At 41.1% G+C, this 71,095-nt stretch overlaps 4 protein-coding genes across 7 annotated transcripts; 1 reads left to right on the top strand and 3 right to left on the bottom strand.

Moving 5' to 3' along the window:
- Window positions 1-22,365: 22,365 nt before the first annotated feature.
- On the bottom strand, window positions 22,366-32,478 carry ddx46 (DEAD (Asp-Glu-Ala-Asp) box polypeptide 46). The gene is made up of 23 exons (XM_061085674.1): window positions 32,367-32,478; window positions 31,997-32,167; window positions 31,424-31,546; window positions 31,026-31,113; window positions 30,764-30,932; window positions 30,251-30,522; window positions 29,992-30,102; window positions 29,714-29,879; window positions 28,925-29,045; window positions 28,447-28,622; window positions 28,182-28,303; window positions 27,977-28,055; window positions 26,822-26,904; window positions 26,470-26,634; window positions 26,157-26,319; window positions 25,623-25,816; window positions 25,309-25,446; window positions 24,970-25,119; window positions 24,526-24,756; window positions 23,982-24,200; window positions 23,372-23,516; window positions 23,200-23,273; window positions 22,366-23,048 (listed from the first exon to the last, which is right to left on the bottom strand). The coding sequence occupies exons 1-23, from the start codon at window positions 32,381-32,383 to the stop codon at window positions 23,001-23,003; spliced, it is 3,225 nt and encodes a 1,074-aa protein (XP_060941657.1). The 5' UTR covers window positions 32,384-32,478; the 3' UTR covers window positions 22,366-23,000.
- Window positions 32,479-33,762: 1,284 nt separating this feature from the next.
- Window positions 33,763-39,257, bottom strand: camlg (calcium modulating ligand). 2 transcript variants are annotated; one of them, XM_061085547.1, is made up of 4 exons: window positions 38,959-39,257; window positions 37,066-37,526; window positions 36,672-36,737; window positions 33,763-36,308 (listed from the first exon to the last, which is right to left on the bottom strand). In XM_061085547.1, exons 1-4 carry the CDS (start codon window positions 39,107-39,109, stop codon window positions 36,096-36,098), a joined length of 891 nt encoding a protein of 296 aa, XP_060941530.1. In that variant the 5' UTR covers window positions 39,110-39,257; the 3' UTR covers window positions 33,763-36,095. The 2 variants fall into 2 exon arrangements, with proteins under 2 accessions (XP_060941530.1, XP_060941532.1); XM_061085549.1 differs by having other exon boundaries at window positions 37,066-37,523.
- A 1,277-nt stretch (window positions 39,258-40,534) lies between these two features.
- On the bottom strand, window positions 40,535-62,891 carry sec24a (SEC24 homolog A, COPII coat complex component). Of its 2 annotated transcripts, none has more exons than XM_061086098.1 (23): window positions 62,752-62,891; window positions 55,394-55,960; window positions 53,016-53,240; window positions 52,002-52,064; window positions 51,441-51,607; window positions 50,744-50,931; window positions 50,288-50,390; window positions 49,663-49,789; window positions 49,054-49,163; window positions 48,812-48,924; window positions 48,408-48,526; window positions 47,752-47,807; window positions 47,234-47,440; window positions 46,585-46,708; window positions 46,161-46,319; window positions 45,867-46,040; window positions 45,655-45,765; window positions 44,071-44,246; window positions 43,699-43,836; window positions 43,362-43,466; window positions 42,908-43,000; window positions 42,674-42,777; window positions 40,535-42,192 (listed from the first exon to the last, which is right to left on the bottom strand). In XM_061086098.1, exons 2-23 carry the CDS (start codon window positions 55,935-55,937, stop codon window positions 42,078-42,080), a joined length of 3,321 nt encoding a protein of 1,106 aa, XP_060942081.1. In that variant the 5' UTR covers window positions 55,938-55,960; window positions 62,752-62,891; the 3' UTR covers window positions 40,535-42,077. The 2 variants fall into 2 exon arrangements, with proteins under 2 accessions (XP_060942081.1, XP_060942079.1); XM_061086096.1 differs by lacking the exon at window positions 62,752-62,891 and adding an exon at window positions 60,951-61,349.
- On the top strand, window positions 62,145-70,410 carry sar1b (secretion associated, Ras related GTPase 1B). 2 transcript variants are annotated; one of them, XM_061086099.1, is made up of 7 exons: window positions 62,145-62,316; window positions 65,169-65,244; window positions 66,961-67,080; window positions 67,365-67,430; window positions 67,687-67,790; window positions 68,175-68,306; window positions 68,746-70,410. In XM_061086099.1, the coding sequence occupies exons 2-7, from the start codon at window positions 65,187-65,189 to the stop codon at window positions 68,860-68,862; spliced, it is 597 nt and encodes a 198-aa protein (XP_060942082.1). In that variant the 5' UTR covers window positions 62,145-62,316; window positions 65,169-65,186; the 3' UTR covers window positions 68,863-70,410. The 2 variants fall into 2 exon arrangements, with proteins under 2 accessions (XP_060942082.1, XP_060942083.1); XM_061086100.1 differs by lacking the exon at window positions 62,145-62,316 and adding an exon at window positions 64,023-64,163.
- The last annotated feature ends 685 nt before the right edge of the window (window positions 70,411-71,095 follow it).

Raw genomic sequence — 71,095 nt, 5'->3', positions numbered from 1 at the left:
AACTGAGGCAAAGTTCAGTTTATTGAAGACATTGAATTAAATAATAGACATTTACTTAAGTTTGAAAGGGAATAAATAAGTACATGCAGACATTTTATTTAGAAAAATGCCAGTGAGAATAATACAATTACAAATGTGGTATGTGTCAAGGCATTTAAAGTGCGATATTGTTTGTGTCCAATCAGGTTGAGAGCCCTGAGGAGACTCTTCCTGATGGACTCCAATGACTCGCCATGGCAACTGAACATCACATTAAAAGACAATATTAATATGGATTACACAGAAACACATAGTAGTACAAAAAATATAAAACATTTAGTATTGTCCTCAGACAACCGGACGGTTATGGTGGCCTTGAATTAGGCAGAGAATATTGTTTTTTACAAAATGCATATGAACGCCTCATCATACATGCATCAGCACAGATCAATGTCATATGATAGGCAAGTCTAGAGCACTGCAGCTGGTTGAAATGACTTCTCTGACCTGACAAAATGTTTCCGAATTTTTTTGGGGATCATATTTAGTAAGAATGTTTTCATTGTTCCCTGCATAAAATAAAAAGCCCTACAATATACAAGAAATCATTACATACAGGCGTGTGTAAACAAGTGTGATACTGACCTGATGGCAGAGGTCAAGTTCTTCATTGGATGGCTGCAAGACAAACGCAACCACGGCCGAAGAGCCCAGAAGCATTTTCAAGACGGTGAACGCAAAGGACATGGTGATGAGCTGGGTTCGAGTCAGGCAAAAGAGGGCGCTTGCTGTTGGTTCTGTCCGTCTGGTCGGAGGCTGGAGATAGTAGTGACGAGATGAGGATGCTGCGCAACGTATTGTATGTCAAGGCCTGGGAACCTGGGTTTTTGTCTTCCTGTAGCCCAGCTTGGCCTTGAGATACGTATCATCAAGTATCAGTTTCTATCACAACTCCCTTTTCTGGCCTGATATTAAAGGCAGAAATCTCCCTTGATAAATAAATTGACAATATTACTTCTCTACCATGGTTATTCAAGGAAAAAAGAAAAAGGCCTGGCAGCATTGACAGTTATGTGAACCAGTGTGGATCATGTCCTGAGTTGCCCTCTCTTTTCCTCAGAGAGGCCTAAAAATGGGTTAGTCTGAAACTTTTCCATGCAGCCCATAATACTCAGTTTGAATGCTACACTGGATATTCAGCTATGATAGCTACCAGTGCCAAAGGAATGCTTGGTTGGAGCTGATACAAGACTTGCAAAACTGTCTTTTGTTTCACATGTAGATCCAGGCAGTGTCTTCACTTTATTGTCCAAGCTCTCTCTCTATCATACCCTGATGTCAGAGTGCATGCTTCCGCCAGGATGGAACAATCCTCTAGTTCTTATAGTAGACAGATAGAAGAAAAAAGGGAAGTGGTCGTATAACCTCAATTATTTATTTGTCATAGCTAAAAATAGCTAAAGAATAGTAGTAGTGAAAAAAACTAAAACATATCTTGGCTCCACTCCTCGGACCAGATCTACATTCAAATTTAAAGGATTCTTTCCAGGCCTAGGCCCTGTCCCTCCACCGAGTCCTTTTGCATATCTTGCTAGCAACAACCAACCAATCAACGAAAAGCCAACCAACATCCAACCAACCCACAACCAACCAACCAACCAACAGTAAACAAACAGCAAACCAACCAACCAACCAACTTTATGTGTAAAGCTTAAATAAGAAAACAAGAATGTTCTAAATATGTACATCTCAATTAAATTGAGTTAATTTTGTGCTATTAACCCCACTACATTAATCTGATAGTCATAGTCACTAATTATTATCTAGATTAATATTGCATAAAATGCATATATTTAGTTGCCAATCTTATTGGTTTCAAACATGGAATGTATTTAACCACAGTGTCTGGTTTCAAGCCCCTTGTCTTGTTTCAGATGTGTGTCGTTAGCAATTCTATAAGGACCATGTGCGATGTTCTGTCATTTTAGTTTGTTAATTTTCACTTTCTTTGGGTTGTCTGTTTCCTGTTTTATTTTGTAGTCTCGTGTTCCTTGTGTGTTGTCTCTGTCTTCCATTCCTGTCGGTGATTATCTTCCTCAGTCCTCATGTGTTTCACCTGTGTCTAATTGCCCCTGCCTTTCCCTTCTGTATTTAAGCCTCTGTGTTCCCCTTGGTCCCTTGTCGGGTTGTACTCGTTTTCACACGTCGTCATTTTATGGTTTGTCTGTTCTGCTGTCTCGTCAGCTTTCACGTCCTGGATCCTTCGTGTTTTCCGTGCGCCTTGTCACTGGATTTTGATCCTCGGGTTCTCGTTTCCCTCCAGCGTTCCCTGTTAGTGTTTTATGTTTTGTCTGTGTCTTGTTAAAAGACTCTTTGTTATATTAAATACCCTTTTTGTTATATCTCTGCATCTGGGTCCATCTTTCCCTTAAACAAACCGTGACACCATGTGGGCTTTGAGCCTGTAATAAAGTTTATACATATAGAAGAGACCTCCTCTAAAACACTCGTATGATCTCATTTAATCATCAGTCAACAAATTAACAATAGTCTGAAGACCAAACAATGAATACATATTTAGGTACTAGAACTTGTTAATCTGTCCCATGCTAGTATTTACCTCGCAACCCCTTACCCACCCCCAGACCAAAGGATTAAACTGTCTCCATCTCAACCAGCTCTACAGTATTAATATTATCAGTATCTAATAAAGTTGGGAAAGGTTCAAGTTTGGAAGTTTGGATTGTTGCATTTGGACTTTTCCATAAACAAGGAACAGATTTATTTTTCCACAGTCAAATCTTTCATAACCCAAAAGCACTTGGTGACCTCATTAAAAAATCTGGGCATTGTATCACAAATACGTATTGAGATCTTGCCCAAGATGTCTGACATGTCTGAACAAGAAACATGTCTGTGCAGGGAAAATGGCTGAAACAAAAGTGGTAATCGCCTCCTTTAGCTACTGGGTCATCTGGTCAGGCCTGGGGAGGTCTGGTTGAAACGTCAGTACAGGATTTAAAGCAGCGTTCTGAGGGATCTCATCTCTTTTAAGTCATGTTCCAGATAGCCTCACACGGGGGCACCAATTATGTTGTGCAATAGGAGTAGACTTGACGTTGGCTAATTATTAATAATCATGAAATATGATTATTAAAATAATAAAAATTATTTATTAAAAAAAAATTAAAATGATAAGGCTATCACTTAAGAATAGTACAATAATTAATGAGAAATGATAAGGTTATCCATTAAGAATAGTTAAATAATTAATGAAAACAATAAAATTATCAATTAAGAATGATACAGTCTGTAATTATTACTTATCGTAGCGGGGCACCACCCTGGTTCCAGGGATCAACAAGACAATCTATACATATCAGTCTCATTAAATTAATAATCTCAATAGTTAATATTAATGATTATATAATAAACAATGAAGGGTTTTAAGTTCAAGCACAGGCTATCATAATCCAGCTGTATTCATATACATATGCACAAATAATCACAGAATACTGATACTTTAATTACAAAAGTATTTATTAAAAAGGGGAAATAAAGTTAATGTTATTTAATGATTCATCATTTTAACAAACTCCAATATTTCAAAGATAACAGCAGCAGCACTTATCACAAGTTAGAACACACATGTACAACCTATGGTCTATCTATGTATGCCTGTGTGTGTGTGTCTGTGTCTATCAATGTGTCTCTGTGTATGTGTGTGTGTGTGTGTGTGTGTGTGTGTGTGTGTGTGTGTGTGTGTGTGTGTGTGTGTGTGTGTGTGTGTCTGTGTGTGTGTGTGAGAGAGAAAGGGGGAGTGGCAATGATACACTCTCAAAATGGTGGTCTAACTCACCGGGACTACAACCAAAATGGCGGATTCGTATTGAGAATGTGAAGCCAACAATGATGGAGAGAGAGAGAGAAAGGAGGAGTGGCAATGATACACTTCCAAAATGGTGGTCGATTCACGTTATTCAAAATGGAGCCTATGTTAATGGCACCATGCAGCCGAAGCCCAAAAAGGCTCTCTAAGCCTAGAGTTATCTAGGTAACTTGAAATGTGTGAATGCAGATCGGAACGTGTGTGTAAGCAGGTTCAGGAGAAAAGAGAGAGAGAGAGAGAAAGAACATGCAAGGAAATATCAGAGGAGCTCTTAAAAACATGCCGGAGATAAGTTTTCAGTGATTTTACCCAAGCGGACGTTGTGTGCTGATGTTTTGATCGGTACAATCTCTGCAAACTTAAACGGACGTTAACAGTGTAGCCGGAGGCGCTTCTCGCGGCACTAAGTAAAATAACAAAGCCGGAACACCGGAAATGAACTGGAAGTAGCGGATCGTTACGGCTGAAAATAGACTCGGAGGTCTCACACAAAACAAATACACTCAAATATTAAACGACACGCTAAGTATTAAAACTACTCTCTGCCCAGACAAAATAGCCTCTTACTGTAACTGCAGTTTTGTGGGGTTGCATGCGCGTTGGCGCGGATATCCCGGAAGTTCAGTGAATAAAATCGTGGCCTCTCTAGCTCTGTTTCGCTGGGTCGTCTGTTGCAGCGGGCGTCGTGCTGGGCCGAACCGGAGCGGATTTTCTCGTGCTCCTTGACGGGATGAAGCTTCGTCTTCTTCTAGAGGGATGTGCGGCTGCTTGTAACCGTTGTAGATCGTGTGGGAAAAGAAAAGTCTGTGTGCAACTCGTCCCGCGAGTGAATTTCCTGTTTCGATCTTTTCAAGTTAAAATAACAAAAAGGTCCTATCAAAATAAAACATTGACTGAAGCTAAAAATAAAGGAAATAAAATTAATTAAAACAAACTTTTGTGATTTGCCCCCTTTAGCAGCTAGGACATCTGGAAAGACCCGGGGAGGTCTTGGTTGAAATCTTTAGCAGAGAAAATGGCTGAAACAAAAGTGGTAATCGCCTCCTACTGGGTCATCTGGTCAGGTCTGGGGAGGTCTGGTTGAAACGTCAGTACAGAAGTAAAAGCAGCGTTCTGAGGGATCTCATCTCTTTTAAGTCATGTTCCAGGTGACTCCCCCCTGGAGGAGGGGTTCAAGGGTCAGTGTGGCCCTCAGCCAATTGACTGTCAGATTTGACCTCAGTGGACATCTCAGGTTTCAGTAGAGTCTCTGCAGGCCCCCAAGCAACATCTCCCCTGAGAGGAGAGCAACTCTTATCCTGGCTTGGAATGTCGCAAGGGCCCCGTTTACGACTCTTTGTCTAAAGTCAGATCACTGGGGGTCTCCCCCAACATAATATAACAGAAGAGTGAGTAAAACAAAAAAGTTTGAATTCTGAACATATTAGTGAAAAATAAATATAAGAATATATCGTGTATTGTAAATGAAATAAAAACATTGTTTAAACAGATTAATAAAGATCCAGTGCCTAAAGAAATAAGAATAGAAACGAGAATAAAATGAACAAGTTACATGAGACAATGATACTAAGCAAAAGTTGCAGTAGGAAGTGACGATCAATGACGATCAATGATATTGAAATAATATAGTAAGCAAGGTTTTACAAAAACTGCAGGACATTGCCACAAAAATGGGTGAAAGGATGTTGTAAGCGTTCGGGAAGAACCCATTAACCTTTAGTGCAGATCCAAAACAGAAATGTGGATCTATTGAATTTAAATGTTGTTTCATGAGATGACTGCTGGACCATGGCAAATATCTGTGCTCTTGTTCCTGATTTTTTTTGTTCCCATATGTTTCAGCCATGTATTGTTAAAAAGGTAAACAGTTCTACTTTGTCAATTCAAGCTTGGTGAACCTTAAACTTATCTGCATTGGTTTCAATGAATTCTCTTAGTTTTTGTGGTCAACTGCTTCTCTTTTTTTATCTGAGCATCCTCCCTGATCCACTTGTTCCCCCGGCTGTTTTTGTGGACAGATACTTATGCCCACCATCTGTTTAGACATGTCAACAACCCTCAAAAACTCCCAGTTAACCATCAAGGTCAAGCAGAACCAGAACACGGCCATCAGCATCTGCAGCTGAAGCATCTGAAGTGTTTACTGGTCATGGAGATAGGGAAAGTAGATTGACAGTAGCAGCTATCATACAATTCACATTGATGGCACTGACCAAGACAACCTGCTTTCAAAGCAGCTGCTGCTCTTTATCAGAGCGCTCATCTATTTAATCAGCGCCAGGCGTATAAGCTTTTATTCCTAATCCACTTTGCATCTTGTTTTGTTTAAGTGATCACAGGGTTTTTCCTAGAAATCTCGCCCAGCAGCTCATAAGCATGTTTTACCAGTGTCTGTGTGTGTGTTTGTGAGTTTTGCAGGGACGGGAAATTAAATAGGTTTACAGACACTGGGACAGGTGCGGCTGTGTGTGGGAAGTGGAAAAGTCCCACAGATGATTTTTGGCTGGAAAATCTGCAGGAGAAAATAAACAATGTGTCTGAGGAAGTGAGAGGAAGGGATGGAAAAAATGTAGTGAGTAAGGCAAGTAAGGATGTTCTGATTTGGCAACATTCATGTTTTGACAAAACTAATAATTCTGTTCGTCTTTTGCAATGATGCTGTTAGATACAAAATCCAGTAATTATAAGTAATATCAATTTGATTTATTATAACTATTCAAAATAGACATTCTTAACACCGTGAAATTGATAAAATGACGGGAAAATCGGTTCTACTGCTCTATTATTGCATTATTCACAGGTTGCAAAACTCAAGGTCAGATATCTCACAGGTATCTTTGTCTCCTTCAGTGAAAACAAGGGTCATGGGATGTGGCATTGGAAAATCGCAACTACGGCTGAAGAAATGTGACAGAGGTGCTTCCTTTATCCACAAACATTTAGTTGAAGAGTGAAACAAAGTTTACCTTGAAATGTCCTGAACATTGAAATAATTGTCGTTCCCTTTTTCAGTGACCATCTCAGTACCAGGTAAACATCAGTTTCATTCCAACATGTCTTTTTTTACCTGTAATTAAACTTAATGCATTATTTGATTTAACTCACATAACATCTGCAATCTCTTTTCATTTTACTACGATCTGTGAAGCTGCCAATGGTGAGTCTGACACAGTAAATTAAAGCATTGCAACATGAGAGGAAGAGTCCATGGTGGATAAATCACTTTGGTAATCACCTGACTCTTTATCTGAAAGCACCAGTATATCAAGTTGACCCTAATTTGATAATTTGGCATGAAGTACACAGCTGCTGTCCGTGCAGCTTTTGACCCCTGACAAAAAAATTTTCAAGCTGGCCTCACATTTCCTGACACACCGTAACGCTGTGGTACCAGTTTTGATGACCAGCTCTACTATTGGCCTGCAGCAGACCATAAAACCTTTCAACAATAAAACTTTAGAAAGCAGCTTCTGGGGTTGAACAAAATCACTTAGCTTGCACGTCCTCGTGTAGCTGTTCTTGCATCTCAGGCTGTGGAGAAGGGTCAGTTACTGGACACTCACCATTAGTGATTATGTTACACAGCTCCTGAGCGTGTGCCAACAGAACATATCAACATCTTCCTTGATTGAGACCTGAGCAGAGGCTCAGGACAGCTGAATATGATACTGTTATATTATAGACATGTGCCAATGTAAGTGTTCTCGCCTGAAAGTGTACGATTATATAAGACATGATTTCTGTGACTGTTTAATAGTTGTTATAGAGTCAAATATATGTAAAAGGGAGTAGTTTTACAGTTACATTCATATCCTGGTTTTTATTCTTATAATGGTTTTGCTCATATCCTGGAGATAAAGTTATATTAGAGATAAAATTAGTTCCTTAACAAATTTGGCTTTAATGATGACATCATAAGTTGTGATTATCCACTGCATAAAAGCTTAAGAAAACTGGACCCTTCTAGCGTTAGATACACATTACTGGTTGCACACACACACACACACACACACACACACACACACACACACACACACACACACACACACACACACACACACACACACACACACACACACACACACACACACACACACACACACACACACACACACACACACACACACACACACACACACACACACACACACACACAATATTACCCTATGATTAGTTTGCCATCCAGTGATGTCCAATAGTGTCGAGTACAATATTTCTGTATTTCCGTTATTTTACATAAAAGCCAGTAGGTGGTACTCCATGCTTTCTGGTTTCATGTTTCCATTTTGAGCACATGATCAGTGGCAGGATGATGGAGACTTCACATAATATCAGAACCACCCTAACACAGTGACACAGGCTAATATACATGTGAACAGTAATCAGACAAACACATACAGGATACACACAGATAGTTTGTACTGGTAATATTCCAAATATAATAATACTATGTATCTCTGAAGATTCCAACACAATTTGTCCAAAAGTATTTGTTCATTTGTTTTGCTTAATCTGTCTTGCAGTTAATTGTAATAAGAATCGGGTCTGCATTGGTTGTAATGTATTCTTTAATAATTATAACACTGGCATACAATAAACATTTGGTGTTAAAGGAAAATAAAGTTTCCATGCACACCTACAACAATTAACATCTCAATTAACATCTCATACTTACGTTGTTTATATATATGTATATGTAACAGTGAACTTTTGCACTACTATCATTGCCAGTGAAACCATCGAAACAGAGCACTGACCATTCCTTGAAGCTTTACTGGTAAGCATCTATTTGTCTGTAACATAGATTCCCTTATGCAAAGTGAACAATCTACTTTCTGTGCTCAAAAAAGGACTTTCACAACAAGAACATTCTTTAAACATCACATATAGGAAACATAATTTACTCTGCGTCCAAATCATCAGTGTCAGAGAACCACATCCAAAGGAAGTTAATGTTGACAAAAAAAGAAGTAAAATAATGTATCTTACTGCATCACATACAGCCGTGGCCAAAAGTTTTGAGAATGGCACAAATATTCATTTTCACAAAGTCTGCTGCCTCAGTTTTTATGATGGCAATTTGCATATACTCAAGAATGTTATGAAGAGTGATCAGATGAATTGCAATTAATTGCAAAGTCCCTCTTTGCCACGAAAATGAACTTAATACCCCAAAACCATTTTCACTGCATTTCAGCCCTGCCAAAGAAGGACCAGCTGATATCATGTCAGTGATTCTCTTGTTAAGAAAGGGGATAGTGTTGATGGGGACAAGTCTGGAGATCACTCTGTCATGCTGATTTAGACAGAATAGCAGACTGGAAGCTTTAAAAGGAGGGTGGTGCTTGAAGTCAGTGTTCTTCCTCTGTTAACCATGGTTACCTGCAAGGAAACACGTGCAGTCATCATTGTTTTGCACAAAAAGGGATTCATTGGCCAGGATATTGCTGCCAGTAAAATTGCACCTAAATCTACCATTTATCTGATAATCAAGAACTTCAGGGAGAGAGGTGCAATTGTTGGAAGAAGGCTTCAGGGCGCCCAAGGAAGTCCAGCAAGCACCAGGACCGTCTCCTAAAGTTGATTCAGCTTCGGGATTGGGGCACCACTAGTGCAAGGGTTGATCAGGAATGGCAGCAGGCAGGTGTGAGTGCATCTGCACGCACAGCGACACAAAGACTTTTGGAGGATGGCCTGGTGTCAAGAATGGCAGCAAAGAAGCCACTTCTCTCTAGGAAAAACATCAGGAACAGACTGATATTCTGTCAAAGGTACAGGGATTGGACTGCTGAGGACTGGGGTAAAGTCATTTTCTCTGATGAATCCCCTTATCGATTGTTTGGGGCATCTGGAAAAAAGCCTGTCTGGAGAAGAAAAGGTGATCGTTACCATCAGTCCTGTGTCGTGCCAATAGTAAAGCATCCTGAGACCATTCATCTGTGGGGTTGCCTCTCAGTCAAGGGAGTGGGCTAAGTAACAATTTTGCCTAAGAACACATCCATGAATTAAGAATGGTACCAAAACATCCTCAGAGAGCAACTTCTCCCAACCATCCAAGAACAGTTTGGTGATGAACAAGGCCTTTTCCAGCATGATGGAGCACCTTGCCATAAGGCGAAAGTGATAACTAAGTGGCTCGGGAAACAAAACATTTTGGCCACGGCTGTACATAAAGTCAAAATAAAAAAAAACATCCTTTGTCAACAAAAATTCGTCACGCAGACCAATGTAAAGAGGAAAAGTTCAAATTGAACCTAAACAAAAACAAACCTCCAAAGGGCCCATAATCAATATCTTAGTAGCATTTCAATAAATTACATTCTGATCCTGCATCGATTTACCAATAACTGTGTGTGTTGTTTGTTGTGGTAATAATTTAGGTTTAATGTTAACATATTTAGATGCAGTTCTTATTAAGTTAATAGGTTAATAGCTTATATAAACCATGTTGAATAAACCCCACCGCCAGCCAGTATTCAGTTAACCTTGTACTTAACAGCTGTGGAATGTAACTATAATCTCTTTTACTCAAGCACTGTGCTCAAGTACAAATTTTAAGTATTTGTGCTTAAATACTGTATATCGATTTAATAATACTTTATTTGTTTTGATTGTATATAATAAATATAGATGTTTAATAAATGTACAGTTTTGTATGTAAGCATAGCTTTTTATAATATGATGCTTTATTATAGATTAAATAAGTAACATGTCAAATTTGTTTAGATGATTGACAGAAAATTAAATGGCAACCATTTTTTGTAATTTTTCATTCTGTAATGCCAGTTTTGTCATAGTTGCAGATGTGAGAATTTGCTACTTTCTAAATCAAAAATAATTTTTAGATTTGGAAAATGGTATTGTGGTATTTGTGATGTTTTCTAATTTGGAAAGCACACTTAATCAATAAGGAAAAAACAAGGAGATTAATACATAATGACTCATTATTATTTGCAACCTTATATCCAATTATTATAAATCAACTTAACCTCAACAAACTACAACTGTAGTTGATTAATAAGATTCATTCATTAATAAGATTAATCTAAAAAATACATCATATAAAAGTATTACTAGATACTTTTTAATGCAGTAGTGCTTTTTTTCTGAAGTAAAAGTTCTGCAAACTTATTCCATCGCTGAGGTTTATCCATCACCTTGTTGGTTGGACTGGCTTGGACCTCTCTGCCAGAAGGTGACCAGATAGGGTGGACATTTGAGAACGCTGTCCCCCGGGACGTCTTCCTGGGTGACGAGCTTGACGCAGAACGATGTCTCTGACTCCCCTGTGCTGAAGTGCTCTGTGACATCGTAACGCAGGCCGCAGTTCTCTGGGACTGTGGTGGGGCTGGCGTGTAGGTGCAGCTTGGTGGCAACGGGGGCAGTGGCTTTGACTTCCAACTGCTCGTGTCCAGCAGCAGATATATCCACGGGCAACACCACATAGGCATGCAGGAAGCTCTCCCCAAGAAAACACTTGAGCTCCTTAGACCAGCAGTATTCTCCAAGGTCTCCTGGGAAGAGACAATATATGAACAAAACAGAGGCCAATGTCAGTCACTCACGTAGGAGAATAAATCACTTGATAGTCTCAACATAGAGCGCTGGTTATTTTTTAGAATAAACAAGCTCTTCTCACAAGATTTTATTTTGCAGCAAACCCTCAATGACAATGTCTCCAAGGCTGCTTACCTTTTGTGGAGTCTTGAAGCCGTATGTTGTTCTGGTCCTGAATTAGCAGTTTTTTGTTGTATGTCATCCGGGTGCACTCAAGTAAGCAGTTGGTCTGCTGTGGAACGGCTCTTGAGCTCAGACTTGGTCTCAGCCACAGTGGGGTTTCCATCTCTGAACATTCGACGGCCTCCACAGCTGGCAGAAGTGTGGACAGTACACCGACACACATCCACACAATGAGATATTTCGACATTTTGTGTGCCGACAATGCTGAGCTGCAGGCCCAAATCCTTTTGTCCTCTCGTGGATGAGTGGTTTTTCCGTAATCTGGGATATATTTCTTGCTTGCATGACTTGAGAATCATAAGTTAAGTCTCCACTGCAGCCAGGGGGAGATTTAATAAAAGCTCAGAGTGCAAACACACACCCAGCAACTGAATATATTGAAGGCTTGTTCTCATGTTTCTCTTCCCCTGATCAACACCTGGTTTTCAGTGCCAACATTTTCTCCTCTGCTCTTTCCCTCCCTCTGGACTGCGCATGTAACCGTCAGCCAGTCATGAAATCGCAAATTACTGTCACAAGGAAATGATTTCACAATAGTTAGAATGAAAAGGCAAAAACCAAGCAAAGAAAGTTTGTTGATTTCAATAATCTTTATTCAAAAATGCCAAAGAGAAATCACTGACTTTGTACAAATGATTACGATGCTAAATCATCGGTATATGCACAATAAAACATTTTGCATGCGATCTAAGTCTATTGATTAAATCCAGGTGACGTAGTTACTCACTCATAAAAAAGAAAAAGAAAAACAATATCTTGAAAAGTGAATGGTGAGCAGGGCCGGCCCTGGCAATGTTGGCACCCTAGGCGGGATTTCATAATGGCGCCCCCCCAACATACTCACGCAAATTGTCATGCATCCCCAATAACTTTTGGACTGCATACAGATGCACACACAGGCAGACAAAATTGTAAAATATAAAAAATAAAAAAAATATATAATAAAAATATAAAAAGTCTGAAATCAGCTGTACTGACAGCATATCAAGTCATGTCGACAAAAATAAACATAAATGATGTCCACAATCGGGTGATTCTACCTCTATATTGTTCTTTCTTCTCCTCCTCTACTTTGCTGCGCGTTCTGGATCGTGCACCTGATAATTTAATCCTTTTTTGACTCATCTTCGACTCTTACCACAGTCTAACACCCCCCCCCCACACACACACACACACACACACACACACACACAAGAGAGTATGTGCCTGTGTGTGTCTATCTGTTTAGACACAACTGACAAATGTGTGGATTAAGTACATAATTGAAGATGGGGAAATTTCATCGTGTGGCGGCAATAATCAGGGAAATGAAACTCCAGGAGAACAGCGGAGAAATCGACAGTATGGGATGTATATTTAATCATGTATATAATATATCACTTATATCGTTTAAAATGTATCAATTTTCAGTGTGTTTTCCGGCCTGATTTGCTCATTTGCCCAATTATTTAACATGGGCGAGGAAAGGAGGCGGACAGCTTTCGTGGTGCTTCGCGGCACTTCTATCTCCGTCGCGTCCCCGGGTTTAGAAGATGATGTTGTGATGTGAACGTATTGGTTTATATTGCATGTGTCACGTCATGATAAATCAGTCTCTAGTGCCACCCTCTCGGCATTTTGCGCCCTAGGCAACCGCCTATTTCGCCTATGCCAGGAGCCGCCCCAGATGGTGAGGTAACTTGGTGAAGAGAGTGGGAAAATACAAGCAAACAACTGAGAACTATAAAATATCATGAGAAGTGAGCTGATAAAGTTGTGTACATGGGAGAATATGCTTTGGATTTATACATGAGATAAATGAAGCAATAATAGCACTGACACAAAAAAAACTAAAATATAATATTTTAAAATAAATTTAAATCACAATTTAACCCCATTTAATTTTAATTCCACTTTTTGTGTGCCAGAATTAAATCTTTATGATTAATGATTATTGACTTTTTGTTTTTGCCAAAATTACAGATCACTACCATGTGAATACAATGCAGAGAGGAAAACAGATCAGAGAGAAGATTGGCTTCGGACCGTCTCAAATTTTTTGGAGGGGACACTAGGTGTCTGTTAGTGACTATAAATAACGCTGTGGACTCATGACCTGTTTAAAAGATAAACTGGTAGCAGCTGCATTTCACATCACTGTTTCTAACTTGTTGCAAGAGAAATACTTGGATTCATCTGCAGAAATTCTCTTTTTTATTAACTTGCAACCTTATTAAAAACAGTATCACATGAAATAGATTGTAATTTGAGAACAGTCATGTGTGATCGAGCTCAGTGATCCGCTTCTCTCACCACAGCTTTTAAAAGAGCATCTAATTATGAATCAGTTTTGTGGCCGAGTGACTCGACAAATCTGTGCTATCCCCCCTTGTATCTCTTTTTTCTGGCTAGAGCAGAGAAACAGGAATGCAAAACTGAGTTTCCCACGCTCAGAGTTGAAAAAGCAACATAAGTGTTTGTAAGAGAAGTTAGGTGTGCACCTAGAGGTATAATCTACGTCTAAATGTTTGTATTCTTTGTTTACGTTCCAAGTGGCTAACAGATGTCGGAGGAAACAAACTTTATTCCCTGTTGGCTCCAGGTCCACAGCTGCACGGAGGAAATGACGACAGTGTTGGACTCGTCCACGTAGACGACGGGCACCAATTCCTGGGAGCTGGGTTGACAACATGGCACCTGGACCTGCAGAACAAACAGAGAGAGGTGGAGGAGTCAGGCATTGTGACACAGTTTGATATTCAGAGTGAAGAAACTGTCCAAATAGACCGAACTGAGGCAAGTTCCGTTTATTGAAGACATTGAATTAAATAATAGACATTTGCTTAAAGTCTAAAAGGGAATAAATAAGTGTATTAAATGCAGACATTTTTTTAAAGATTAATTAATAAGACCAATATTTAGGCAAATGCCAGTGAGAATAATACAATTACAAATGTGGTATGTCAAGGCATTTAAAATCCCTTAAAAAAACATATGATGTGATTTAAATTGATATTTATAGTTCAATGTTTACAATATATGTTTACTTCTTATACACACATGCACGGCAGTGCAACATGAAATAACCAGGGTTTGCAGGTATTTACTTATTTACCAAAATAAATACTTTTATTTCACTTTTTTAGCATCTGAGAGAAATATACCTGTGAGTCGGCCTTCTGGCCATTGGTGTGGGATGATGGACATTGCACGTCATTCATCTCAGGGTTGCAGAGTGCACAGTGAACAATGGTGAGGCTGGAGGGATGGATCACCCAGTTGTCCCAGCCCAGATCTATACCAAACACAATAATTGATATTATTATTATTGTAAAGAGAAAGGGAAAGAGTGAGGCCTGTGTGATTGGTCAGTGGGACGCAGGGAGAGTACCCCGTCTCCCTAGGAACCTGACATGGGGAATAAAAGGGTTGAAAGTCCTCAGCTTGTATATCGGCAGTGAAGAGATAGAGAGGCAGAACTGGGAGGGAGTTCTGGGGAAGGTGCAGGTCAAGTTGTCTAAATGGAAATGGTTGCTACCCCAGTTGTCCTACAGGGGAAGAAGTCTGATAGTCAATAACCTGGTTGCAGCATCTGCAGGTGCTTACTCCTCCACCGGGACTCATGAAACAACTGCAGAGGCTGCTGGTGGATTTATTTTGGTCGGGTCACCACTGGGTGCGGGCGTCCGTGCTGTACCTCCCTGAGGCAGAGGGGGGCCATGGACTTACAGACATCATCTCAAGGACTGCTGCCTTTAGACTGCAGGCAGCCCAGAGGCTCCTGTACGGCACCACACTGTGCTGGTCGGCTGTGGCACGCCTGCTGCTCTGGAGAGCCGGGGGCCTTGGTTATGACAAACAGCTGTTCCTTCCCTATCCTGAAGGTGAGTCCTGCAGTGGGGGAGTGGCGAGAAGAGAGCGGCCGACTGCTAACCCTCAGGACTCCAGCACTGGGCACCTTCAACACCTCTGGAGGGAAACAGCTGTACCATAGCTTTGTGAAGGTCCTGAACTGTCGCTCTCTTGCAGGAGTCAGGGAGTCAAGATGGACTGAGGTTTTTGGCTCAGACTATTCCCCTGTATAAACCTCCAGTGGAGAGACGGATGGCAGACATCCAGTGGAGAATTATACATGGAGCTCTAGTTACAAACAGCTCACCTGGACCTAAGCACTGAGGGGGGGTGTCCTTTCTGCTCACTGCCTGAGACCCTGGAACACTTAGTAGTGTCCTGTCCCAGGTTAGCTGACATGTTTAAACAACTGCAGGAGTGGGTGGGGGGTTTAGGAGAGGTTTTCTCTTTGCCACTCTTTGTGTTCGGACTCAAATACACAGCAAGAAAAAAACACATTATGGTTTTAATGAATTTTCTTTTTTCTAATGCAAAGATGGCAACCTGGATTAGTCGAAAAAACTAAATGGCTGGGGGAGGCTGGACAGATCCACTGCGCTGTTTGAGGGGTTTGGTGGCAGCTCGGCTGAGTATTTAACATGCGTATTTTACATTTACAATTGACAACAATTTGGAGGGTTTCAGGGCTGTTTGGGGGGTGTGACAGGTCCTGTGCTCACTGGGGGAGAACCAGTCTCTGGTTTAAAAATTTTCAGGGTTGGTGTATGATGTGTGCGTGTATATAATGTTTTTATCCCTTTGTCTTTCCAAATATTTTGAGTAATTAAGAGCTATTTTGACAATGTGTCTTAAATAAAGTTATTTAAAAGTCAAAGTCTTCTTCTTCTTCTTCTTCTTCTTCTTCTTCTTTGTCTTTGTCTTTGTCTTTGACTTCTTCTTCGCATCACCGAGCAACTCTCTGGGTCAGGGAGACCCCGAACAACAAGAGACGTTACACGTTAAACAACTACGTTACACCATCTCGAGTTTTCGCGTGTGTCGTGCAGCTATAAAAAAATAATACAAATTAGGTCCTTTTTTTAAATTATTACTGCCCAAGAGTCTTTTTCTTGTTATTCTTTTCAAACTGTCCATTTCAAATTACTCCAGAATATGTCAATTTTCACCACTTTCTAATTTACTGCAAACTTGAGAAACTTTTTGAGCATGGGAAAGCCCTCAAAAAGCCAATTCGCTACGCTCAGAATAATCCTTACAATTTCAATAGGGCCTCCCACCGGAGGTGCTCGGGCCCTAACTAGGGCTACGTTGTTAGACTAGCGGGCCCGAGCACACGCGCGGTTCCATGTCTGTTGCGATCGGGGAAGAGAGAGCGTTGGATGAGCTTGTCTCCGCGTTGCATGCGTTCGGCACTGTGGCAATGATAAAGGCTTCACTTCTTGTAGCCAGCAGGTGGCGCTGTGATTTTAAGTCATGGTGTCTCTGTAGAAGTCATCAGGTCGTGACTCTTGTCTTACATGCCTAGTTTGGACTTGATTGAACCAAATATGCCTGAGATACAGTAGCTCGTGTTTCGATGGCGTGTAATCAAACTTTGACGCCAGGCCACGGTCACATGGTATGACGAAACGTTAAAATTCCAATAAGTTTAGATCTCAATCTTGTTGTGAAGACACTCGTATAAATTTTAAGTTGATCTGATGAAAGCCCTATAACAAGTATGTCAAAGTAAATATGCGGAATATGGCCAAAATGGCCACTAAATCCAAAATGGCGGGCTTCCTGTTTACTCTAGCATATGTATGCAAGAGACTTATTTCTTTGTCATGTAAAGGCACATGTCCCTGTCGATTTTTGTAGAATTAGGCCAATCGTAGTGCCGGGGCTGCCCTTTAGGGGGCGCTAGTCAGTTATTTTGCTACGCCCATTCCTTTAACCCATCTGACAGTCTTCAGGGGGGGGGCTGTTGATACACACATGTAGTTTGAGGGAAATGGACCCATGAACACGGAAGTTACAGCGATTTGATGATGAACTTTAATGCCACGCCATTAATATGGCGTTTGACGAAAAGTCACAGTAATCTGATATCCTCATTATCAATGTCTTGAGACCCATTTGACACAGTTTGACATGGTTTCGCAAAGTGGATGAGGAGAAATACTTCCAAGTGTAAGACGTAGCAAAAACAAGACATTTCCTGCTGCCACCAGGGGGTGCTGTTAATGTAAGTCACGACTTCTGTATTGATGTCATCAGGTCGCAACTCTTGTCTTATGTGTCTAGTTTGGACTCGATTGGACCAAATATGTCCGAGATACAAACGACCATGTTTTGAAGGCGTTTAATCAAACTTGACGCCACGCCACGGTCACACGCTCTGACTAAAAGTTGATCTTTTGATAACTTTAGTACTCCATTTTTTTCTGATTAGACTCATCTAAATTTTAAGTTGACATGATGAAAGCTCTAAGACAAGTACATTAAAGTAAAAAAGTGGAATATGGCCAAAATGGCCACTAAATCCAAAATGGCGGGCTTCCTGTTGCGATTTTCATAATGCTCCTTGAGGCTTTTTTCTATGATTCGTCACGATACACCTTTCCCTCCAATTTTGGTGAAAATCGGTTATGTGGAAACCTAGGGGCTGGGTTCCAGGTGGCGCTGTTGAGACATTTTGCCACGCCCATTTCCAAATACTCAAGAATACGCAAATTTTCACCAGTTTCTAATTTACTGCAAAGTTTAGCAACTTTTTGAGCACGTTACCCCTCGTGTTGTCCCTGCTTCCCCATGCTGTTGGTTGTGAGCGTTTTGGGTAGCGATTTAACTAACGCTTGTTGTGATACCCTGCTTCAGACACGCACGCGCACCCGTGCACACGCACAGCCCACCCCATACAGCACGCGCACAAAGGGCAATAGAAAAGCGAACAGCCCTTGCATATGTATTTGTTACGTATGGCCTGTCTCTTGTCGTTCGGGGGGGTCTCCCTGACCCTGAGAGTCGCAACGTTGGGCCCGCCCGGCTGCCCGCGTTGACGGGCCGTCTCTCCAATCAGGGTCTCCCTGACCCTGATAGTCGCGACGTTGGAGACAGTGTAACGTAGGGCCTGTCTCTTGTCGTTCGGGGAGGGTCTCCCTGACCCTGAGGCTCGCGACGCTGGCGCCCCCCGGCCGCCTGCGTTGTGTACCCGAGCCTGTTCTCGCTCAGTCATAATCATAAAAAAAATTAAATAAAGTAATGACGATACGATGGCGCGCGTTTCACTTTTTTTTTTTACAAAAAATCTCTGCACGCCACACTCCAGGACCCCCGACGGTGTGACGTGGGGCCCTTCTGATACCCGCTTTGGGGAAGTTCTGGGGTCTGGGTCTCGGCGACCCGAAGACGCTCGCCGTGGGACTCGCCAGGTTGCCAGCGTTGAGGGCCGTCTCTCCGATCGGGGGTCTCCCTTACCCTGAGAGTCGCGACGTCGGGCCCGCCCAGCTGCCCGGGTTGTGTACTCGAGCCTGTTCCTGCTCGGTGATGCGAAGAAGAAGAAGAAGAAAACGCGGTGGCGCACGTTTTACTCGTTTACCAACTGACGTAGGGCCTGTCGCTTGTCGCACACGCACACGCACACGCACACGCACACGCACACGCACACGCACACGCACACACACACACACACACACACACACACACACACACACACACGCTGGCTCAACCAGACCCTGGGACAACACAAGGGTTAACTGATTTCTCCTCTGAGCCAGAACAGGATAAAAAGATCTTCACCTCATCTCAATTCCAACCAACCTGGAGTGTGTGTCTGTGTGTGTGTTCAATGAGTGTGTTGTGTTTAAATATTTACCCCAGCTGCCTCTTTCTTTCTGTATGCGTACATCAAAAACAAACAGAAACCATCAGCAGAAATAGAGAGAAATCAACCACATACCTCATCAGGTTTTGCAAACCCTGTTTGCTGGAGTTTCTCCTCAGCAGTGCGTTGGACATGTTGACCACTTCTCGATCTACTACTTCTAATTCTTCTTCTTCTTCTTCTTCTTCTTCTTCTTCTTCTTCTTCTTCTTCTTCTTCTTCTTCTTCTTCTTCTTCTTCTTCTTCTTCTTCTTCTTCTTCTTCTTCTTCTTCTTCTTCTTCTTCTTCTTCTTCTTCTTCTTCTTCTTCTTCTTCTTCTTCTTCTTGTCGTCTCACCTCTGGCAGAAACAAAACAGATCACACCGGCCGCTGAGAATTATTTTCTCCTCTTCTCTGACTCGACACGTGAAGGCAGCTTTCTGTCCAGCAGCAGTACTGAAGCCCGGTGCTCAGATAGTGCGAAAACGTTGGATTGTGTCGTACTGTTACAGGCTCCTCCAGTGGTTACACACTCCCACCCACTCACACACATGCACACTTTCTTTCTGCTGGATATCACACACAAGGCTTCTCCCCTGCAATGCCTGTTGGGAATGTCAGTGGTGCTCAGAGTGACTACCTCCTCAGTCTCTCAGAGGCTGGGTTTTTAGTCATTAACACCCCCCCTCCTTCTGTCTCTCTCTCTCTCTCCCTCTCTCTATTACACACACACACACACACACATACACACACACACACACAATACTTTCCCCCTCCCAGTCCTACAAAGTTATTGGAATTTTAACTTTTCGTCATATCATGTGACCGTGGCCTGGTGTCAAAGTTTGATTACACGCCATCAAAACACAAGCTACTTTATCTCAGGCATATTTGGTTCAATCAAGTCCAAACTAGGCATGTAAGACAAGAGTTGCGACCTGATGACATCTACAAAGACACCATGACTTAAAATCACAGCACCACCTGCTGGCTACAGGAAGTGAAGCGTTTATCCTTGCCGCAGTGCGCAAACGCATGCAATGCGGAGCATGCGCTTGGTGATCGAACGCTCTCTCTTCCCTGACCGCAACAGACTTGAAATGGCGGTGTGCTCAAGCCCGTTAGTGCTACAACGTAGCCCTAGTTCTTATTATTATTATTAGGGCCCGAGCAACGAAACGGTGTAAGGCCCTATTGATGGGCTTGGCAAAATGGCTCAACAGCGCCACCTGGAACGCAGCCCCTAGGTTTCCCCATGGCCGATCTTCACCAAAATCTGAATCCAGGTGTATCGTGACTAATCATAGAAAAAAGCCTCTTGGAGCATTATGAAAAACGCAACAGGAAGCCCGCCATTTTGGATTTAGTGGCCATTTTGTCCATATTCCGCATATTTACTTTGACAATCTTGTCGTAGGGCTTTCATCAGATCAACTTAAAATTTAGACGAGTGTCTTCACAACAAGATGGAGATCTAAATTTATTTGAATTTTAACTTTTCGTCAGAGAGGGGCCTGGCGTCAAAGTTTGATTAAACGCCATCAAAACACGGGCTTCTGTATCTCGGACATATTTGGTCCAATCAAGTCCAAACTAGACACATAAGACAAGAGTCGCGACCCGCAGACATCGACACAGAAATCGTGACTTAAAATCACAGCGCCCCCTGGTGGCAGCAGGAAATGTCTTGTTTTTGGTCAGCTTACACTTGGAAGTATTCCTCCTCATCCACTTTGCGCAACCATGTCAAACTGTGTCAAATGGGACAAGCGCTTGGTCATCGAACGCTCTCTCTTCCCCGACCGCAAAAGACTTGAAACGGCGGTGTGCTCGGGCCCGTTAGTGCTACAACGTAGCCCTAGTTTTCCTTGTTTTCGTTTTTTCCGAACCTGCCCCTGACAGTCTCTTGTCAACAGCTGCACACATCAAGTAAACTCCCTCCCCACTCTAAAATTGGCAGGATTTCAATCACCTATTAATTGCAAAATATATTACACTGTGTAAATTTAAATTAATTGAACAATAAAAAAATTAAAATTTTAAAATAAAAAAACAACCTGCGCGCACAATTCCTGCGTAATGGGTTTCTGCGCATGATGTGCGCACGCAGCTTTTTAAACATTTTATTAAGTTTTTTTATTAAATTTTTTTTGTTTTTTTATATATTTAATTTGAAATGGTTATGGTTTATTTTCGTTTTTAAATTAACATATTATTAGATATTGTGCAATGAATAGGTGGTTGAAGTCCTGCCAACACGATAGCCTGCCAAACTTAACCATGAGTTCGGACCCAGCTCCTGTGTCCACTGGTGTCCTGGTTCCTGCCTTGGCAGCGTAGTGGCGTGGGGCTGGCTCATCCCTGCGGCCCAGGGAGCTCATTTCTTCGCGCTGGTTCAGGGGTAAATGATGCTGGTCTTCACAGGTGACTGACCTACGCAAGCCTGTAGCTGCCCCCCACCCCCCACAGGAGATTAGGTGCTTGTGTGTGTGTGTGGCTGCTGCGCTTCCCGGTTCTTCCCGGCATTACGCTGCCGGTGCGAACATGGGCGATGAAATGAGGCTGACCGCTTTTCGCAGCACTTCTACCTCCGGTGCGTCCCGGGGTTAGAGGATGGTGTGACGTTAATACATTGTTTTACATTGCATGTGTCACGTCATGATAATTCAGTCTCTTGTGCCGCCCTCTCGGCATTTTTCACCCTATGCAACCACGCATGTTGCCTGTACCAGGAGCCGCCCCTGATGGAGTAGATAATAGTCATCAAAAATAACAAATCAACTAAATTTGGAAGTTGGTTGGATTTGATTGTTTTTGAGTTTCTGGTTTTTCTTGGAGACAAAGAATGGATGTAGTGGATGATGTTGTGACTTAAGTTTTGGATAAAATGTGGGAGTACTCGGACATATGATTATATATACACTGCATATTTATATTTCATATATTCTTCAAATCTTGATCAGATATGAAAATACTGTTGAGCTCGTTGGATGTTTAGAGTAAATGTGTTTATTTACTGATTGTTTTGTCAAATATTTTGTAATATTTAGAAATTTAAAAAAAAAACATTCTAGAAACTTGACTTCCTTATTAACATCAGGTTTTATTCAGAGAGAAAGTAAAAACATTTTTCATCTGAGTCTTTCTTCTTGAGGACAATGGCTGGTATGTGGCTTTTACAAACAAATCCGAGCAAAACAAATTACATTACAAAAAAATCTGTCTTATATTAAAAGACATGTTGTATTTAGCTTGTTGTTGCATCCTGGTGGTCTCATGACACTGAAGGTGAAAACAGCATCACATTTTGGTATTTGTTTGTTCATAAAAAATTACTGTAAACTAAAGCTGCCTACAGACACCCACTGAAGTTTGGACATTTTCCACATGGGCTGGATGTGGGAACTCAAACGCCAGAGTGCGTTGCTCCCGACATTTTCAAAAAATGTTCCTAATGGCCCCGAGATTTTAATGTCTGAGTGAGCCCATGTGAGAATACAGCAGGAAAGCGCCCGGATAATATCATTATCTGGAGTTCATGACTGAAAACAGCTTTAGGGGGAAACAAATGAAAAATAGAAACACACATACACTAAACTTAATTTGCCATTATTAAGAATATAGACTAAAACATTCTTCAACCAATCTGATGAGACAAGATAGAAGACAGGAAACAGTAGAGAAATGAGCACTCCTCCAACAAGCCTTGGTTTCTCCTCTACAGCACTTTGTATCGGCTTTTGCTCGTCGGCTGGTAGGAATTTTGCTAGAAGGAGAAGAAAAGGCAGTGAGAAACATATTTGTATTTACACATACAGGGGAACAAACCCCCACACAAGGAAACAGCTCCTATTTAAGCTGATATCAACATTATGTCCACTACTCGTTATTGATTTCAAGGAGCAAAAGATACTTACTAATCTGATGAGTTCTTCCTTGATTAACCGAGTAATCTCTGTCTTGGCTTTCTGCACAGCCAGCTCATTAGCACCTGGAAAACAAACATAACATTAATATACAGTATATGTGGATTAATCAAACACCAGGGAAAAACTACCAGGAGTGAGATATTATTTCCCCAACACTTACTCTCAATAGCCAGATAGATCTTGCGTTCTCCCTCCTTGGGCTCTTTGCCTGGAGGGAAATAGGTTCCTCTGATGGTGATGGCAGCTTCGGAGTATTCGCCAATCCTCTGCAGAGCTTCTTTAGATGTCACCTTCCACCTGGCCGTCTGGACAAGAAGAACAGAATAAGGATTATATTATATTAAATACTTCTCTTTCTCCATTTGTCCAAGTGGATGATACCAACTACTACACTACTTTAACAACAAGTCTTAGGCTGTAAACTGTTGTTTCCCTCTCTTGCTGAAAGCTTTGAGCCTGTTTTACTCTGCAAGAATGAAACAAATCCGGCTTGTTTGATTGAGTGTATTCGGGTGTGGTTAAACATGTGCTGTCTTACATTCGACCCACATTTCTCTCTCCAAACCCATCCCAGCCCGACCTGAACCTGGCATGCATTCCGTCTTTTTGTGTCAAGCCAAACCCAGACCCAAATATTAAAAAAATCAGGCTCGGTTCAGGTTATCACACTCTTGCATCTGTGTCATTGAAAATTACAAAAGCACAGATGAAAACTAGACGTGAAATGTGCTGGATATTCCGGGCAGGGCTCTGCACTGTGTGCTGCTGACCTGAGGGAAGTCGTTGATTTCCAGCTCCTCTTCGTATCTCTTGACCGTCTCTGCCTGTTCAGCTGCCTGCCGCTCCTCCTCAAGCTTCTCCACAGGCGTGTAGTTCAGCTTGGCATTGATCTTCTCTGCCAGCTGCTCCGCGATGGTCTTTGCCGACACAGAGGGCGTCATGATGGTGCCCCCCCGCAGGATGGCGTTCGTGGCCTGTTGCATCACATCCTGTACAAGAGAAAGAGCTTGTTTTGGTATTTTTGTTTGGAAAAGTATCTAGACACAAAACATGACACATACAAACTAAATGAATTATATAAAAACTATAAAAGCAAATGGAAAATTAACAAAGAAAAAAAACATTAGACGAAGAGCTTTTGCACATTTTAGGTTAAGGTGGTATAAATAACTCGTTTTAAATTTTTTATATATTGTTCTAGTCATCCAGAAAACAGACTGAAGGAGGAGACCATAGATGGGAAGATTATCAGTGCAATTGTCTATATTGTGATGAAATATTATAGTTATTCTCTTTAGTATCTACTTGACGTACCTGAGCCTCGGCTCCCAGGTTTTTCTGAGCGTTGATCTTAAGCGCCAGCCTTTTGGCCATCTCCAGTTTCTGGATGTTTCCAGCAGATTGGGGTCCAGCGCCTGGCATCCCTCCTCCACCGGCAGCTGCTGCGTTGGAAGCTGATCCTGCAGGACCGGAAGCCGACCCGGGAGCAGACAGGTCTTTCACCCTCTTCTTGGAGTTGAACATACTCTCTATCTGCTCCTCAATCTGAGGAGGGGGAAAAGTAAGGGGGACGATTGAGTTGAGTTGGACTTGTTATTGGTTAATCTGTAATGATGATGTACTTATAACGGGGAAGACAGCAAACAGATAAAAGCGTCAATATGATGCAGAGAAACAGACGAGTCAGACAATTAGTTCCATAAACACATCACTATTTTAAATCATGCAATAAACAATGAAACTGAAAAGGTCACTCACATCAAGCGCTCCGTCCTCGTCATCAGAGTCCTGCAGGCCGAGAGCAGCTTTCTGCAGCTTCTTCCTCTCATTGGCCAGAGCGTGTTCTGTCTCGTCAAACTTGAAGCCTTTTCCTGAGAAGCCGCTGCTGCTCTTAATTGTCTTACCCTCCTGTTTGGATAGAAAAATAGGATGGTCAAATATCAGGGTCAGGCTATGAATTTAATGGTCACATTGATTTAATATTTTTGAAAGATTGTCACAAATTTCTAGCTCACATACAGTGTTGCTTGACGATTGAATTTAGCTTTGTCTCACACACACACTCAACAGTTTATATTCCTCTTTCCCTCATCTTACCAATTTCTGTTGGTCTTTGAAGGAGGCCCAGAGCTGCTCCAGCTCTGGTGGGACAAGAGAAGATGAGAGCTCCAACGCTTTGATGATGTCACCAGCATAGCGAACCTGGTCCTGTGTGATGAAGGTGTAAGCGAATCCCTGAGAGAAAGAGCAAGATGTAGAACAAAACATGTCAAGATTTTGTATTCTGTTATCTGTCCACTGATATTGCACACAATGCAACCGCCAGTTAAGATATTCTGTGAGTAGATTTTGCAACTTTTCTCACATTTCTCACTGATTTGTAAAGTTACACCCCCTTTCAGATGACTGACCTTGTTACCGGCTCTGCCCGTGCGCCCAGCCCTATGGACATAGTCCTCGTAGTGGTTGGGACAATTGTAATTGACGACCAGGATCAGCTGCTTGACGTCCAGGCCTCTGGCTGCCACAGAGGTGGCCACCATGAGGCGACAAGCCCCATTCTTGAAGTCATTGATGATGCTGTCTCTGTCGTATTGGTCAATTCCTACCGAGGAGCCAAGGGAAGGATTAAACGAAAACCTGTAACCTAGACATCACCATGGCAGATAGCCCATGAGCCCCATATTACATGTGATTTTCTTTATAAACGTCATATAAGGTCCTGTGTGTACGTGGTGACTTTTCTTTCCCCATCAAATTGTTTCTTAACACAAACATTTACTTGTCACGGTTATCAAAGATCAGAAATTGACTGTCCCTATTTCAACTGTTGCAACAGCAGAAACCCAACAGTCTGAATCAAAGTAGTCTTTATTACTTCATATATATTGCAGTTTATTTAGATATGCTAAAAATATCTAAAAACAATATAATCAGTGGCTCACCTCCATGCAGTGACATGCATGGGTACGAAGCTTTCATCAGGTCTTTCAGCAGCCCGTCCGCGTGCTCCTGTTTGTCAACAAAGATAATGACCGAGCCCTTCTCCTGGTAGTGACCCAGAATCTCCAGCAGCTTCAGGAACTTCTTGTCCTCATCAATCACCAGCTACAGAAACAGAGAAGGAAGTCAGTGACATGTGAGAACTCGGATGGATTACCAGTGTGAATTTGAAAAAAGTACAACAAAAAAACAAAAGTTCTATTTCACTTAAACCCCTTTGCATTTAGACAGAGAGATGAAATGTAGATGTTTTACCACATGTTGTTCCACATCTGAGCAGACGACACTGCGGCCTCCCACCTGGACCTCAAGAGGCTTTATCAGGATCCTACGAGCCAGTGCCTCCATGGCTCTGGGGAAGGTGGCTGAAAACATGACTGTCTGACGGTCTGGGCGCACATTGTCCACGATACGCATCACCTGGTGGAGGACAAAGGAGACACATGAAGGTTTGTGAATTTTGTCACCTCTTTTTTTGGGCCAACGTAAAAAATATCTGAAACAGTTCCGGCTTTTTTGAGGCCACCAAACATTGACAGTTGCAGCAACAGAAAAAAACATTATGGAAAAGCCATGTAGGCCATGTATAACTATAAAAGAGACCCACCTGCGGCTCAAAGCCCATGTCAAACATCCTGTCTGCTTCATCCAACACCACATACGTAGATCTTCGCAGATTGGTGACTCGGCCTATAAACCAATGGAGAAGGGCATGGAGAAAAAGTTAACTTGAAGAAAAGTCAGTACTTATGCACATTCTGTCTTCATGAAAGTAATCTAATAATCAGAAAACCTTTTGCTGGATATAGCTTCTACACATTACTTCACAGGAAAACAAGTGATCTTAAGTTCAGCACACTTTTCAGTAGTCTAATTTCAATTGGCCAGGGTTTTCATTTGATTTGTAATTAATATATCTAAATATTGTTTTGCTCGTCTCTGGTCTTGCGTACCATCTCATGAGGGACCTAGAAAAGTCAGAAAACAGCCTCAAGATACAACACAAGAGATGGAGCCCCATCAAGCATTATCTGCGCCTTTTTACCTACAAGGGAAACATATTACAGATTACCTCGCATGTGTGGAAGCCAAAAAAACCCTTTTTACTTTCATAACCATCGATATAATGCCCATTTCAAGTGTCAGCAAATACAAGTTACTACCGTCTGAAAACATTAACAGCATTCACAGCTTTATATGAGCAGTCAGAGCTCCACAGGGCTCTACAAATATCGTTAATTGTATCCTTAAATTAAAAATAATTAAAGAGACAGATGAAGTATAAGGGATGCATGAAAAACTTTTAGCTTTGAATATCAAGTTGCACATTTGTACTTAAGCAGTTACATATGAAAGAATAATGGGAGTATATTTAGGCCTACTTAAACAACAACACTGTAGAACCCTGGTTGAGCACTCTGACTATTCTCATTTCAAATAAGAAATTCTCTATATCCATGTTACGATACAGATATCATATACTGGTCATCCTGGCTTGGAGACTGAAGAACCGTGGAGGCAGCACCAGGTTCACCTACCTGTACTTGCCCTGATCTTCAGGACACAGCAAAGTCTTCACTGATTGCAGAGGTGGTCAAATAGTGCGACAGTTTAGTAAGTGGTACTGATGTGGATCATTATGTGCTTCATCATATTGTAACAATAATTCCATGCAAGATAATTAACAAAACGTTCACAAGGCATCAAAAGGTGCTTGTTTGCGTCAACTCCCCGTCAGAAGGAAAAAAGTATATGAACTCACCACTGTTGGCCCCCAACATGTCAATCATTCTTCCTGGTGTACACACAATGATCTCAGCTCCTCTCTTCAGCTCAGCAATCTGCAACACAACAACAAATTACATCATAAATAAAATGCTCAGCTGCAGAAATGTAAAATCATGAAAAGTTTATTAAAAGCACAGCAGGATGATGCGTTTGTTGCAATTTGCTCAGAATAAGTTTACCTGTTCGCTGATACCAGTGCCTCCATAAACACACACCACCCTGAGCCCCAGCGACTTGGAGAACTTCTTACACTCCTTGGTGATCTGCAGAGCCAACTCTCTGGTCGGAGTCATGATTATACCTTCAGAGGGGGGGGGGGGGAAGGAGGCGAGAAAAGAGAACATGTTTTAAATTGAACGCTCATATTCCACCATATTTAATAACTGTGACAGAAAATATTTGCCAAGTATATTATCAAAAGTAAAATTGACTTGAATTACTTACTGATGGGTCCCTCAGCCTCTTCCAGGGGCCTCTGATCCATTATATGTCGGAACATGGGCAACAGGAAGGCTATGGTTTTCCCACTGCCGGTTTTAGCGATGCCAATGAGGTCTCGGCCGGACATGATGGCAGGGATGGCCTGGGCCTGGATGGGGGTGGGTTTGTCGTAGCTGTGCCTAGGTACATTTGGGAGAAAGAAATGAACACAAATACAAATTTAAGGTGGCGATTCATAAAGAATCAAGTGTCATTTAAAATCTGAATATTCATGTGATGCGAGTTGTTCATATCCAGCTGCATATGAATGTATATATATTTTTTTTTTAAACGGAAGCTACTCATTGTACATTAACACAAATCTGTGCTCAGGCCGTTTACAAAACAAGATGACGGCCCAACTATCTTTGACTGAATGTGATCACCATTGATATTGCCCCCAGAATGTTGCCTCACAACCATCACCACCAGTCAGACTTACTTCTTCATAGCATGAAGGATCTTCATTGATATCCCGCACTGCACCCAGGTCTTGATGGGTTTGGGGCAGCCCTTCCCTTTTACAACAATGCCTTCCAGGTCCAACCTGTAAGAGTTCACGTCTGTAGAGATAGAAAAAAGCAAAACGTTATATAGACCATGATGGATGAAGACAACACACACGTGTATAATCTGACAAAAGGAGCAGTTAACCTTCTCAAGGAACAAGTATTTGCTAGTTTAACAGCCTGATAAACTGGTGGGCATGTTAAGCAGCTTTCAGACATGCACTGATCTCTGCAGATTCTCTGTATTTTCTCCAGAGGAGGTGCATGTGTGAACGCAAATGTCAGAGTGAGAGGCTCCAGATTATCTTCAGACTTTATCCGCCTGGCCTCCTGGTATAAAGTCCATAGAAAGTGACGCTTCTAACGTGTGACAGATAAAACAATTGAAAAGAAAACAAATATCTGAATTTGTTTATATGAAATAACGGTGTCTTACATAAAGAAGACTATGACACTTGTGAATGTGTGAAAGGCAGGCTCAAGACCCAGTTTTTCGTCTTTACTCTCAGGTCATGTCTGACAATGGATTCATTGTACACTCAGCAGAAGCTGTCCTATGGCTGTATAAGTCTAAAATCTAATTTGTATTATAATGATGTTAGATGCAGCCTAACAATATACAATAGCGTAGGGGATATGTGGCACTTTTCAATTTCAATTTAATCTCTGTGATGGGATCCAAACTGAAAGGATGATTGATTCACATTTTCCTGTTTACCGACCTTCTTGAGTCATCTTGGCCAACTCAGGCACCTCCACATAGAAGTTTTTACGGTATGACTCGTACTGGATCTTCCCGTGGTCAACAGGCTCCAGGACTTTCCTTGTTTTGGTCTGGAAACCTGTCAGAGCCGTTTGCAGATCCACCTCCTCCTCCTCTGATGAGTACTGTCAAACACAACCATAGTTGAAAATCATTCTCACAACAGAAATACAGGTTTACTTACTGTTCATGTGACATCCTTACCCAAAAAATCATCAACTAGGGGAAAAAAATTACCTCCATGGCATCCTGGTCATTCTCCATCAGCTCGCCCTTCTTCTTGTGAGTGTTGGGTCCTTTCTTGGTTTTCATAACAGTCGTGCACTTAGACATTGATATCGCTCCTTTCTGTTGAGGATGAAAAAATACATACATCATTATTATTTGACAAAACAGCACAAGAAAACTTCCATGAAGAACTTCTGAATGTTGGGAGACAACCTTATATTGACGTAGGACACTGGACATAAAAATGACAAATCCCTCTCACACTCACCTGATCATTTCCCTTCACTCCTCCCATGTTGAATTTCTTGACCTCCTGCTTCACCTCCTCCATGTAGGCATCCAGAGGATCAATGTCATCTTCCTCTTCCAGCAGCTCCATAGGAGTCTCCTTCTCCTTCTCTTCTTCCTCCTCCTCCTCCTCTGCCTCCACCTCCTCCTCTTTCTTCTCCTCCTTTATCTCCATCTCTTTCATCTCCTCTTTCTCTTCTCCATCGTCATCATCGTCTCCCTCCATAGGTGCTGAACCTTCCTCGTCATCGTCTGAAATGAAGAGTCAATCATTAGGGCTCTGCAGCATTAAAGCAAAGGTCTGTATTGATCAAATGATCAGTTAACTGATGAAAGTAGATTAAAACATTATAATGTATTTTATTTAACTTCTTATCAAACACAATTAACATACTTTACTGGATAAATACTGCTTTTACAATGTTAAATAAAAGGTTCTATATAATATGAATAATTATAAGTATTGCAGGTTATTTTAAACTGTGCTTCACACCTTCATCATCCTCGAGGCTCCACTTCTTTCCCTGCTTCATCTCCTCCAGTTCTTTCTTGAGCTCTCCGATGCTTGTGATTGCCTTCTGCCTCTGCTCTATTCTCCACTTCTCCACCCGCTCCTTCCTTTTCCTCATCTCCTCCTCCAGCTTGTTCTGGTCAAAGTCTTGCTGCACCGACACAAGAGAAAGATTTGTAACATTTTCCTTCCAGTATGTGGTGACATTATACTGACTGGCGAGAACTGAAGCTACAGAACTTACATCCTCAATCTTTTCATCCTCTTTCTCCTCTTTAACCTTTTTCTTTTCAGATAAAGGGTCAATGGTGTCCTCCTCCTTGCCCCTTGATCTATATGTAAGACAACAAAAAAAGAGTTATAGAAACTGTAGATAATGTGACCCCCACGCCGAGACAGTAACTATCTAGAACCATTTAGGGTTATTGTTTGGCTTCATTTTGAGAAATCCTACTACTTCAACTCAAATTTAAGGACAAGTCAACAACATGTTCTGGTTACATTAACTAAACATTCTTTATCTGATAAAAACATTTTAAATGTATGACCCTGGGCGACAGTGTGTCCTGCTGGATTGTGTATGCTGCACAAATATATCCTGAAGATTTTCTGGGCTTCTGGTTAGTTAATGTCATGTCTCACTTTTCATCTGTTCTCCTGCTCTTGTTGGGGCTGCCGGATCTGGACCTCCGGGCTCTGCTCCTGCTGCCTGACCTCCTTCTCTCTCTGCTTCTGGACCTCCTCCTTTCTCTGCTCCTGGATCGCCTGAACGACAAACACAAACATATGACATCAAGACAGAAATGACCGGAGGGGAAACGGTCTCTTTCTCAAGAATAATTTTGTGATAACACCAATTCAGCCAATGAAAACACAACAAACACCACATTTATTAAACCTTCTTCAAACATACCTCATGACGGCAGAGTGAGGGAGTAAATATGGTTTTGTTATGTAACAGGTAGAACAAACAAATTATTAAGTTGTAATGGGGCCAAGTTAACATGATTCTCATCAAAGTCTCCTCTACAGTCTTATCTGGGTATTGTGGTAGTTCACAGCTTTGAGAAACGATGCTAGTATCATACAAAGTGTGATCAACGATCTCATCCCAGATCAAATGGACTACCAGTGACCTGACTTTTAAACTGTAAATTCAACTATCAACAACTTTAGTGTTTAATCGTAGACAACATGAGGACATAGAACTCCCACCTAGGTCGTTTCCTGTCTCTGGAGCGGGTCCTGCGGCGGTCCTTGCTCCGGGACCTGTCCCTCCGGCTCCGGTCTCGGTCCCGGTCCTCCTTCTTGGAGCGTTTGTCCGGAGAGCGGCTCTTCGAGCGGCTGCCGGAACGTCCTCGAGACGCGGATCGCTTCCTGTAGTGTCTGAGGAGCAAACAGCAGGAAACTGTTATTCATTTGTTTGTTATTCATATTCCACAGCTTGTGTGAGACCAAGTGTTGTGTCGGAGGAGCACTAACACACCGACGCGTTAGCTAGCATGCTAACGCTAGCCATGGGAATGAAAGCAACTCAGGCAGCGACAGAAGGAAACACAGGACGAACCGGATCTTTGTAACTTACCTCGACTCACGTCCCATGGCTGCTCCACAGAGTTTGGTCCGGTGCAAAAAAGGAAATCAGATCACGGATTGTGACGAACGACAGACGGTGAATGGTTGTTTGTGCCTTTGATCCTGCGCGTCAGAAAACTGCGACACACAAGTGCGACATATGAAATTACAAACTTAATAACAGAGTGCGCCCCCGTGCGGTGGGAGGTCAGAGCGGCGAGTACACATCATTCGCCCTGAATCACACAGTTGATGCCAAAATGAATCAATAATGAAATCTGTGAATCAACAGGTGTAAACTCATGCACGTATGAACATTAACAGTCTGATGATTCATGTACTTTGTAAAACAATAAACAAACCAGATGTAGCAAGCAATTCCTAAGTGTACTGATAATAACTTAAGTGTGTAAGGCAATATAAACAAATATAAAAAAAGATGTGACTGTAACAAAAACTGGTATCCATTTTAAAAACAAGAAAAACTATAAAATACAATTTCTAAAATTTCTAGGACTGCAAAGCAGCACTGGGCAGGCCCGTGCCCATGCATTCTGAAGCGTTGCATGTGTTTTGCCTGAAAAAAAAATGACTGAGGAAATATTGACACATAGAGCTGTTCAGGCTTGGACTCTGATCATGAGACAGACGTTTGGTAGTGATAGGACAATGCACAGTGGAGTTATGACAACATCGTCTCCTTTGGCGAAGGATGAACCTTCGCCGTACCTCAATGTTTACACTGTTTGAGGAAATGTCCCACCTCTGAGCGAGAGTGAGTGAGAGATAGGTCCCCTTTGCAAGACATAAAGATTGAGGCCCTAGGTGGTTGAGTGGCGTTCTTCAATAAGAAGGTTGGGGGTTCAATCCCCACTCTTCCCCATTTGCATGTTGAAGTGTCCTTGGCAAGATACTGAACCCCTACATTTTGAAAAAAAATAACAAATTAAATAAACATCAGAAAATAAATGAAAAGTAAATATCAAATTTTCTGCAAATGTTTGTAAGAATTTGAGCGTGTTAAAGCTCTGAAAGAGCATCTGATTTTCAACATGTTTTCTGGTTAATGCATTTTCAATATAATAAAAAACTCTATTCTTACCACTTAAAATGGTGATTACAGAGCAAAGTAATCTTCCTCTAAATATGACTGAGAAAATAAAATAAATAGCACAATGTTAAAGGTCCAGTGTGTAGGATTGAGGGGTATCTAGTTGTGAGGGTGCAGATTGCAAACAAACTATTGTATTTTGACATACCCCTGCTGCTGTGACAATTTAGTTTCCCTCTGGAGATCAACAAAGTTATCAACCGATCTAAATACCCTCTCCTTATCATGTTTATTCACATGCACTGTCCCTGCTACATTAAAACAGTTCAATACAAATCGAGAAGTGAGTCTTAAGTTTGTCCCACAAGTTGTATTTATTTGGTAAGAACGGTCTGGTTATTCATCCTGTGTATTTTATTGAAGCACAAACTGTTAAAATCATGTAGAGATTGAATTTGTTGCTTAAGTTCAAATATGTAAGAGCCAATAAAACAGTTATTCTGTAAACAGTATCAAAAACAACAAGTGGCTTAGACAATTAGTAAGATACATTAAATCACATCAATTCGTTTACATGAAATCCAAAATCCACGAATCCAAATATTCACATCAATAAATTAGGATGAAATTCATAGAGGACATGAACAGCACAAACCCACAGAGTACACTGTATATAAAGTATGTATATGCGTGAGGCCTGAAGGAAGCGAAGCGGAACACGTCACCATGAATTAATTGACACAAATAAGCGCACAAACTCCCACTGAAACTGCACTGGCAGAACTTCCGAGTAAAACCCAACACGTTCCCGTCAACTGTACATTTCATTACCTACAAACAGTTTATGAAGTTTACTGCCTTTTAAAGCCGTGCACACATAACTCACTTAACATTCAAAGGCTAAATGCTTCTTCTGACTTATTACACAAAGTAAAATACTTGTTTATAATGTAGTTGGACCCCTTTGAAAAAAAGGTGTGATCGCAGCGGAAAACAAGACCTAACCCACAGCCTATGAGGAAGTCCATCAAAACACAAATATAAAGGATTCTTAACATCGGGAAACTGTTGCTCTAGAACACTTCACTTTTTCACCCGATGAAGAATTCATCATCTCCTGAATGTGAATGACAACGCTACAAAAATGTTCTTTTTAATCTTTAACAAACTAAAAGCTTAAAACTGTGTTTGTAACTTTTCCTCCTTGTTCTGTGACCTCAGTATAACAACATTTTTGAATGATGCAATTGAGAAAATGAACAGTTCTAGACCCATTGATACTACATTAAGTTGTTTCATTTTTTAACCTCCTGCCGTTTGTTCTTAGATCCATTAAGCTCTTTCTGTTCTAAAAGGTAGTGTGTTTAAAAGTCGGCGGATTTATTTTATCAACAGAAAAATCATGCAGCCGTGCTGCAGGTATTTAGAGTCTGTACCGCTGTGTTTCCTGCTAGTTGATGCATGTTCAGGAGGAAGTAATCCATTACAAATATGGTAGATCTCAGATTAATCACAGGAGAAAGTAAGGAATAATATAATCCAAAGATTTGATCAGAATCCTGAGGATAAAGTCAGAAGTCAGTTGTTCAGATTATTGAAACTAATCTCATAGCACTTGTTTCCAAAGTACCTAAACTTAAATTAAATTATAAAGTATTTTATAGTTAACCACCTGTATTAAGCCCTCTACTCAATTTAGTCATCGACTGTCAGTCACAACAGGTCAAGATCCTCAGTAACCCTCTCATCTCCAAGGTTGTGGTCAATTCCTCTGCATTTCAGTTGGTTCAGGAACTTGACAACTCAAATGTGTAAATAAAACATGACATGACATTCCTAACAGTGGTTTGTGGCAGTTTAGATTTTTGTTTTACAATGAGATGAACTGAAAATGCAATGACCCCAACCTTTCTAACCCTCTGTTCAGTTGAAATGAAAAAAAGAGCATCCATAGTGTTGCTGGAGATTTGGTTTAAAGGTCAGGTGCCTGCTGAGGAGTCAGGTTTATTAGCTGAGAATGTGACACCTTGTCCAGCTTATGCAACACATTTGGATGTATTAGGATAGAGGAGGACTCAGGCAATAATTCAGTTTCTCAAATTACCCCCTCTTAGCATTCAGTGGAATTGCGGTATGAACCTCATTTTACACAATTCGGTCAAATCCTGCCAGTGAGGGCAGCTAAACAGCATGTAGCCTGTCAGCGTGGGGCTCAGGTAATTGACAGATTTTGTTTTCCACACATGAAGAATATGTAGGATATATTTTTATCAAGATGATGCATCAAGATTCATGTGAGGTTGACAAGACTCAGATGGAATCAATGAACCCTTTGCAATTTAAGACCAATTATCTTCCACTTTTCACTGCAACGTTTTCCATTTCCTGAAAATAAATATTACTGGTCATTATAAACGCCTGTACACCTGTCACACACACACAGACTGTTCTTATGTTTCCGAGCGCCTGTAGCGAGCAGAAACAACATGGAGCTCTGGAGCAAACACTAGACTCGCTGGTTACATGTAGCTGAGCCTGGGTTAAACTCTGAAGTGCTGTAGAGATGAGCTCTCACGGCAGGGATTCATTTCCAGACTGTCGACAGCAAACCCACAGCAGAGGGCGTAAATAAGCATGCCTTGTTGCTATGGGGAACAGAAGGAGGGGTCAACGAGAAGGGGGGCTGGGTTACTGAGGTTCTGCTCCTCCATCAGGAGTCTCTGAGCCAATGAGGAGCAGGATCTCGTTGGAGAGGATGAAGGTGAAGAAGTAGGCGCATAGGTCGGCAAAGACATCGCCCATCCTCCTGTAGGTGTCCATGGAGCGGTTGATGACTTCAGAGGGGATGCCGGACAGCAGCAGGGCAGCGGTTAGCACAGTGGTCTGGATCTTCTTCTCTACCTGGAGAGACAGGAGTGGAATGCAAAGACACAATGAAACACATGGCTGCACTAAATGATAATTTACTACGTTTTAGAGCCTGTTTGATATAACAGTCAATTATGGAAAACAGACAAAAGCAACAAACCCATGTGTCTGAAAAGCTGAACGAAACCCATTGCTGCTTGATTAACAACTTAATGTCACAACTCACAACATCAATGTTTAGACTTGTTCACCACTTACCAGTGTCTCTACACCTCTACAACCATAACAGCCATCATTATTTATTTGACATCTTCACTAAAACATAAGAATCTGCATCTCAATAACACTGTTTGCTATCATACCAAATTATGCAAAAGGGACCAAGTGCAAACTCACCTTTGGAAAGTACTTGGACAGCCCCATGTAGGCCAGTTCAAGGGTCAGAAACGGAGCAAATATAGACTAGGATGAAATAAAATATGAGTCACATCACTGCAGCAACAATGCCTCTGTTATGCAGATACATCAACAATATCTTGTATGTGTATGTATCTGATTCGGATGATAAAACCTCTGCATTTAGTGTAAGTTTGGCCTAATGGTAGCTGATAACAATTAATAAAGACAATGAAAAGTCCCCTGTAGATAATACCAGTTACCTGCTGTAACTTGTGATGGATCTATCAATGCACTTAAACACCTTTAGCATCTGTTCTCTCATTGGTTATCATGTAAAGTGACCATTTTCACAGTCGTCACAGCAACAAGGTGTCGACAGCGGCAGACTCACCAGATACTTGCAGACGAACACCCGGACAAAGATGGCGAGGAGGACGCTGCCGACGAGCCTGAAGACTCTGAAGGGATCAAACTCCTCCGGCTCGGCCTCTCCTTCCTGGGTGGCCTTCTCGTTGGCCAGCTGACCTCGCAGTTTCATGGCATCATCGAAACGGGTCAGGTACTTTTGGAGGCCCTTGCGCGGGGACCCGCCGGTGTCGTCCGATGCCCGCTCCCCCCTGGGTCTCTGCCGGACCCCAAGGATGTCGTCTTCTATGGAGCCTCCGAGTGGCTCACTGCTGTCTGGCAGGGGCGAGCCCCTCCTCTCTGGGGTGGCGCTGTGGGAGCGGCTGCTGAGCCCGGAGGCCTCCGGCAGGAAAGGAGACGGCCTCTGCAAAGACGAGGGCGAGGACCACTCTGTTCTGTCGAGATCCAGATGGAAGCGAGGTTCTGTCGGACGCAGAGACGCTCCTGCTGAGGACGTGAGACAACATCAGGGATGGTAAGTCAAATTACAAACATGAGGTCATTCTAATCTCAAATGTGCTGCTTTTCTCGGTTTCAAATCAATGTAAATTAAACACGTTTATTTTCTTGAGGCAATTTTTTTATCTTGAATCCAATTTGTGTTATTTCTTCGTAAGACAAAAAGACACTGAACTAAAGTCTCACTCTGACCGGCTGTGATAAAATGCTAAGTGTTGTATATGTCTGTAGTTCTGCTCCTGGAGAAGTAATGAACTTAACAAAAACGGACACAACTGGCCGGTATTAGTGGCTTTGGGTTTAATCTGATCCCAGATCAACTGGTATATATATACTGGTCAAGCAAAAAAAACAAAAGTAATGTGATATTTATTGTGATGATTATCAATATTGACTAATATCTTAATTAGGGTTGCAAAGGGGCGGAAAGTTTCCGGTAAATTTCCGGACACTTTCCGGAAACTTTCCATGGGAAGTTTAGCTCGGGAATTTTGAAAAAAAATAAATATGCAAATTAAACGCTGAGCAGTAAAAACATCATTCAAAACTCTATTTTAAAGATGTATGGAATGCAGCACACGCTGCACGTTGAGTTTCAACCCTCCACTGTGCATTCTTCCATCACATGCACAGATAACTCCCAGCATCCTTCACTCTACAGCAGGGCTATTGAGGCCTGCTGTAGTGTGCAGGACTGGTCAGGTAAGTTTCAATGATATTACTGGGGAAAATATATTAGCATGCTGATTGAGGATTGTTCATCTGTTCATCTAGCCTATTTCCATTCATTTATCCATCAATTGTAAAATATGTTATATGTCATCTTATCTACAGAACAATGCCACATGCACTATCTCATGTGTGGAGACATTTCACCTCATCCAATGTAGAAGAAAAGGCTGTGTACATTTGCAAATACTGTGCAAAGACCTATGTTAAGAATGACACAACGATGCAGAAGCGTATAGTCAAGTGCCCAAAGTTTCCTCAGGGGTCAAATCAGCCTATGACAAAACAAAATGTTTATATTTATGTCTGTATATGACAAGTTAAATACAGTTAGTATAAATTACCCACAACATTTCCAGTTTATTCCCGTTAATTCCCATGGAAAGTTTCCAACTTTGAATATTCCCGGAATTTTGCAACCCTAATCTTAATATACATTTTGGCCATATTACAAAAGACAGACATCTGTTAACATCTGCTTTACTGATCTATTGATTATTTAAATTGTTATTATTGCCGTTTGAGTCTCTATGACTGGAAGTGAAACAGGTCTACGAGGAGCCACTGGAATCGGGGAGTTGCTGGTTTGAATCCCAGGCTGGAAGGATGCGTCACACCCCAACACCATTAAAGACATTGAAAACGAACATGGACAGAAGGTGACAGCGCTTTGCTCGGGGACATTTCATACCGCTGGGTTCAGCCTCGATCTTGGTGAAGCCCACGATCCTGTTCATCCTGTCCTCGGAGTTCATGAGCAGCTTCCTCCTGCGGATCTCCGCTCGCCGCTGAGCCGCCGACGCCGGAGCCGTCTTCTCCTCCACGGAGTCTCCGGACTCCATGTTGAAGTACACTGGGGACAGAAGACCAGTTTGTCCTCCGTGGAGACAAAGCGACGAGCCACTGGTCCGCTGGGGTCCACACAAAGGTCGCTTGTCTCTGAGTTAGACGGTAAACACTGCGGTATGGACGAGAGGGGGTCTGCAGGCACAGAGGACGCACGGTGATGACGTCACGTTGCGCATGACGAAGCGGTTCCTGCTGGTTCTCATCCCTCAGTGTTGACTCACAGGAAACACACACGCCTGACAGATCCGTGCAGGCAAAGTTTATGTTTCTCCCCCTTGATAAGAAACATGATTTTACCCTGCAGTTTGAAAATAATTATGGTACAATTAATTATTTTCCTCCATCAGTTCGTAAATATTTTCCTCATCAGTTTGTACATTTTTTTTTAATTTCCATGTTAGAAAAGATACAATTTATGAAAATGAAATGAAATAGCAACGTAACATGTTGATAATGTCTGATCAGCTTTAAAAACTAAGTCAAAGCTACAGAGTCTGAAACTTCTCAATGTGGCGTTTCCTTCAATTAAGTTTTTTTTAAATATTTAAATATTTAACAATTTCATTTTGATCTCAGCAAATTGTTAATCAAATTTTGTTTGAAACGTATTAAAATCAACATTGCGCACAATTCAGGAAATTCATCTTCAGATGAGTTTTTTTTTCGATAAGTCTGACCTAAGTTGCCACGGAAACACATTTACCCCATCATGATCTGCACTGTAATCTTGACACGGTTCAGCACTTTTTGACACAGGGAGTATTTTTTTTAAGATTGAAATATCTGACACTCCTCAAGTCAGCAAGTGTTGGTTTTATGAAAATTCTTAATGTGTGTTTAGCTCCTTTAAAGGTCCAGTGTGTACGATTTAAGTGAAAGGGATCTATTAACAGAAACTTAATATAAAATAATCCTAGTGGTGTTTTCACGAGTGTGCTTCATCTAAATTATACAAATTTCTGTTTTATTTACCCTAGAACGGGCCCTTTTTATTTAAATACTTTATATTCACATTTGAGTTTTTATGAAAACTGAAGGTTACCACAGGTTCTCCTTTATGTTTGGAAGGGGAGGGTGAGGTGAGGGTTGTTTAGCTGCCACATGCAACTTCACCACGTTGTCACTAGATTCTACACACTGCAACTTTAAGATTTCTACACAAGAAGTCAGTTTCTTAAAATGTTTTAGAAAACAGTTATCTGAGGTTTACAATCGGTCTGTAGGTTTCACAACCAACAAACTGATTGAATTTCTGTCGTCAGGAAAATGGGAAACTGTTGAGCCGCTGAATGTTTTTTAATGAGTCATTAGTTTGGTTTTGGGCAGAAGATCAAGTCATTCCAAGACATTTCTCATTGAATTTCCCACCTTATGAACACATGAAGTCCTACGTTATTGGTGTATAAATCCAAGTCAAGTTAAAACTTTTATCATCTACGTTTATTTTGTCCAATATTAAGCACAGTCCAGTCAAATTCATGTGACTCAAGTCCACACGTCTGTGATTTTCTCTGTACAAACACAGGCTATAGTTTTATTTGATCAGTTTTTTTATGAAAGACAATTTGTGCATGAAGACCAAAACATATCTCTTTGCTCCTAAATACATTTCTGCTAATATAATACATAGATTACAAACCGTGTATGAAATCAGACCAAATCAAAAACCTTCACTTCAACCGCAGTCAAGAGAAATATTGACAATATTGGTCCATATTGTGGTTTTTCGTCTTCATTTCCACTGAATAAACACTGTTCAGCCACCAACACACAAACTACATTTAAAAAGTGCCAAACATTTTATTTTCTTAGCGTCATTTCACCATGATATTTATACTAAAATCATCAGCATTTTGTCACTTTTATATAATGCAGTCTCTTCATATACAAGTATCAATAAGCATGGTTAAAACAATGGCTTTGTTATGTCTGTGTTAAAGAATTTCCCATATCCTATTATATTAAAATATTCCATATGTAGAGTCTGTATTTAAACAGAGGTTCCATAATAAAACTGAGTTCCCATACAAGGCAATTATAGAATTTAATCAGTTAGGGAGTCTCATAAATTAAACAATCGGAAAAAAATAACTAAACAAATAGAACAAAGATGTCATCAGAGGTGTTCTGCCTGTCCAGAGAGGGAGAAGATGCCAGATCAGACCAATGAAAACTACTTTTCACTGCTCAGTCCACACATTCAAGGCAGCAGTGACAGAGAGCTCCATCCGCCTCCAAACAGTTCCGCCTGTTACCGACAGCGTCTACGCGTTTGTTCGACACACACTTATAATGACTGAGAAATCAAAAGCTCACCTTCTGTCTTTACGGTACGATATTAGAGGGTTGTTAGAGCTCAGGTGTTCTGTATGCAAATAATCCAGGTGACACCCAATAACAGTCTTCAAGCGCAGACATACAAACCCTCCTAAGAAACCTGAAGCACACACGCATACTAACATACATAACCGCTGATTTGTTTTGGTAAAGACGAGGGTGCTTTTGGAACAAAAACACATGACACCATCCCGTTCCTGCAACTACCCAAGTGCTGCCTGAGTCAGACAGCATTGTTCTATGAGAATAAACACTGATCCTCTCAATCACTGACAAACAAACATAAGTATCGTTGGCGTGGATTTCTTGCTTATTTTTCTTCCGCTGCATCTCTTCAGCTGGGTAAAAAGTGCCAAAAAAGCATCAGACATGTTTCTTTGTCCCACTGTCTTTGCATTGTTCGTCACATTGTTCGATTTGAGTGACGATTCACTTCAGTTCAGCGCAGAAGGTTTTTCCCTCAGGGAGATGGTGGACCACAGCTGGAAATGGAGCAAGAGGCATCCTCGAGTCAGCCACACACACGCACACACACACACACACTACATACATATATACGCGCACACATCCACTGATGGGCATCCTTGCTTCAGTGTTCCTTCATCTCCACAGTCCCACTGAAGATTATTTGGAGATTTGCTGTTGGATGTGAAGCAGGAACTCGTAGTACGACAGGGCCGACTCTGTTCGGTCCTCGATCATGTTCTGCATAAAGCTGGCTTTCAGCGGGCTCTCGTCCCTGAGGACACACCAAGGAATGAAAGGGGGGGAATAATTAGAGAGACACTGATTGATTCATTTCAAAGTGATGATAAAGGAAATTCAAGACTTGTTTACAATGAAACCACAGAGGCTCTTTGGATTGAACACCTTGGATTGGACACATTAGATCTCAGATCCACGTGAACAGACGAATACAGGTTTTTGTTTTTCTGTGAGCATCTAGTTTTGCTTCTTTTACATTGATTTCAAATTCTGTCAAATGAAACCTCATCTATAACCTCTGCTTAGTCTTCAGATGTTTTCTGTAACATTGACTGTACATCAATCATTTCACTCAGTGGAACAGAAAATGTACCTGCCACAGAGGCTGGGAGACAAAACTAACTTCGAGGGAACAATTTAAATCTTCCACCAGCTTTTGGCTTTTTAAATACACCACTAAAGGGAAGTACCCATACTTCGTGCCACTTTTGCTACATCATTTTTTTGTTACCAACCTGATGACATGCACAGAGGGGAAGAACGGCCTCTGATCCCTCAGCCAACCAATGAAAGCCCTGGTTCTCTGCGACTCGGCAGTGTCCAGCTCTGGGAGCGTATACTATGAGAGAAGAGCAGGTGTCAACTTTTCAACAGCATAAACTTTTAAGTCACACTGCAAAGTACATGAAGGAGCAAAGATCACAGCAGGTGGAAACTGCATGTGGCTGCTGTAACATGAGATTTCCTACCAAGTTTTCAGGCACGGCAGCGTAGCTGGGAACTCCCAGGACTTGTGTGAGGAAGGTGGGGTGGCAGTTCCGTCCGATCCACAGATAAAGCACCTGCAGGAGCAGAACATGGAATTTATCATATGCTCATAAATAAACCGTGAGTAATGAACTCATGCCCACCTCCGAACAGGGAGCTTGAAATACAAGACATATTAATGAAGCTTGTGCTGTTAAAGTAATTCAAAGCCACACAGGATAATATATTAGCTTCAAAGTATATTTACTTACTGTTTTACAGTATTTTTTAGAGTACATTTTTTCATCAAAACAGGTGTTATATAAAAGAAAGAACTAGCAAAAAAAGTTCGATAGCTCTTGTTTTAACACAGGAAGTCTTCATAATTCAGCCTAGAATGAGAAATTAGCTTTGTATTTCTTTAAGCTTGTTAAAATGTCTTATTTTAGTACGTACTAATCCAGCATCCATCAGGAAAGCTCCTTCCCTGCTGAGCTTCTCCACAGACAGCTGCTGCACTCTGGGCTGAGGGATGGTCCGCTCGTTGATGTTCAAAGCTCCCTGAGGATGCAGGAAAGAAAAGATCACTTAAGAAATAAAGAAAACATTTTGGAATTACTGGTCAAGGGCCCAATGCCCCAAAGAACCCTACACGGTGAATTGAGAAATGTTCATAAACACAAAAAAACTTAACCTCCCAATAAACCTTTGGCCATGTCAGAAAAAGAATACCGTTAAGAAAATCCAGGATTTTCGTTATTGCCGCTGCATTCACTGAAAATATTCTTCTCACCTCATCGTTCAGGTCGTCGATGCGGTACAGAGAAGGATGGATCATCAGCATGGCGTAGACCAGTGGCTGGTACTTCAGTTGACACATGGCAAACACTCGGTCATCCAGTCGGGTGCTGGTGCCCGTCCTGAAGGCTTTCTGCACGAGTCACAAACAAACCCATTCAACTGCATCAATAAAGGCTGAATGCATCATCTAAAGTCACTTTCTCAAAGGCTGAATCATTTAGTTTTAATGTTCTTTGTTGGTTAAACTAGTAAGTTACTAGTAGTAATTCAGTGGTGTAATCAAGAGAGAAATGTTAAAAAAGCCCAAAGATTTGCCCAACAGTGCAGCTGCTGTATAATGGCTGGATGGTGTAAAAAAGCTGACCTGTTTGAGCAGGGCGAGGACGTAAAGGGGGAAGAGTCTGAGGCAGGCCGGGGCCAGCAGGCCGGGCTGCTGGATGGTCAACACGGACTGTCGGTAGGACGACAGCGAGTCAATAGCAGCGTTGGTCATCGCGTCTCTGGCGTCACTCAGACTGGCAGCCACCGAACGATCCACAGCTGGAGAGAGGGACAAGAGAAGGACTGAGCATCTTACCTCATTTCAAGTGTCTGTGTGAAGGGTTTTCTGATATTTTGGAAAGCCCCCCCAGACGTTATAACAGAACTGACATACATAACCAACAGTGTTAATCGTTTCTTTAATGTAACATTAGGCCTTGTGCACGGTAATGGGCTGTTCAGTACAGCTGTGGATTTTAGTAAAAATCAGGCAAAAACAGTATCATACCCACCTCACATGGTTTCAGTTGCAGGTTTCTAAATAACTGATGTTTCAAATTCAAACTAAATGTCAAACTCGTCGATGCCCTATTCTGAAGAAAGCTAAAGGCCGGCGCAAGCTTCTGCGTCGTCAGGGGCCTGCAAGCACGCAGCTGTAACGCAGGACTCGTTGTCATTCATGGTTCTCCAACCGTTGCGCGTGTTGCCGTGCAATTCGCCGCCAGAACACTAGGCGCAGTAATGTTTTTTGTCGAAGTCGGCTCTTCTTCGTGTGTTGCACGAAGAAGAGCAATTTATTTACATCGCCACGGCGGCTCCGCAGAGCCTTTTTCTGGCGGAAAAATCCGCCGGTTAGTGACGGGTTATACTAGTGGACATAGTGTCGGATCTCTTCTGCCAAGTGCTCTTCTATCTGGTCCATATTCGTTCTTCTAAATCTTCCGTGGTTTCCGGGCATGAACCGGAAATGCGACTCCGGAAATGATGTAGTCAGCAGACCACTCACAGCCCTCGCGGCCGGGTGACGCTTGCGGGGCTTTGCCGTCTAGTTAGAAAAATTGGCCGACGCATGTAAGGACGTAGGAAGGGCCGTGAGGGGCCCGGAAGGGCTCTTGCGTCTCCGTTCCCGTGAAAACGCAGAAGCATGCGCCGGCCTTAAGTGTGAGCTCCTGTTCTGAAAGTGATTGTGAGATGGGCCTAGTAGTCAGTGGTTGCTAGGCAACCACAGCTGTCGCTACTCATGTCCATCTGTCAGTGCTAAAAAAAGAGAAGTGGAAGAAAATCCTGCAAACCCCTGAATATGTACTGTAACAATTTGATGCCTTACACAAAATCAATCTTATCCATGTTGTTAACACACATCCATGATGTACTCACAAGAAGACAGGAATACCAATAGAATACAACATAAACAGACTATCTTATAAACTAATTAATAAGGAATAAATTAAAGCATGCGTTGAGATATACGAGCTGGGATTATACTTTGCCCAAATTGAGGGGCTACTGCAGCTGTACCCAATTTGAGTAGACTAATTATCTGATGCTATAGTGAATTAATAAACACAGAATTAAAACGTGTTGCTCAAAGTCTGATTCATAGGTAAACTTAATTAAGATGTTTTAAATTCTTAAATAGTCTCATCTGAGCTGTTCCCTTGACCGTGTAACATAATGTGGTACATACCCATGCAAGCCAGCAGCCCAGTAATGGCCTCAACATCTGCCCCAGAAAAGATATCTGACAGAGAGTTGACCACAGGGAGACACAAGGTGTGGACACGGATCCTCCTTTCTCCTTTAAAACAAAATACATATTTCAATAGAAGACACAGATTCATAGGTTTTTTTTTATTTAATTGAAACATTAGCTGTTTGTGTGAGTATGTGTGTGTGTACCTTTGCTGGAGGTGTAAAGCAGGGCGGCCTGGAAAGAGACAGACTGCACGTCGGCCAGATTTTCCTCGATAGACATTTGAACAGCAAAGCCAGCGTCCGGGTTCACGTTAGGGAGGGACAACAGATCTGTCGAGCGCACAAAGAAGTTTCCGTGGAACGTGTGGATGGACAGACCTGCAGACGACAGAGAGGAAATCAATCAAACCATGATAAAATCAGGATGATGAACGCTGATCTTCTTTTTCTTTCTATTTTCTAATGTTCGACCAAACTCCAGCTCTTGTGATGACGGACCTTTAGTGCAGCGTATCCTCATGACGGCCTCAAAGCCGATCTTCCTGGTTAAGTATCTCTTCAGATCCTTCTGGAAGCGCTCCACCTGAGCAGGGCTGTGCTGGTGGTGGTATGAAGGGTAATAGTAGACGCTCCCTGCTGAGTATCTCGAAATACAGCCTGAAAGAAAAAAGGCACACAAGAGATGATGTGAAGATAAGTTTGACTGTCCACTTTTATATCAATCAATGTTCCCTCTCTCTCCTCATGTAAATGTATTTATCCCTGTTGTTTGTGTACAACCAGTAAATAACCAGATGGTAAATAGATATCAAACTTTTCAATTGCATAGATTGAGTCCTAAACATGTGAACAAACATCAATAATACAATAAATGCTCTTTTGTTCTTTCCTCCATTTCCCATTCATTCAGTGCAGGACTCACCAAGTGAAGCCAGATCACAGTACTGAGAACTGAGCAGGAACAGGTCAACAGCCACCTGCTGGCCAGAGCAGTCCAGAGCAAGCTTCTTGTAGAAGTCTGTCGCTGGAGATAGATGCTGAATGTCCTGAAAGAAAAACATAGCTGGGTCATGATCACAATTTTTTTTGATACAACGCGTTTCCACAACTCTGGTTCTTTGGCTTTAACATTCCTCTCTGAATCTCAGTCCTTGCTTATAATCTATAACTTTAAAAAGGATCCTTGACAATGTACTGGAAAAGACCATTTTCATGAAACTAACTCATGAATTGTACCTTGTTTGTCAATGTTTTCCGGTGCAGTGAGGGGTCTGGCTCGAAATGTCATGAAAGTATGACACTAGCAGGCAAAACACGGTTTTAAGAGAAACAGGTTTAAGAGGTTTTTTTTCTTTTTATACATGTCAATATGGGGGCATTGCATCATCATTTTTGCCTGAATAAACATAGATGTTCAAAAAATAGCACTTGAATGAGCGTGGTCAACATGATGTGACATTGGGAGTTTTAAATAAATCAATACATAAGCAGCTGTGCAGTTATTTTATCATACTGACTCCAACCCACTCGTCCTGTATGTCCTGGAGAAAGGTCATCTTTAGAGCTCCTACCTTGGCAGACGCTCGCTGGTTGGGGTCCTCTCTGGACTGCAGCGCCCCCACACCCAGGTTTGGCAGTTGTGTCTGAAAGACAGACATACGCCCTCCAGTGGGCGACAGCAGCTTGAAGGCTGCCTGCAGAGCTGATCCTAGGGCAGATTGAGTCTCCATAGTCTTTTGAAATAAATTTGGCAGACTCCTCAGCAGATCCTGCACAAGCTGAAAAACAAAGCATTTTTATTGCCAATTATTGAACCCTGAAGGAAAAAAACATTGTTTGTCATCTTTTCATCATCTGCATGGTAGTCAAGAACCCAGATCAAAGATATTTAAAGTCTGTCTCATTTAGCAGGATCCGTGATTATAAATAAAGGACCGTCTTAAATAAACAGTAGTTATTAGCGATATTAATACACAGTGTAAAGAGAATAAAACACATGGTTACATTTTTGCTTACAATATTATAAGAAATATTGGAATGTTGAATATAACATTTTCACAACAACTTTAATCAAGGGGAAGATTCTTACTTCTTTGCATTCATTGAGGTTTACGAGAAGGCTGTCTGGTGTTGGTAAAAAGATTTCTGCAAAAAGACAAAAAGTAATTGTTTAAACAAAAATAATATACATCAAAATACTTCTGTTACTGTAGTCATGAGACTCGTTTTGAAAAGTCAAGTAATAACGAAAAGTGAGAATTCACGTTGAGGACTTTTCTTGATATCTTTTGGGTTTCATACGAAGTTTAGAAATCTTGATCACTTTTCTCAAAACTGTCGCCAAATGCTGAAGGCAACAGTTCTCTGATAAGAGCTGACATCACATTACATCAAGCCCTGAACCATCCCTTAGTTATGCTGCAATAGGCAGTCCCATCATGCACTGAGCACTTCTCTCACTGCCTTTCTCTGCACCCCAACCCCCATTTATTTATATTACTACTCATTCATTATAGCAATTAGTCTGTCAGAGCTGAATCATGATGGTAAGACAAATGTTCTGGTCTTTCTTTACTCCCTCCCCCCCATCTCTCTGTCTTCTATCCCCTCTTTTCCACCCACCTCCCCTCTCTTCCCATCGGGATACGGCGCTATACAAATAAAATTGAATCAGGCAGCCTGTGATTTCTTTATAATTAACATGTATATTGTTATTGTCCAATTCTGCAGTTGGCTGTGTCTCACCTTCGATGTCAGACACGATGAGCATCTGAGGCTGAGAAAGTCCCTCCTGAAGATTGTAGAAGTGGATGGTGCTGTCGAAGGTGATGAAGCCTACCTTCGTCCGCGAGTCTCCAGGAAGCCTGGGCCACATAAACACACACCCTTAGAAAAATCTAACACTTTAACTACCTTCATCTTAATTTTAAAGCCTCACATAAATGTTGCAGTGAGACGTCATCCTGCTTCTGCTGTGTTATATTGCTTTTCTTTATGGCAATAATTAAAAAACAGTTTCTCCAGTTTCTGGTAGAAATTACATGCCATCCCACTGCTGAGAGGATAAAGGAATACATTCATAATTGTTTTCATGAACAACCTTGAATACACTGGTTTATATAAAATTGGAAATTCAATATTATACATACGTGTTGATGTTTTCCAGCAGCAACTGACAGAACACATTCAGGTAGCCTGTCTCCACTGCATTGTGGGATACGTCCAGAACAAAGAGGTAAACAGCCGGCTGCGGTGGCCTCAGCTGGACAAAATCAGGTCAAACAGGTTACATAACATGAGGGGGAAATAGCAACAACAAAAACACTGTCAATCCCACACATTTAGATGTCAAGACAATGTGTAGAAGAATATGAGCCAGCTAAATACTCACCATATACTCTGAAGGAGCAATGAACTCAATAGTGGCGTTCTGGACCTCAGGTCTTTTGTGTGGTTCTCCATACGATCTGCTGACTGGGTTGTACATAAACTCTTCTGGAACTAAAGTGAGACACACAAACACAAGATTTCAGTGTTAGATATTGTACTGCGCACCTTTTGCGTAACAGAATGCATCATTTTTAAATAATTGTATCCATTTTAAATCGCTTTAGCCACTGTATTATTCTACAATCATAATAGGAAATAGTCATATAAAAAAGTAGATGTCTTTTTCTTTAATCAGACCATGCAAAACGTTTTACAATTAAAGGGAGACCTGGCCCAGAGAGCTGTATAACAAGTGCAAAATCAGAAAATAACAAGCTTCACACACCTAAGGGGAAAATGCATAATACCCAGGTATTATGCAAGTTATATTAACAAGGGTGTGTTTAAAAATAATGATCGTTGACTTCAAAATTGTTTAGATTATGTAAAATTGACTTTAATTTATCTAAAAGTGAACAGTTCTATGTATCAAATTTTGCAGCTTCCACTCCACCTAGAAAAATGCATTTTTTATGTTACACCAAACACATCAACCCTCTCCTCCTCTTACCATCATTGACCCGATTGCACAGATTGCACATCCACCTCCTCTGGTCAAGGAAGGTGACAAACGGGTTAATGTAGGTTCTGCAGGACCGACATCTGACGATGGTGCTTGAAGTCACCACAGGAAGTTGCTGCAACAATAAAATTACAAAACAAAACCAACCTCTGTGTGAGAAGCTTTTTTTTTTTTGCAGTTCACAGGAATTGGAAATTCAAAAATGACTTTCTTGTTAATGTTTTGCAACATTACTGTGGTCTGTTTTCAATTAAAGACAGACACACTCATACTGACAAATTTTGCCCGAAGGCTATTTAGTCTGACCCTCTCGTAAAACTGAACTATTGAGAGAAATGTTAATGTTTGAATCAATAAAAGTCAGATGTAGTCATTGAATTTAAATATCTGAAACATAATTGATGAGGTTGTAGATGATATTTAAACTTATTCAGCAAGTTCTCTTGAGGATAACATACTAATGATAACTCCTGGTACAATCTACTTCACATATTAATTCACATCAACATGACATCTAGTCAATAGGGTTATTATAAAGAATTGACATTAACGTGGTAATCTAAGTTGATTTCCACGTACTAACTGATGTGTGTGCATTGAACTAATGTCTTACCGTGAGGTCTTTGAAGGGGTGGAGCAGCAGGCCCAGCGGCATCTTAGCTTTATTGAGCAACGACTGTGTCTGAGGGATGCTGGTCAGCGTAGAACGGAAAACCCTGGAAACACAAAGACAGAGGGTCAATGCACTTGACGAGCATAAAGAGACATGTTGTCTCTGATGATTCCCAGGTTCCAGCATGGTATGTGGATGTGACTGGGTTTAGTTAATGGATGAACATGTATTTGAACATCATTCAGTCTATATCCAATAATAGACTGAATATTTCCCAATGCGATGTTTTAAAATTTTGTCTCCGAACAAAGTCACCATGGGCTAATTCATGGTTATGACAAAATAAACTGTAAATACTAAACATCACAGTAATAGCAATTTAAATAATAACAACATCATCAAATAAAGGTGTTTCAGATAGACCCATACTGTTGCCGTTAGTCCATCGTGACTTACTCTGGGTTGCAGTTAATTTTCTGCAGGTCCTGGGGCAGACAGGGGGTCGGGGGAGGGGTCGGGCTTGGTGGCAGCAAGTTCCTCTCCTGCAGCAGGTTGACCACTCTTAGTGCCTCTGGGGTACTGGACTGGAGGCTCATGGCCGCCATGGACGGGCTCAGTTGGGCTGGCCCTGGGCCACGAGGTGGCTGGGAGAGGGGGAAACAACTCTCAGTCCATTTATTTACTGTAAACATATAACTGCCAAGCCACTGAGCATTGGAGGCCTACTGTAGATCTCTGCTGATAAACCAGCTTCCTAGTGCGACCACTTAAAGTGTTAAGGATTTGAAATAAGTCAAATATATCCGGAAATCAATGGTTAAAAGTATTATTTGGTGGTAAAAAGTTTGTTTGGGTTTTTTGTCCATTGAACAACAATAAGTGCATCGCATATATAAAACAAACTGAACTATATGTACTTTATACTGTAGAATGCACTGCTCCTCATCAAGTTAACTTTGCTCCCATGAGTTTAAATACTCTTCATATACATACAAATGCAGCTGTGTCTCAATGACAACTTAATGCTTCCATAGTCTACATATATGTGAGGGTTTTGCAAGTGTACAAGATGAAAAGCAAATGCATAAGAGAGCAGTTCATGCTAAATGCTCTAACAGTACCAAGTAGTCCCAGGCTGTGGCTTCCTTCTCACCTGCTGGTATGGCTGAGATGATTGAGTGTAAGGCTGTGTGGCACTTTGGATCGCAGGGTGCATAGCGGAGGGGGAGTTTTGTGGAGCCGGTGTGTTCTGGTACCCAGGGGGGAGGGAGGGGTAGTGGCCCAAGTGCCGACCAGGTGGTCCGTGCTGGGGAGGACCAGCTGTGGAAGAAAGTTCCATTAATATGAGAAATTTAGCCTATTAAATAGCAGGGATTTCTGCTGATTACCTACTTGGCAATAAATACATTCAGATTCTGATTCTGAAAAAGTGTAGCATCTTTAAATTCTATGAAAATAATTCATACTGATGTGGCTCTGGTATAAACCTATGATAGTATGTCACTGCAATTTTGTTTACATAAAATTCAGCACAACGGGTCATTTAATAATAATACCGAGGAGATTAGATGAAACAGATTCTGAAATAAAATAAAGAAATCCTACAAAATCTGATGTGAAACAAAAGGACCATTTTCCCATCAACTACATACGAAACTTCACTTTGTGAACACAGAAATTTAGTGTGTGTGTGTGTGACAGAAAATGTCCTTACCCATTTGGTTGTCGACATGATTATAGCTGTTTGATGATTGGGGACCATTGCCGGCCACAGCTCCTGTTTCAAAGAAAACACAGATGCAGTATGAATAATTGATTTTTTCCCCCATGTGCCTACGACAGGGGCTAGATGTGAAATAGAAGGAACTACGGTGCAAGATACGAGGTGACACACTGATGATGGGAACTGATGTGTTGTGTTTGATGGTACTGTACTTTGGATCTTCTAGGAAATAGGGTAAGAGTGGATGAAGGAAAGACAAATAAACTACGAACAAGAACTGCATGTGTCCAAGGATGCACTGTTACTGGGATGAAGTGGCCCCAACACCACTCACATAACTCTAAGTTTTAGAGATCAAAAAACATAATATAAATTAACTCATTATTTTCTGCTTTGTTCTTTAAAAAAATATACTGGAATTTACTATCATCTGATTCTGCAGAGCTTCATACCTGCTTTAAGGGAATTTAATATAAAGAATAAGTGCATCCTTGGGTACAATACGACAACAGGACGGAGAGGAAGGAATGGGCACCATGGCACCGACACAGCATCTAACATCTACAGACAGATTTGGCCACACCTGGACATTCAATATCCCCCTGCTGGCAGTCGGGCTCAGTGGGGGACTGAGTGCTGTTTAAAGTCGCCCCGCACTGAGCTGGCATGTAGAGGAGGGAGGGGAGGGAGGGAAACAATGGAAAGTGATCAGAAAAAATTGCGGGCTTGTAAAAATGACGAGCTCCTGGCCCAAGGTCATAATTTCATGATCAGCGCAAGCAAGGCTCTCACTTTATAATCACCACAGACACAGTATGTTTGTCATCTTATTAACATTGCATATAACAATTATTTCCTAAATTAGGAGAGAAAAAGTTTGGACTGAGTTTGACCTGCAACAAAGCTACAAAGCTACAAAGAATGTCAATAAATGCACAAAGTATACAAACTGGTATATGAAGACAAAGCTAAATTAAATGCATCAAGAATAAAGAAAGAATTTACCATCAGATCTGGGTGGATGAGGTGTGACATTGGCCACTGGGGGTCCAGTGGGAAGTGGTGTCGGTTTCATGGAGGGTGGTGGGCCTGTAGGTGGGAGTCCTGTAGGTGGTGGCCCTGTGGGTGGGGGTCCTGAAATTGGTTGTCCTGAAGTTGGGGGCCCATAGGCAGGCCTGCTTGGATGGTATGTGTGGGAAGCCATGGGATTCATTTGTGGAGGAGCAATGCCTGATGAGAAAGACCTTATTAGGGCTTAACAATTTATAAACATGTCTTTAATATAGGAGACATTAAATGATTCCTCTTTGTGATTAACATATTTCTTATCCAGTGTATAAAATGTTGCCACATATCATGTGAAAGACAGATATCAAGCATCAAGGTGTTGTTGAAACATTAGAAGCTTTGACTGGAGGTGACAACAGCTGATGGCACTGCTGACCCATAGCCAACTAATGTGAGAACAGGGACAGCCACGTCAATATCTACAAGCCAGTCAGTTCAAAGGAATCTGGACAGAAGCATGTTCACTCTACAGGGAAGCCTGCAGGCATGGTGTATTAAAATGCACAGGGTGATCTTTCTTAGAGCAGTGACAAAAAATGGTAACTGCCAAACACAACAAAAAATGTGCTCTCTAGACTAACATCTACAATGATAGGGAACACCAATAATGTATTTAATTCAATTAGAGAATTAAGATTAGACTGAGATGAAGCATGTGCTTACCAAAATTACTTTACTTTAGGCTCAGGACATTTGACATTCATTCTGAAATAGAGCCTGATTGTTATATCAGCCTATATGAGCCTTTTAAAGAGCGTTTATGTTTAGCGAAATCTGCTGGTTTATAACATTTCCCAGAATAAACAATGCAGAAAGATGTGCATTTGTGTTGAAATGTTACACAAACAAATGAGGTTACATTTGTCATAAGGGTTTGATAAAGACATCTTAATGATCATTGTGCCAGTTTTTATACATCTTGGCAGGTATATCAGCGTCAGATATTTTTACCCTATATACCTCTAAAAATCCTTATTGTTGGGCTCTATTCTAAGTCATTTTAATGCAGGATTTCTTTGACACTGTTAATACATATGGCTAAACCATATGGAACTACATTATCACTCTTTCAGCAGAACACTTAAGAGTAAGATATAGATATAGATATATAGATATAGAGGAGTACTTAACAGAGTAAACGTCTCCACAAAGAGTCAAAGACCAAATAAATTATGCTGTCAGCCTCCAATCTCACTGTTACCACTGTACTGGGTGGATGTGTCATGATGGTTCCTCTGGTGCAAAGGTCATCAAACTCAAGTAGACTCTTATTGATGGTGTGGGGGGTGTGTGAATATGAGCAAGCATTTTCAAGGAAATCTGATCATGAGATATGCTGCTAGCACACAGACTGAGGCAGTCATGTGACCCCTGCTTCTATTGGGGAAGTAATGCTCTCAAGATAGTTTTCACACACACGAAAAAAAAAAAAATCAAGGTTACTTACAAAATGCTATGACAAATCATTCAGGACGCTGTAGTAACAGATTACACAACCAACTTCTTTCAGGCTCATATCACTGGGCAGAGCCAGATCCTTCAGAGAAAACAACGTTGACTACAACCTGTCTTTTGCCCTGACACTAAGAGCAAACTACTTCTCAGGGGAACCTAACTTTTAAACTCTTAAATTAAACATACATCTATCACGATGCTTTAATTTCCTAAAATATAGTCTTGAACATTTTGTTAATTTCATTAGTTGAAACAATTACTTCACAGCAATACAACCAGAAAATTGAAATTGAGATTTGTTTCATTCATAAAAAGCTGTATCATACTACTACTTTAAAGCACTCTGGAAACAATAAAATTCTGATTTGAACTTTGTACATGTTTAGTGTCATAAGAGTTCGTGGAGGGAGACAGCGACAGAAGCCAGCCAACACGTGGAGTGGCAGAGCAGAGGGCAATGTCCAGCTCCAACACATCAGCATTCTAGATATGAATATCTGCAGCATGTCCCTTAAAGAAGACAAGACACGTATACACTGTAATAAATTAATCGGAATGGGTCAGGGTGGATATTTGGAAATATGTCATCTATCTTTAGTCTATGCATTAAAATGAAGTGATTAAGAGTTAAGGCGCATCAAGATTAATAGGCTAAAGTTCACTGGTGTGAAGGATGATTTATCTTTTTATTGATTTGACCTAGGGAGTGCCTGCACCATTAGCTTCTCATTTACTACAACTGTGAAGTGTTGACACATCTCCACGTCATTATTTCATTCCTCAGGTGAAAATAAAATTGAATTGTGCATTTACAGCTAGTGTAACATGTTTGGCTTTCAGTGGTGCTTTGGTGCTCCTACCTGGCTGGTTGTATCCCTGCAGGCTGGTAGGGGGCATCCCGGGGCCTGAGCTGTATGCTGCTGATGACAGTGGTGAAGGTGGTACTGTTGAACTTGAAGATGGGTTCACATGATTTGCCACAGGGCCTCGGGGAGGCGTGCTTGTGGAAGTGGGTGGCCCCATTGGTGGGGGACCAGTGTTGTACTGCCATGATGGAGCCATGGGCTGCAGCTGCTGGGGGGTTTGATAGTAGCTACTAGAGGATACTGCGGGAGGGGGCGGTGTGGCCCGTGCAAGGGATGGCCTGGGACCAGGGCTGGCAGACTGAGGAGGGGTATGTGATGGAGGAACACCCATTAGAGGCCTGGTCAACAATGGCTGGCCTAGGGGAGCTGGGTAGGAAGTGGGCGGCTGGCCAGGCTGGTAGGAGTTGACTGGGGGAGTAGGCTGATATGCCCCAGAGGGGTAAAGTCCAGGGCCAGGGGGTGCGGGAGCTTTGGACTGCATTGGATTGTAGATTGGTTGGTGGTTCATACCATAGCTGACCCCTGGGAGCTGCTGCATGGCAACTGGATTCTGTGATGGACCTGAAGACAAACAAAAGAAAAATATAGGGAAATTATTTTCTAGTTCTTAAAACTATTAGGGTTACTTTACACGTCAGCTTTGAACATTTGTCTTTCCTTCAAGCCATTCACTAGCAGTAATGTCACTGTGTTGAGGAAAAAAAGCTGTTGGACTCAACCTTATTTACCAGATGCCAAAAAGTGCACAAGGGTTGCATTTTGATAGGTTACGCTCTTCTCATGCCTGAGCAGGGCCATTTCTGTAAGGCTCAAAGTCAAGCCATTAGCCTTCCAGACAGATGAACAGTGTTACAGATTCCTTGTCTGAAAAAAGTTTTGTTTGAAAGCCAAATAAGCAACTTTTAATTAAAGCAAATCCTTGGGTTTAAATATGTTCAAATGGATATATGGAAAACAGATGGCACAGAAACGTAGTGACGACACTGAGTGAAAAGCCCTGAGATTCACTAAATGACCAATGAACTGACAGCTCAGGGTCTAATCTCTTTACTTGGACTTAATTCAACATGATCCGCCCTCAATTACAGAGAGTGAGGGGCTTTGAACCAAGTCGGGCCTTACTATGCTGAACACAACAGCACAACAAATAAAGAGTAGCAGAATACATTTTGCAGATGATTTAACCCTACAATGGCTGGCATGTTGCCAAAAACATGAAAGATATCTATTTGAATAAATCTTAAACCATATGACCGGTTTTGTCTCCTTTATATAAAAGTATGATTTTGAGTGTAAAAGTAGCCTTTTTAGCCTAGGTATTTGACCATGGTTACCAAGGGTCCTTTGGAGTCTCCAAATGGTGTTTTTGGAAAACGCCTGGACATGCTCTTAGGAAAACATCTGTAAAATATTCATTTTCTGTGGTATTGTTATTTGAACTTGGGCTAGTCAAGGCTTCATGCTAGGGTCCCATTCTGTTTTTCAGCTCATAAGTCCCAGTTAGAGTCACCTGCAGGCACCTGTTTACCAAAAAGATTCAGGCGGAAATAAAAACCTTCTACTTCACTGTGTTCCAACTGCTATTACTCAATGCGAGTAGCAATTAGAGTGATTCTGACTGTTGGGGGGGAAAGTTCAGAATGTTACCTTTCAAAAGAGACCAAGACCATAGATGTACTCCAAATGGTTCAAGAACAGCTTTCAATTTACGTTGGGTATTCCTCAGACAGGCGTTTTAGGCGAATCTCAACCGCCTCATATCTCAAATGCCGCATGCAAATACCAAAACTATGGAATAAGATCTCGCCAACAGCAAAAATAAAAAAGATTTAAATGTTAATGTTCCAGTGCATGATGGTTGAGACGCTGCGTACAGTTATGGTGTCATTCCTTCACATCCGTTATATTCTTTTTCCCAAACTAATATTTTCTCTACTAAATATTCAGATATATTGGTTTCCATCTGAAAAAAATGTTTTAGTGTTATAGTTGAACTTTAATAAAAAAAATTTGAAAGCCAAACAAATCCCATCTCCATTGAACAAGAAGTTGACTAGTCAATAGGCACATAACGTAGAGGAGCGCTTGGGCGACCCACACTAGGTTTCCCTAAAGATCAAGGAGAACAAGGTAAAGATGTTCTTTTTTCTCTTAAGTATTGTGTCCTCATATTACTTAGTAATTATGTTTCTTGAACTGCATTTTAAAATTAAGTGATATTACTCTAGGCTATAACATGTTCATTATTACTTTGCACTGAAACACTTCACTGATTAACCATATGTACATTACGGTATTTTTGTACGTATATTTATGTAGCCTAATGTGCATATATTTATCTGATTAATATCTGGTCTTTTTCTGCAGATATGCAAATCAGGCCTTAAGGCAAGGTTTGGTTAATCACAGTATCAGTCACACTGGGAATAGGGTCTTTGATCTTTTACCTGTCCATCGACCCAGATAGTACATATGGATCAGATAGATGTGGAGCTTTTCTAAATTTATTTTGAGTCTAATCCCCCCCGCCCCCGAGAGCTAAAAAAAACTATCTGATAAACTTTCATAAAACAGTAAATCTCATTGAATAAATAACAAACAGCTTTAGTTGCTCTCAGACAGTGTGGCAACTGCCACCAATTTAAATGGGAGTCAATGGGAGCATCAAGAAGACTCGTGACTTACCTTGCGCAGGGCATAATATTGCATGCCTGAATGGGCTGAAGCACATGGAATATTATGCTCAATAAAAAAAGGTTGAAGATAAGAAAAAAGTATCGCTAATAAATAATAGATTTTTTTAACATATAAAAACAAGTCCCCTCTGGAGGTTTACTTTGTACAGTGATCTTCACGTTCCACTAACAACATGGCTTTGTTCTCAGCAGTGTTTTGCCATAAAAAGAGATGTGACTCATTCATTCATCAAAGGAACGAGTCATTGATCATAGATCATAGGAATCTTTGATGTTACAACGGTGAAAGATTTCACCTTTTTCAAGCGGGCCAGTAGACCTGCTCAGCATCTCTCTCTCTGTCTCTCAAACCAGCTGTGTCTGTCTCTCTCAAACTGAAGCAGTCTCTGGACCCGGCAGGAAGCAAGCTGCACACATTCAATTTCCAGTGAGGAATTTTCTAGTTGACATTATTGTTCAGAGATATTGTCAGTGCATTTCATTTATTTCGAATTTGAATGCAAAACATTTTATATGATTGTTGTTACTTGAAGGCCAAAGTATATAGAAACCGTCCTTACTCTCACGTACATAAGCTTAACTTCAACCTTTTTTTATTGAGCATAATATTCCATGTGCTTTTGTCCGTTTTTATTAGGCTTTCAGTTATATAATAGCCATTATTTTTGAATGCAGATTATTTAATCTGAATTACTTTTTTTAATACATTGACGTGCCTTATTTGAGAGGTCAAAATATTTTATGTAATTTAATTCTTTTGAATCCTATGACTTTGTCCTCCTTTGAAATTGTCCTCCACCTTGTTGTTTGCAGTTTCCTGATGTACTTCACTAAAAAACTGTGTGTTTTTGTTGTGTTAACAATGGAATATTATTTCATCCATATTTTCGTACTATATTTTGCAACTGTACCCTCAGGTGTACATAAACTACACTCTATGAACTTCTTTTTAAGAAACATGAAATTATTATCAGGATCAGCCATGTGAGGCATGTAATGATCAGTTATCGGCATATTGTGCAATCCCACTGTACATAAATGGAAACAAAGCTAAATCAGTGGAGTGAAAGGGGATTAGAAAACAACTCTTCTCAGTGAGCAAAGATGGATGAAGACACATAATCCCATGTAAATCTTTGTCCTCCCTGTGAGCAAGGGAATTTTAAGAACTAAAGCTCCTTGTCATTCATTTTACAGATCCCATCCGGTCAGAAAAGAACAGATATGGGATCAGCCCATTCAGGCATGCAATTTTATGCCCTGCACAAGGTAAGTCACGATTAAAGTTGTAATTAAAAGAGAAAAAGATCAATCAGTGAGCATTTGTTTAATGTCTGTCAGTAGAACATAAACTCCAACTGATATAGAGTTTGGAGAGGGCAGACTGACATCTTTACTATTGACAGTATATACTTAAGTCATCTGAGGAAGCCTATACTATTGTAGGCTTTGGAAGAATATGGCATAAAATGTAAGTCAATGAAGAGCCTACACTAAGTGTGAGGATTAGCGGGCTTATAGTAACGAGTTTAACTACAGTTGCGTTCAGTCTATGAAACTTGCTGATGACTTTCTCATGACTGCTTAATTTGATGTGTTCATTTACCTGCAAATATAGCTGCATGTTTTTTTCTCTTCTGTTTCATTATCTCTATTTCTCTCTCCCTTTGTCCAATTGTCTGCGACAACAACTAACTAGCTGTCAAGTTAATCTTTCCCACTGTAGTTTATCTGTACATCTCCCGGATGTCTGTCCGTTCACAGCATCTTCCACGGGTCTTCTTTTCCGTGTTGCTTTATCACTAAAACAAGATAAAGGGCTAAAAAAACAAACTCACCAATGACATTTAATTGCATGTATTTATGATTAGTTCAGTTTGTCAGACAGACACCTTGGTGAGTGATTGATCAGAGGTGGGTTAGCGTCACTTAGTGACATCTCAATCAAAGTGGATAAGACAAAGATAAGGGACGATGTAGTGAACCGCTGGAAAATGACACTCACGTTTATCTACAGCTTGAGAAGAACAAGGGATGCACAATGAACGTGAGCTGCAGTTGCTTCATGTGACAAAATAACAGACTCTGTACACTTGTGTCATAGATGCCACAGATTGTGGTCATGGCAACCAGATAGACATGTTGCAGTATTGTCCAAGTTGGATATTTTGGTATTGGAGGATGGTAGAGACAAATCTGCAGCAACTTATCTGGATCATCCCCAATATGCCACATGTACAGTCAAACGAACACCAGCTGTTTTAACCTACTAGAAAATCCTTATTGCACAACCACGAGAGGCCTTATAATCACACAATAGCGATTAGTGAAGGGCGATGAAACGACACAACACATTTTCCTGAGGAGACAAAAGTCAAAGCTCGTAAGTTTAAATGCGACAGGAAACGACAGGCTAGCCGCTGAGCTTGACACAAGAAATGTTAACAAATGCTTACTGTCTGATAATCAACTTTATGTTAGCGTTTACCACCTGATGCCTGATTACCGTTTGGTTCGTCAACATGTTAGTAGTGACAACCACCGTAAACCAAAATAAGCTAGTAACGAGTGGCTAGTTTGTGAGCAAGTTAGCTCGACCTAGCTTACTTTAACGGCAACCACTATTTTAGTCATCTTAAGTCAACAGGGCAACACGGGTCGAGATTAACCGAGGCGATCCCAGGGTGACTCCGCCTGACAGCTCGCTCCTGCTCGGCTACTTTAAGTTACGGAGCAAAGCAGCTAGCGAGTAGCCGCAGGGAAAGGATCCAACCCCCGCTAGCACCGTTAGCTTGTTACGCCGATTTGCTCCTTCGCCCTCGTTTTAATTCTACTTAATTGAAAACGTCACTCACCGTTCGCATAGGCCTGCCCCGTCCCCGTCCCGTTCTGAGAGTTGAACCCCGCAGTTGACATCTTGAAACGGACACCGGGAGCTAATTTAGAGGTGCTGGGTTGGCTAACGAGCTAGATGCGTCTTGAGCTAGCTAACTAGCTGGCAGTCGCGGGGGTGACGTTCAAACCTGTGGCTCTGGCGTTTAGTCAAAGCGGCGTTCACAGTGACGTTTACTCCGTTTTCTTTTTATTTAAAACAAAAAAGTTGACGAGCTAAGTCGCTGGCGATCACAGGGCCATGGCTCCTGAACCGAAACCCCGGTGGACGAGCTGCGGGTGAGGCCTCGTCACAGTAATCGTGTAAGACACTTCTCCTCTTTCGCCGGAAGTTGGGATCACCCAGCAGGATCAGCGTACAAACTGTCGGGCATGCGCAGTGTGTACACGTGGCATTTCCTCCGGTGCTCCTGACTTTACAGGCGTACCGGCAACAGGAGGAGGTGATTTATTGGCCGGCTTCAGTTGCAGAATTCATGCTCAACCACCATTTTCTAATATAATTTTAATATTAATATAATTGGTCAATATTATTGAATGATTTGCCTTGTTAATTAATATCTTGTGGGACAGATCATATGAGAGTATTCCTCTTTCTGCCCCTTTTCTTTCAAGATTGGAGATATTTTTTGCCGGAATTTTAATTATTTTGTTTGGTCAATGAAATAAAAAAACTTAATAATAGAAATATAGAATAAATTTGGTGTGTTGGGATGGAATTGTTAATATACAAAGTTATGTTTTTGACTCACTACAGAACAATGTATGCATGCGTGTGTTGGTTCACATATGTATGAATGTGTATGTGTGAATATAAATATACATATCTTTTCTGTTTATTTAATATTCTTATTCTTAATTATAATCATCAATATTATTATCATTAATTAATTCTGTACTATTATTAATTTCTTCTTCTTATTAATATAGTTTTTTCTCCCAACCCTATATAAAAGAAACACCCTATGTTACATATGTTTACTTTAAAACTAAGCTCAACAATGGACCACTCTGTAAAAGGTACAGAGCTGATGATGACTGCGTAAAGTGATATAAAAGACTAAATAAATACAATTAATAATAAGATAGGAACCGTAGATCCTCTGTGTAAGGCAGTTGCATGGTCGGAGGCGTGAGTGTGAAACATCCACCGGAAGCGGCAGGGCAGAGTTTGGGGAGTAGTTGCTCAGCCATTGCAGCTTCGTGGCTCAGTAACAAAACACGAAAAAGCAGAGGAAGACCTGGCACCTCCTTTTCTGACCGGGAGACCAACTTACATGTGTCGAGGAGCGAACACACACATTGAACTAGTCTGCACCTAAACAACGGGTAAGTGTTCGCGACCCTTTCCTCCTGATAACCGGGAAAAAAAGTCTTAATGTGAGCGGTTGGCGTCTCTGCTAGCGAACAAGCCCGGCTGCTAACGATGCTACGTTAGCATTGCTAGCACCAGGCGGGCTAACTCGGGTATTATCTAAGAGCCTGTAGATTGATGTTAGCTATCGAGCCACTGGTTTATGTTTTAAACTGTATCTGTATTTTTAATTGGAAGACAAATATCGCCCGCATCACAACGCGACTCTTGTTTTAACGGAGGAGCATTTCTCCAGCTAGCTTCTAATTAGCCGACGTAGTCAGAAACCACTCGATGCAACGTCGCCTCTCTAAGATTGTGACACGTAGCTAGTGGCTTCCTGCTAGCCGTCCCGTTAGTCGGCCTCGCCCAGGCTTTACACGAAATGCACTTAATTAAACACAACTCACTTTTATGTCACTGGTATTTTCCCGGTATGTGGGCCTTTTGCCCTTGTTTTCCTGACGCGAATCCCGGCGGAGATCAACGATCTATGAAATGTTAGCCGCTAGCGTAAAAGTTGGCTAACTTCACTGCTACGTTGACAGTGGTTGTGTGAACCGGACTGATGTGTCAGTCCACTCAAACTGCTTCAGGGCTCTTGACTGTTGTGGAGTCAGTGTCGAGAGCCAGAGAATCAACAGAGACAGTTTCTCCTCAAGGAAGGACTTAATTATAATTTATGAGCTCAACATCAGTCCGAAGTGGCCGCGATTATGCTTAAATAAATACCATTAAAATGTCAACAGGATGTCACTGTCATTCTAGTGAAATACACGTTTCTTCAGACACTGGGGAATTAGTTAAGGTGGATTTATCAGTAAGGTCAAGTCGTCATCACACTCGGCTTCGTGGATTTTGATCAAGTGCAGTTCAGCATTGCTCATTATCTCTGATATATTTACAGATAATGATGGTTTGTTTGCTTCAACTCTAGTTCAAGTTCAACTCTTATTTTAACCTGACAACCACAAATTTATGGCTCACCTTTCTATCACTGTCATTTTAGTGCAGAGCAACAATGATTTGTTAATTATTCAGTAAGACATACGAAGGGAGAGTCATCTGCAACAAATTTTGATAACATTTCAACGAAAATGTCAAAAATTATTTTCCTGAAAAATTTCCAATTTACATTAGAGCCATATTTTGGCTCAAGCTTCCCAATGACTCGCGGTAAGGAAAACGCGGTTTAGATAATGGATGGATGAATTATATTGATATGATATAATACTGGAGATGTTTGGATTTGGACCGTTGATTGCTCAAAACAGGGGTTATTTCCGTTTATTCTAGGATGTTGTCCCAGACACTACACTGTTTTCTCTAATGCGGTTGGTTTTGCTTGTTGTACATATTTGCCTGTGATTCCCGGTGGTTGTTGTCAGTTACTGTAAAATGTCTTCAGATTCACAGCTGCATCGCGCTACACGTGGGAGCATCAGACCGTAACGCCTGCCCACAGTGTTGCCAATGGGACTGGAGCACAGCCGCAGCTGACGTGTAGTTCAGCTGTATTTGTGTGTTCTTGACCTTTGGATACTTTATACTTTAGTCCTGGAGTTGTTTGCACTTTACGTAACTAGGGATAGAGGTCAGGACATGCCCACTTTTCTCTGGTGTGTCTTTAGCTGTCAAAGAAGAAATTTGATTCATTTGTGTGTGTTTATCTCTTCGACGGATCGAACATTGTGGTTTCATGTCTCTTCTGCTTACAAAAACAAGAAGTTTGTTAACTTTTTCTGACCCATTTTCTTGGACTTCCACAAAACTTGATTAGGGAACAAAAAAAAAGCCCTTAACACTCTGTTAGGTGTAGCAGGTGAGGGATCTGATTTCACACACTTACAGCAATCCTATCTCTGATCCATTTTATTTTGATTGAAAAACAGTCTAACTTACTTATCCTGAAAGGCTTAAGACCTGGCTTTATTTCCACGTCCCTTGCAGATGGCTCTTGTTGAGTTAAACACTCATGTTGAGGAGCTGTCAGATGTGATCAGTGCTCTGCATGTTCTGTCCTCCTGTCCAAAGACTCCTACAGGAACAAGCTAATCATTGGCGGTAGAGAGCCAGTCATTGTCCTTATCACCACTTGTCAAAAGCTGTCTGATAAGTCATGGCAGGACTCGTATTCATAGAAAGAGTTGTCACTTTTTTTGAGAGGTGCCGATTGGTTCTTAATGATCAAATTATTTGTCTCCTGTTGTCTGATACTTTTAATTGTGGTTTATTTATTTGTAATTTATTCCCTGAAGGCATGTAAGATATTAAGCCACAATTAAGTCTTAGTCTTTGTTTAATGCGCCAATGAATAAACAAAATTCAACCTGAAAATTAGGAAGAAAATGCTACGTATGCTTGGTCTTCTCGTCCAAATGGTTCTTCATTATCACAAGTATTTCAAACCAACACGTACAGCAATTTGTTTTTTTTACTGAAAATGTGGTCCTCTGTATGAGACTTCAAATTAAGATGTTCACCTGACCATACCGTCTTGTGTTTTACACATTTTACAGGTGTGCCATTGTGGAATCGATTTAAGCTTAAATATTTGTTCATGCTGGGGCTTAAGAGAGAAACTTTCCAAATCTTCTCAAGTGTTGAGCCAACACTAATTTCATTGTGCAGTATTAGTAATATCTCTGTTCATGAGAACACAGACGCAGTATAATGTCACAGTAAGCCTGCTTACAAAAAGAGGAGCAATGGGTAGAAGTACCAGCTCTTACTTAAACTCGTAATTCTCCACCATGTATTGTTCTGCTTGTGCTGTGTCAGCCTTTGTTTTCTTACCTCTGTTTTTCCCCCACTTGTCATTTTTCAGGATTCAACAGCTCTGGATATGTCATTCATATTTGATTGGATTTCTAGCAGTTTCAATAACGTACTACAGTTTTTAGGTGAGTACTGGTGAACAGACACACTAACTTTTTTAACATTTTTAGCTTGTTAAGTCATTATTTAATGTTAAATGTCTTATGTAAAACTAGGAATGGAGTTGTAATTTGATGAATGTCCTCAGTGATCACATGTAGACCTTTAATTGATAAAGCTACTGGTCTGTCAGGAATACAACGCAGGGCTAAGACTGTGAACAGTTGTAGGCCTTGTTCTTCGACAAGGCCTACAACTGTTTCCTGTTTTGGAGGAAATAGATTGGAAGGTGCAGTTTCTCTAAAAGTGTTAGTTTACTTTGTGCCTGCAGACACAAATCTGAAAAACAAACACCCCGATGCTTCAGCAGATGCCACGCCTTAAAAGCAACATACGAAATGTTACGCAATAAAACATCTTCAGCAAAGATGCTTTCTCAGCTAAATCCCACTTGTGAGACAAAACACTGCAGGTTATTGCACAATCAAAGAAGTGGATCCTATCCAGAGGGCTGAACATTATATCTTAAATATACCGTCATCACGATATCAACATGCTTGCGATACGTATTGCAAAAGACTGATTGAACTGTGGATAACTAGATAATAATAAATTAAAGATCTTAAGATCATTGACAGGCCCCGTCCAGTGCGAATGATAAAGACACAGAGAGGAGCAGTAAATTACGGCCAGAGCTGGTAACAACTGTAAAACAGAACCTTTTAACAGTCCAAACGTGTATGTAAAGACCCTAAATGATCATTGTGAGCAGACCCAGGTGAGATGTGCATGGCTCCCCGGGTGTCTGCCCTGGACTTGGTGGCGCTGTAGCCGAGCTGTGCGCAGAAAGACTTTAACACTGTATTCCTGAGCATTTGGTTATTTATCGAAAGGCATATCGTTACCGCAACAGTCAACTACGTTATCACATCTTTTCCAAATATTGTGCAGCAATACAATTCACACTGACCAGCTTCTAATGTGGTCCACGAGGTGAGAAATGCAATGGAGCTCCATCACACGCTTCACAGTCTTGATTCGGCCTCTTCCTCCTTTGTCGGAGCACTAACACAAGCTGGCTCACGGGTTTGGTTCCCGTTGAAGCAACACTTGCTATTTACAGTTCTGTGTCTCAGTTATTGTCACTTAAAGGAAAAAAAAGTTCCAGAAAAGGGGTTTATTTTAAATCTATTAGAAATTCTTTTGTGCACCAGATGTTGTCCTCACTAGCTCCTCTTTAGTTTCTGTCGGAGCTGCTCTTGTGACGTAGTGGTTCCTGTTCTCCCTGTCAGACAGGTTGCATAGAGCTGTTATGAGTAATCATCAATTCAAGCTGACTCACGCAGAAAGTTTACAAATCTACTGGATATCCAGGCTGACTCATAGAGAATCAAACTCAATGCACTTTAATCTCTTCAGCAAAGTTCAGGAAGGAGTGACCCTGCACCTGTCCTGTGCTGATCTGTACCAACTGATAGTCGGGCTAAAAACTGTTAGTTTACTTTCAAACTATAAAGACTCTTTGTATCTGCATTCATGTGCAGATATATCCACTATTATTTTACACAATAAACAAGTCTTACCTGGAGTTGACAAGTGTTGTTCAAACCATGACAAACTATCAAAATCCGACTGATCACATTCATTCAAAACAATAATATGTAAGACAATATTATCATGTAGCCCATCTAAAGGATTTCTAGTGTCAAGGCTTGAATTCAGAGATGCTTCCTTTTTTTCAGGACTGTACAGGAAATCAGGCAAGTTAGTCTTTCTTGGCCTGGACAATGCTGGCAAAACGACGCTACTGCACATGCTCAAAGATGACAGATTGGGACAGCATGTGCCAACTTTACATCCAAGTGAGTGGATTCTCTCTCTCACACATGCACATTACACACCCAGTTTCACTCGGTTATGTATTGAAAGCCATCAGTACAAGGAAATAAACCCCCCTGATTATTCACAAAGCCTTTTCATCTGTTTTAAATTAACCTGTTCAAACAGTCCTGTTGAATGGGCATTTTGTTGTCATATGAATTTGTGTTTTACACATGTTAATACAGTAATACATGTTAGTTGTTTATCAGGGAATTTAAAAAAATGTTTAAAGAACATTTGTTGATGTTCACTTTCTCTCCTCTAGCCTCGGAAGAGCTGACGATCGCTGGCATGACCTTCACCACCTTTGACCTGGGAGGCCACGCACAAGGTGTGTGAACAGGGGGAGGTTTTTTTTATCAGGACATGTATTAGTGAATATCTGATACCACTACATCACCACTGATCGGATCGGGGGCTAGCATTATTGAGATTAAGTGAAAAGTTACAAGAAGAGAAAAAAACTGCTTACAAAATAATTCCTCCTATCAACACACTTGCAAATAAAAGGCAAATACAATGCAGGACTGAAGGAGACAGGACAGAACTCATGTTTCTGTTTGTTTTCTTTGTATTTGTTCACACAGCCCGCAGAGTGTGGAAAAACTACCTCCCTGCCATTAATGGCATTGTCTTCCTTGTGGATTGTGCGGACCGCGAAAGATTGACTGAATCAAAATCAGAACTTGTTGTAAGTACCTCCTATCTGCTTAATCACCATCGCAATGTATTTCGAAAATTTCCAAATGATCATTACTGGTGAAACATTATTTGCTGATGGTGGTAGTACCAGGAAATACGAGATAGCAGTGGGTTAGTTGGTTATAATAATTAGAAATGTATGTGGTTTTCTCATCAGTTGTATCTGTAAACATATATAGTGAACAAAATGTTTTTATCAAAGCATTTACTTCAAAACCATATTCCTTAAGACAATTTTACAATACAAGTAAATTATCCACAAAACTTCTAAAATACTAAATATTGTTCTTACAATCACAATTTCACATGTAACATCTGTATCTTTGGGAAAATATTTGTCCAAATATTAATTTGACCTTGTCTACCCTCCAAGGCATTAATGACAGATGAGACCATCGGAAATGTGCCTATTCTGGTGTTGGGAAACAAAATTGACAGATCAGAAGCCGTCAGCGAGGAGAGCCTGAGGGAATTCTTTGGATTGTTTGGACAGACGACAGGAAAGGTGAGTAGACACAAGAGCCGTATGTCAGCACACTACAGTCGACCTCATTCTAGAAATTAAACTCATCTACTTGTAATGGTAAAGGAGTCAGTGGCCTTTTCAGCAGGAATAAACATTGTCGATATCCTTTAGTTTTGGTGTAAAAGAGGTAATAGTAAAGCAAGATATCATCGTAGATTAACACAGTGAGTATATGTAATAAACCTCCACTTCAGTTATGGTTTTAAAACGGATTCCTTACAGTCCAGGTGAAATATATTACAACTGCCTGGTCCATTTCGTACGCTCTAGTCCTAAATAAGTGTCTGATCAAGTTCAGCTTACAGTGTACTTTCTTCATGCAGGAGCTTCGGTCTTTACCCTCCATCAAGCCAACGAACAAGTTATCAGCCATTTCACATATTCAAGAAATGTATTTGTTTTCCTTCTTTTCTCTCAGGGCAACATTCCAATGAAAGAGCTGAACACAAGACCACTGGAGGTGTTCATGTGCAGTGTGTTGAAGAGGCAGGGCTACGGCGAGGGCTTCCGCTGGCTCTCACAGTACATCGACTAAAGAAGCCGCGCAGTCGAAAACCTACCGACACCACCACCATCAGGGGGCGCTAAAATCAACCACTCGAGATGCCCACCGTTGCCACCAGTACCATCATACTCAGCCCCATGTTTGGTTAAAGAAATGCCTCCACCATCAGAGAAACCAGTACAACTTGATCCCAATAGACTTTTTATTGGTCGAACTCTTGGTTCCGCACTTACAGCATTCATACCTGTATGTGCACACATGACACACACACACACATTGTCATCTCTCTGTCTGTTTTAAGAGAGTAACATAGCATTGGTTCCACAGCAAAGGGTGTTCAAATTTAAACGGATGAGTCTTTTCTATATTGTCGTTTGCTGCCCTCTCTCTCCCTCCCTGCCATCTGTCGAGTGTGATGATAGACGCATTATAACTGTAAATCTGTACAAATATCAAAAACCTCTGGCGCCTCTCCCCCCTTCTTCATCTCAGTTGCAGCCGTGACAGAGAGCAACATAGTTGTAAACATCGCAGTACACTTTTTTTTTAACAGTAAAGATCGTTGTCATCATTCAACATTGTTTTCAATCACCGTGTTTTGCTTTATTATTCTTTTTTCCCTACATGATTTCAATAAATGTGTGGCCACGTTCGCAGCCCTCCTATAGACATGTGGCTGTTTCACCCATTTATATAAATGGACCAGTGCATTTATCACAGTGATCCATTTCTTAAGGGTACCTGGACACGTCTTGTTCTAGACTCCTATCTTGTGGGCACAGTAGTTAACGGTGAACTGTGGGCTCCCTTTTTTAAAATATATAAAGACACATGGGGTGGTAGTAATGCAATGGGTGGCGAATTTTAATAAAAAATAATTACCGGCTATAACCCCAGCAAGGTTTTATTGAATCGTGTAGATAGCACAGTGGTCAGTTGAGGCAAAGACAACTATTTAAGTAAATGAAACCTTTGAATAATAGATAATAACATGCAGTAAGAGATGAAGGGAGGAATATAGGGATGGTTGTAACACCAAGTAGTAGTCGACATTAATCGTTCATTCTGGTGTATTTTGCAGCGCAGGCCTTTTTACAGGGTGATTCTAGTCACTAAGGGTAGAAAAATAAGGACACAATCCCATAGTGGGAACAGGTAGTTAGGCTTATGACACCTCTAAGAAAGGGACCATGTATATATGAAATGTACACAAACATCGTACATGGATTTTGTATTTATCAGTGGTATCCTTCGATCTATGTGCATTACCAGAAACTATTATGCATGCCTTGTTCTTTTGATTTTTAATGACCATTACTCCAGAGTAAAGCGGGAGGGAAGAAGATGCCAAAATTTACATTGAGAGCTGATTATCATGTTTTGTTTGTTTTTCTTTTGTTTTTTTTTACGGAAACAATGGAATTGCGCGTAATACATTCTTTTTCTGTCCCCGTCTCTATGTCTCTTTCATTCCCTCATGACTAAGTGATGAGCTGTTCCAACAAGGGTGGGACTTGCTGTTGTTTGCATCAAAAAATGTAATAAATGTTTGCAATGAATAACAGGCTTTAACATTGATCCACAATGAAGACTGATTCTTTTTGTCACTTTTGTCTTTGGTGAGGTCGGTGATGATCCAGTGAAACAACATGGAAAATAATCCACTTCAATTAGACTGTTAACGCATCAGCAGCAATTTATGTCATTTCTATAGTTCCACTTTACATACATTAGTATTTATATACACTTTGGTTTAATACAAAAGGGAATTGGCTGCAGGCAGTGACATTAAGAGTGTAAAATTGTTTCATAAATATAATTGATGTGATAATGATTTTGGACACTTCTTTAATTTTCCCTTTTTGTGAAATATTGTTGAATTTGAAATCCCTTTAAAAGAAGTTAAGAGGAGGAAATCACTTTTGATATGCTAACAACCCATTGACACGTGGCCCCAAGTAGACACTGCTTTTGGAGGAATGGTGCAGAGAAGCAGGGGCTGGTGGTAAAATATTATTTTGTAAAGTAAGGATTAAGTACAGCAATCAAAAAATGAACAGTACAATATCAAAATTGTGCTTAAATATATTATTCGATTAAGTTTAGTTACTTTACATCACGTGTGAGATGACCATGTTTAATAATCAGTTATATGTCAGACAGTTATAGCTGAAAATATCAATAGACACCTTATATTCAAAGCCGAATCAAACATTTGTGCATTGACTGTGGAGGACATATTCTCAATAACCTCAAGCACTTA

Source organism: Limanda limanda, chromosome 14, assembly GCF_963576545.1.
Source record: "Limanda limanda chromosome 14, fLimLim1.1, whole genome shotgun sequence".
NCBI lineage: Eukaryota > Metazoa > Chordata > Actinopteri > Pleuronectiformes > Pleuronectidae > Limanda > Limanda limanda.
This window is presented reverse-complemented; position numbering and strand designations above follow the sequence as displayed.

Bases quoted from the DNA above. Each gene is read 5' to 3' on its own strand.
- ddx46 (XM_061085674.1), bottom strand. The intron at 30,103-30,250 runs GTGAGTGTGAGA...CATCCTCAACAG, and splicing joins GAGTGAAGGGAAATGATCAG to AAAGGAGCGATATCAATGTC. The intron at 26,635-26,821 runs GTGGGTCTCTTT...GTCCTCCACCAG, and splicing joins ACATGGGCTTTGAGCCGCAG to GTGATGCGTATCGTGGACAA.
- camlg (XM_061085547.1), bottom strand. From the start codon at position 39,109: ATGGAGTCCGGAGACTCCGTGGAGGAGAAGACGGCTCCGGCGTCGGCG. The intron at 37,527-38,958 runs GTATGAAATGTC...TCACGTCCTCAG, and splicing joins GATCGAGGCTGAACCCAGCG to CAGGAGCGTCTCTGCGTCCG. The intron at 36,309-36,671 runs GTGAGTTTGCAC...CTGTCTCTCCAG, and splicing joins TGTCCAAGTACTTTCCAAAG to GTAGAGAAGAAGATCCAGAC.
- sec24a (XM_061086096.1), bottom strand. From the start codon at position 61,011: ATGTCAACTGCGGGGTTCAACTCTCAGAACGGGACGGGGACGGGGCAG. The intron at 53,241-55,393 runs GTAGGAGCACCA...CTTTCTCATCAG, and splicing joins GCAGGGATACAACCAGCCAG to GCATTGCTCCTCCACAAATG. The intron at 42,193-42,673 runs GTTGGTAACAAA...GTGTGTCCTCAG, and splicing joins CCCTCTGTGCATGTCATCAG to GGACGAGAGCCCGCTGAAAG.
- sar1b (XM_061086099.1), top strand. From the start codon at position 65,187: ATGTCATTCATATTTGATTGGATTTCTAGCAGTTTCAATAACGTACTA. The intron at 67,431-67,686 runs GTGTGTGAACAG...TTGTTCACACAG, and splicing joins CCTGGGAGGCCACGCACAAG to CCCGCAGAGTGTGGAAAAAC. The intron at 67,791-68,174 runs GTAAGTACCTCC...CTACCCTCCAAG, and splicing joins AATCAAAATCAGAACTTGTT to GCATTAATGACAGATGAGAC.